The sequence below is a fragment of the Nicotiana tabacum genome, chromosome 22, assembly GCF_000715075.1.
Source record: "Nicotiana tabacum cultivar K326 chromosome 22, ASM71507v2, whole genome shotgun sequence".
In the NCBI taxonomy this organism is placed as follows: Eukaryota; Viridiplantae; Streptophyta; class Magnoliopsida; order Solanales; family Solanaceae; genus Nicotiana; species Nicotiana tabacum.
Genome location: NC_134101.1, coordinates 53970504 through 54042592, shown reverse-complemented (window position 1 = coordinate 54042592; position 72089 = coordinate 53970504). Strand labels below are relative to the sequence as shown.

At 36.5% G+C, this 72089-nt stretch overlaps 3 protein-coding genes across 3 annotated transcripts; 2 read left to right on the top strand and 1 right to left on the bottom strand.

Annotated features, from left to right (window-relative positions):
• The first annotated feature begins 30746 nt into the window (after window positions 1–30746).
• LOC142175858 (uncharacterized) lies at window positions 30747–34870 on the top strand. The gene is made up of 5 exons (XM_075242857.1): window positions 30747–30842; window positions 30936–31071; window positions 33238–33533; window positions 33591–33918; window positions 34020–34870. Exons 1-5 carry the CDS (start codon window positions 30747–30749, stop codon window positions 34868–34870), a joined length of 1707 nt encoding a protein of 568 aa, XP_075098958.1.
• Window positions 34871–35096: 226 nt separating this feature from the next.
• On the top strand, window positions 35097–39006 carry LOC107774241 (putative glutathione peroxidase 2). The gene is made up of 7 exons (XM_016593731.2): window positions 35097–35272; window positions 36012–36088; window positions 36594–36655; window positions 36764–36882; window positions 37392–37559; window positions 37917–37957; window positions 38805–39006. Exons 1-6 carry the CDS (start codon window positions 35129–35131, stop codon window positions 37947–37949), a joined length of 603 nt encoding a protein of 200 aa, XP_016449217.1. The 5' UTR covers window positions 35097–35128; the 3' UTR covers window positions 37950–37957; window positions 38805–39006.
• Window positions 39007–43302: 4296 nt separating this feature from the next.
• On the bottom strand, window positions 43303–44993 carry LOC107770061 (uncharacterized). Its single transcript, XM_016589326.2, has 2 exons — window positions 44353–44993; window positions 43303–43734 (listed from the first exon to the last, which is right to left on the bottom strand). Exons 1-2 carry the CDS (start codon window positions 44870–44872, stop codon window positions 43655–43657), a joined length of 600 nt encoding a protein of 199 aa, XP_016444812.1. The 5' UTR covers window positions 44873–44993; the 3' UTR covers window positions 43303–43654.
• Between the last annotated feature and the right edge of the window lie 27096 nt (window positions 44994–72089).

Below are 72089 nucleotides of genomic sequence, written 5' to 3'. Positions count from 1 at the left end.
ACTAGTCAGGATGGCGCCCAACCCAACCCGCTAGGTAAGCCAACTTTCAACTATCCAATTCCAATAATAATTATTAAAGCAATTTAAGTAAATAAAGATCTTAATCTTATACATTCCCCAAGAACTGATAGTACAAATCATGAGCTTCTAAGAATAGAATTTACAAAACTGGTATGAAATAATACACCATCTATTAGAAATATACATGAAGAGATTGTTATAAATCTAAGGCTACCATGAATAAGAGGCAGCTACAACCGGAATGCAGGTACATCTTCAGATCCAGCTCCCAACTAACACAGCAACATCAACAACCAACATCTGCATGCAAGGTGCAGAAGTGTAGTATGAGTATAACCGACCCCATGTACTCAATATATAACAAACCTAACCTTAGGTTGAAAGTAGTGATAAGCTTGTACCAAGGTCGGGTCCACACCAATAGCCAACAACAATGCATAACAACGTAAAGCAAATAATACAAGAAGTACTTAGAGATAAAAATGCTCAGCAAAATCATAATTTCTGAAACTAGTTCTGCTTTTCAAGTACATCAGTGAAAACCCAAATCGTTTATCGAAGTTGTCAAAAATATGAGTAAGTTTGAAAATAGTAATTTTCCCAAAAATCCTTTCAATAATAATTAAGATGTCTCATTTTCTTTCCAGATAACCAGTGTAAAACAAATGCATCACTATGCCCATCTCTCAACATGTGTGAGAAATCATGAATGATGTGATACCGTACAACATGAGGAAAATACATCTCTATGCTTGTATGTCATGTGTGCATGTCAATGCAATGTATCTCAGAGATGAATCATGTACTCACACTCTCAGAGTAGTCAATCTTATTGTCTCACACTTTTTAGTCATTATGCTCAACCACTCGGTACTGTATATGGCGAATACAACCCAGGGGTGTTCCAACCCGCGTATATATACACATCGACTGACAGTCAGTCACTCAGTACCGTATAAGGCCAATCTAGCCCTGGGATAATTTATCCCCGAATATAAATGATATAGACAAGATCCATGTCCAGGTAAACTTATTACAATATAAATACTTCGGGCAAGATCCATGCTGAAGGAAGATCCACCCCTCAATATAAATGCTTCGGGCAAGATCCATGCCCAGGGAAGATCCATCCCTCAATATAAATGCTTCGGACAAGATCCATGCCCAGTGAAGATCCATCCCTCAATATAAATGCTTCAGGCAAGATCCATGCCCAGGGAAGATCCATCCCTCAATATAAATCAACCGCGCTCACTGGGGGTGTACAGACTCCGGAGGGGCTCCTTCAGTCCAAGCTCTACAACAAGTCAATCATGGCATAAATCAGTCACTCATGCTGTGACGTGCAGCCCGATCCCATAAATAATAATATATATATATAAAACCAATATGGCATGCCGCGACGTGCAGCCCGATCCCATAATCATCCTCACAATCAGGCCCTCAGCCTCACTCAGTCATCAATCTCTCCAGTCTCTCGGGCTCACAATGACATGCAAATCAGCCCAAAATGATGATATGATGAATCAATAAATAGCAACAGAGACTGAGAAATGATATGAAATGAATGAACATGACTGAGTTTTAAAATTTCAATTTAAACAAATTCAACAACAATATGACCTCTGTGGGTCTAAATAATATTGACATATAGTCTCAACATGATTTTAACATGATTCTCAGCTCAATAGCTCTAGTACGTAGGGATTTCCATGATTTCAGATAAGTTCATGTAACTACACAGTACCACAGGAATAACGGAATAACGGAATCACAGTTCACACGGTGCACGCCCATACGTCCGTCACCTAGCATGTGTGTCACCTCAATACCAAACACATAACACGTATAATTCAGGGTTTATACCCTCAGCTCCAAGAATAGAAGAGTTACTTACCTCGAACAAGCCAAATCTAATACCAAGCAAGCTGTACAATACTCCAAAAATTCCATTCCGCGCGTATCAACCTCCATACGCCTTCTTATCTCCTCAATTCATGCCAAATGACTCGTATCCCAATGTTTTCCCGTGAAAATCGCCCAAAAATCACCTTCACCGAGCTCCGCAACTTCTTTTTTTTGGGTCAAAAATGGATGAAACCCCTGTTTATAGGGCCTCAGCTATTTCGAGCGCCACAAGTGGCGTGGGGCGCTGCCTGTGGCACTATGTCCAGTACCTTTAAACATCCCAGCGCCAGGGCTAGCGCCCCACGCTACCCTGGGCGCTGAAAGCGACGGAAAATCGCTCCTAACACGGAAATGGACATAACTCTCTCATACGATGTCCGAATTCGATGATTCTTTTTGCTATGGCTCCAAAATTTCAATACTGATCTAATGCTTCAATCAAAACTGAATTTGGAGCTCATTTAGTTAATGTGATACCACGTATTCTTGAAGAAACGATGTCGAAACATAGCAATTCAATCCGGAATGAACTCAAATTTTGCGTACAAGTCATAAATGACATAACAAAGGTAGTCCAATTTCAAAAATATGATTCCGACCTCGATATCAGAATGTCAATTCCCAGGTCAAACATCCAAACTTTAAATTTTCTATTTTCGCCATTTCAATTCGAATTTAACTACGAACTTCAAAATGAATATCCGGACGCACTCCTAAGTCTAAAATCACCATACGGAGCTATTGGAACCATCAAAACTCCATTCCGGAGTCGTTTGCACAAAAAGTCAAATTGGTCAATTCTTTTCATTTAAGCTTCTAAACAAGGATTGTTCTCTCAATTAAATCCCGAATCATCCGAAAATCAAAGCCGACAATTCACACAAGTCATAGTACACATTACGAAGCTGATCAAGACTTCAAATTGTCGAAAGGAACGTATATGTTTAAAATGACAAGTCGGGTCGTTACAACTTGACTGTTCCATACATCGCAAAAGCGACCAGAAATCTCGCAGGAGCGAGCATGCACCTGCGCACCAAGACTCGCAGGTGCGATTACACCAGTTGCTGCTGAGAAAAATCCAGCAGTACATATTAGGTCCAAAAATCAACCCGTTAGCCATCTGAAATCCACCCGAGACCCTTGGGACTTAAACCAAATATACCAACATATCCCAAAATACAATACAAACTTAGTTGAGGCTTCAAACCACGTCAAACAACGCCAAAATTACGAATCGCACATCGAATCGAATTATGAGTTTTCAAATCTTCCAACTTCTATATTTTGCGCCGAAACGTATCAAATCAATCCGGAATGACTTCAAATTTTGCACACAAGTCATAAATGACGTAATGGAGCTATTCAAATTTCCGGAATCAAAATCCGACCTTGTTATCAAAAAATTCTACCTTCTGTCGAACTTTCAAAAATCTTCTATTTTCCCATTTTTTCCAAAATGCGTTGAATTGCCCGACGGACTTCCAAATCCAAATCCGAACATACGCCTAAGTACGAAATCACCATACGAAGCTATTGACATCATCAAAATTCCATTCTGGGGTCGTTTGCTCAAAAGTCAACTCTTTCCATTTAAGTTTCTAAATAAGAATTGTTCTTCTAATTTAATTCCGAATCTTTCGAAAATCAAACTCGACCACGCCCGCGGGTCATAATACATATTGCGAAGCTGCTCGAGGCCTTAAGTCACTGAACGGGGCGTAAATTCTTAAAATGACAAGTCGGGTCGTTACACTAACCCATGTGACTTCAAGCCAAGAATGGTACAGCCGGCTATAAATCCTCAAGATACAAAAGTATAGAATTGAGTTAGATCATTTTATTATAGCTTAGATAATAAAATCACTCGCTTAAGTCCACAGTGTTTTATTTTTACATATTACATCCTTACAATAATCTCAAACTTTATGAAGAATAATGAACACCGTTAGAGTGCTTTAGGAGCACTTTTAATTGGTTTATCGCGATTATGTATACGTTTGTGTGACATAATTGTGATTTACCAAAAATTAAAATCGAAGTATGTGTTAGCGCAACTTTGGCAAAAATAATCTTAATATAATAAAAATGATATTAACTGTATACACATGTGCGTGACATGATTTTGGCACAATAAACAAAACGAATTCACACAAGTGATTCGTTTCAAAAATAATTTCATATTTTAATAATTAAAAGCGGATAGATAAAACATGAAAACCAATAAATCACAGTTTATCCAAAAATAATATAAGCCAAATGTAGTCAATAAAGCGATCGTGCTAGAACCACAGGACTCGGGGAATGCCTTACACCTTGTCACGACCCAAATTTTCCCTCCGTATGATGTCGTGACGACACCTAGCCTCTACGACTAGGTAAGCCTAACATTTGCGGAATAATGAAATGAAAACATAATTTTAACAACTAACTGTTCAAATACACAGCACTCCCAAAACCCGGAACATCATGAATCACAAACTACAGAAGGAAAAATCTAGTGTCTCTATACATCAGAATCTAACAAGGAAAATACAGAAGATAATGGACATGAGAAAGAGTAGAAGCGGACTCTGTCTGCGAACGCGGTAGATATACCTTGAAGTCTCCAAAGCTGTCCCGGCTCACTGATAGTGCGGCTGATAAGGTGCACCTGGATCTGCACACAAAAAACATGTGCAGAGAGTAGCATGAGTACACCACAATCGGTACCCAGTAAGTGCCAAGCCTAACCTCGGTCGAGTAGTGACGAGGTCAAGTCGGGGCCCTACTGGCAAATATATAATAAAAACAATATAGAGTGTAATACCGCAATAAAATAAAGACTGGAATTTAACAACAATGAAATCATAGAAGGTAACAGCTCAGTACATAGAAAACACAACAGGGGATCTCCCGAGATACCGTCTAGTAGTCCCAAACGTAAATATGCGGGAAAATCTCCCAGAATACCGTTCCGTAGTCCCAAAGTAAATTTGCAAGACATGGGAATCTCCTGGAATACCATTCCGTAGTCCCAAAGTAAATATGCAGTATAGGGGGATCTCCCAGAATATCGTTCCGTAGTCCCAAAGTAAATATGCAGTACGGGGGATCTCCCGCAATACCGTTCCGTAGTCTCAAAGTAAATATGTAGCGCAAACGATAGAAATACAACTACATCACGAAATTCTTACAATTTAGACTAAGTACCAGTCAAGAAAAAAGCAGGAAATTCACTAAGCATGCTGCACAGAATTCACATAAACAATTAAGATACGTAGACATGTTGTATTAGACTAAACATGATAGCTACACATATTGGAATACTCAATTAAGAATAAAAATAGATTAGTACTCATTAAAATGGTATAACTCAAAATAACAGGAAAACATATTGCTACTCAGTAAGAAAATCGGGTTTTACCACAACTAGCCCATGTATGTACTCGTCACCTCACGTACACGGCACTCACATATCACAATAGTTCCAAATCTTATGGGGATTTCCCCCACACAAAGTTAGGCAAGCCACTTACCTCGAACCAAGCTCAATCAATCGATCACAATGCCTTTCCCACGAATATCCGGCTCCGAATGGCCCAAATCTATCCAAAAGCAATTACATATCATAAATACAACCATAATAGACTCATCTAATTAATGAAATCAACACTTTAACAAAAATTCTGAAATTAATTCAAAAATCGCCCGTGAAGCCAACGTCTCGGAATCGGGTAAAAGTCACAAAATACGAACCCCAATCGCTCACGAGTCTAACCATATAAAATTTACTCAAATCCGACCACAAATCCCCTTCAAAACTTGAAATCTTTGTTGAAGAAGTTCTTTCAAATATTTCCCAATTTCAACCCCAAAATCCGAAATTAAATGATGAAATCAACCATAGATTAGTGGAATATAACCATAAAGGAGTTAAGAATCATTACCCGATCTATATATCTGAGAATCCCTCAATACCTCGTCCAAAATCCAAGCTCCCAACTCAAGTTTTTGATAAAATGACAAAAAAACCCCATTTTTTGGAGACTTTAACACTGCCCAGTGATTCTTTAATCGCGATCGCGGAACACCCTCGCGATCGCGAAGAACAAATTCGATGCCCCATTATTTTTACTCTACGCGAATGCATAACCCTCCATGCGAACGCGATGAAATAGCTCCTCAGACTTACGCGATCGCGACTGACCTCATGCGATCGCGAAGAACAACACCGAATTCCACTGCTGCCTTATTTCTTCTTCGCGAACGCGGCCTAGCCCACGCGTTCGCGATGCATAAATTGACGAACCTACGTGATAGCATCCCATTCTTGGCGAACGCGAAGAGAAAACACAAGAACCAGCAACTTTAAAATTCTTCTAAGTCTAAGCTTTCACCCGTTAAGTACCCGAAACTCACCCGAGGCCCCCGGGACCTCGACCAAACATACCAACCAATCATAAAATACCATACGAACTAAGTCGAGCCCTCAAATCACATCAACTAACGCTAAAATCACAAATCATTCTCCGATTCAAACTTAAAGTACTTGAAAACTTCTAAATTCGACAACCGACGCCGAAACCAACCGAACCACGTCCGATTGACCCCAAATTTTGCACACAAGTCATATTCAACATTATGAACCTACTCCAACTTCCGGAATCGGAAAATGACCCCGATATCAAAAATTCCACTACCGGTCCAAAACTTCAAAAATTCGACTTTCGCCATTTCAAGCTTAAATGAGCTACGTATCTCCAAAACACAATTCGGACATGCCCCTAAATACAAAATCACCTAACGGAGCTAACGGAACCGACGGAATTCCATTCCGGAGTCATCTTCATACAGTTCTAACTACGGTCTAAATTTTAAGGCTTAAACCTCCATTTCGGGACTAAGTGTCCCAAAACACTCTGAAACCAAAAACAAAACCTCCCGGCAAGTCACCTAAGCAGAAAAAGGTACGGGGGAAACAATAAATAGGGGATCGGGGCTATTACTCTTAAAACGACCGGTCGGGTCATTTCATCCTCCCCCTCTTAAAACAAACGTTTGTCCTCAAACGGGCATAAAGACATATCTGAAGTGATGAAAAGATGAGGATAATGGCTGCGCATATCCTGCTCGGTCTCCCAAGTCGCCTCCTCGACCGGTTGTTCCCTCCAATGAACCTTCACGGAAGCAATGTTCTTTGATCTTAGCTTTTTGACCTGCCTGTCTAAAATAGCCACTGGCTCCTCAACATAAGATAGATCCTTGTCCAACAGGACTGAGCTAAAATCCAACTAGACTGGGAGGCAAGGCAAGCTTATAAGAAACCTCCCCAACTCAACGCAACACCTCAAATGGACCAATGAACCTTGGGCAACCTCCCCAACTCGACGCAACACCCAATGGACCAATAAACTTTGGGCTCAGCTTGCCCTTCTTTCCAAACCTCATAACGCCCTTCATAGGCGAAACCCGGAGCAAGACTCGCTCTCCAACCATGAATGCCACATCACGAACCTTTCAGTCCACACAACTCTTCTGTCTGGACTGGGCTGTGCAAAGTCTATCCTGAATCACCTTCACTTTTTCCAAGGCATCCTGAACCAAGTCCGTTCCCAATAATCTGGCCTCGCCGGGTTCGAACCAACCTACTGGGGAACGACACCGCCTACCGTACAGAGCCTCATACGGTGCCATCTGAATGCTGGACTGATAACTGTTATTGTAAGCAAACTCCACAAGTGGCAAGAACTGGTCTCAAGCACCCCCAAAATCTATCACACACGCACTAAGCATATCCTCTAATATTTGAATAGTGCGCTCGGACTGTCCGTCCGTCTGAGGGTGAAATGTTGTGCTCAACTCAACCCGAGTACCCAACTCATGTTGTACAGCTCTCTAGAATCGTGATGTAAACTGCGTACCCCGATCAGAGATAATAGATACTGGTACGCCATGAAGCCTGACGATCTCGCTGATGTAGATTCGAGCTAGCTACTCGGAAGAATAAGTAGTCATCACAGGAATGAAATAAGCCAATTTGGTTAGCCTATAAACAATCACCCAAACTGCATCAAACCCCCACTGAGTCCGTGGGAGTCCAACAACGAAATTCATAGTGATACGCTCCCATTTTCACTCCGGAATCTCTAACTTCTGAAGCAATCCACCTGGTCATTGATGCTCATATTTTACCTGCTGACAATTCAGACATCGAGCCACATACTCTACTATGTTCTTCTTCATTCTCCTCCACCATTAATGATGTTTCAAGTCCTGATACATCTTTGCGGCACCCGGATGAATAGAGTACAGTGAACTGTGAGCCTCCTAGAGAATCAACTCACGCAAACCATCTACATTGGGCACACATAGCCTGCCCTGCATCCTCAATGCACCATCATTTCCAATAGTGACCTCCTTAGCATCACCGTGCTGGATAGTGTCCTTAAGTACAAGCAGATGTGGGTCATCATATTGACGCTCCCTGATACGATCATAAAGAGAAGACCGAGAGACCACACAAGCCAATACTCGACTCGGCTTAGAAATATCCAATCTCATAAACTGGCTGGCTAAGGCTTGAACATCCAACGCCAATGGCCTCTCTACTGCTGGTAGATATGCTAAACTACCCAAACTCTCTGCCTGGCGACTCAAAGCATCGGCCACCACATTGGCCTTCCTAGGGTGATACAAAATAGTGATATCATAATCCTTAAGCAGCTCCAATCACCTCCGCTAACGTAAGTTAAGATCTTTCTACTTAAACAGATGTTGTAAACTTCGATGATCGGTGTAAATCTTACAAGGAACACCATACAAATAATGTCTCCGTATCTTCCAGGCATGAACAATAGCTACTAACTCAAGGTCATGGACATGATAGTTCATTTTGTGCACCTTCAACAGTCTGGATGTGTAGGCAATCACCCTACCATCCTGCATCAATACTGCGCCGAGACCAATCTGCGATGCATCATAATATACAGTATAAGACCCCGAACCTGTAGGTAATACCAATATTGGGGCTGTAGTCAAAGCTGTCTTGAGCTTCTGAAAGCTCTCCTCACATTCCTATGTCCATATGAACGGAGCACCCTTCTGGGTCAGCCTGGTCATAAGTGCTGCAATAGATGAGAAACCCTCTATAAATTGACGGTAATACCCCACCAAATCAAGAAAACTCCGGATCTCCGTAGCTGAGGACTGGGCCAACTCTGCATTGCTTCAATCTTCTTCGGATCCACCTGGATCCCTTCACTCGATACTATATGACCCAAGAATTCCACTGAGTCTAGCCAAAACTCACACTTTGAAAATTTTGCATATAACTTCTTTTCTCTCAAGGTCTGAAGTGCAGTCCTCAGGTGCTGCTCATGATCTTCCCGAGTCCGGGAGTATACCAGAATGTCGTCAATAAACACAATGACGAATGAGTCAAGATAAGGCCGGAACACATTGTGCATCAAGTGCATAAAAGTTGTTGGGGCATTGGTCAGCCCGAAAGACATAACAAGAAACTTATAATGACCATATTTGGTCCTGAAAGCAGTCTTCAGGATATCTGGTTCCCGAATCTTCAACTGATGATATCCTGAACGTAAGTCAATCTTGGAAAACACTTTGGTACCCTGTACCTGATCAAATAAGTCATCAATACGAGGTAATGGATACTTGTTCTTCACTGTGACTTTGTTCAACTGGCGGTAATCAATACACATTCACATAGAACCATCATTCTTCTTCACAAATAAGACAGGAGCACCCCAAGGTGACACACTGGGCCAAATAAAGCCCTTATCAAGAAACTCCTGCAACTACTCTTTCAACTCAGGAGGAGTTATATGATATGGAGGAATAGAGATGGGCTGAGTGCCCAGCAACAATTCAATGCCAAAATCAATATCTCTGTCAGGCGGCAAAATCGGAAGATCAGCTGGAAACACATCTGGAAAGTCCCTCACTACTAGAATTGGCTCCACTGTAGGGGTATCAATACTTACGTCTCTCACATAAGCTAGATACACGTCACACCCCTTCTCAACCATTCATTGAGCTTTAAGAAATGAAATAACTATGGTGGAAGTATACTCTAAGGTACCTCTCCACTCTAATCGTAGTAAACCTGGCATAGCCAGTATCACGGTCTTAGCGTGACAATCAAGAATAGCAAAATGGGGTGACAACTAGTCCATGCCCAAGATAACATCCAAATCTACCATGCTAAGCAATAATAAGTCAGCTCTGGTCTCAAAACCACTAAGAGCAATCAAACATAACCGATACACGCGGTCCACAATAAGAGAATCTCCCACAGGAGTAGACACATAAATAGAGGAACTCAAAGAATCCCGTGATACGCCCAAATACAGGGCAAAATAAGAGGACACATATGAATATGTAGAGCCTAGGTCAAATAATACTGACGCATCTCTATGACAGACTGGAACAATACATGTAATGACAGAATCAGAAGCAACTGCCTCTGTACGAGTAAGAAGGGCATAATATCTGGCCTGGCCTCCCCCTCTAGGGCGACCTCTACCTCTCCGACCTCCACCTCGAGCTGGCTGAGCAGGTGGGGTGGCAGCTGGTGCTGTAATCATAGCCTGAGGACCCGGTGGAGCATGATGTGGTTGAGAAGTCTGTAGAGGTGCACCCCTCGTAAATATGGGGAAATCCCTCACCATATGGCAAGTGTTGCCACACTCAAAACAAGCTCTGGGAGGGCGTGGCTATTATGACTGGCTCGGGCCAGGTCTGCTGGACTGGCCGCTAGGAACACCTCGTGCAGGATGCACACTAGAAATCGGCAGTGCATAATAAGGCTCCAGGGGCCTAGGAGGAGCTGGAACACCACTAGCAGCTGGAAGATCTGAATTAATGGGGCAGTTTACATAACCCCTACCATGGCGAGCTACTGGGACACGAGCACCAGAAAAATAACCAGTCTTTCGAGACCTCTTGGCCTCTCTCTCCTCTATGTCCCGAGCAAGCATGCCCTCCAATCTCCTGGTAATACTCACAACCTGCTAATAAGAAATATCCATCTCTAACTCCCTGGCCATACTAATCCAGATGCTGGGGAGGAGTCCCTCAATGAACCGTCGAACCCTCTCTCGAACTGTGGCAACCAAGACCGGTGCATGTCGGGCCAAATCACTGAAGTGAACTGCATACTCTGGCACAGTCATAGATCCCTGGCACAGCTGCTCAAACTCCGCATGCCATGAGTCCCTGGGGCTCTGAGGGACATACTCTATCAAAAACATGTCCGAGAACTGAGTCCATGTAAGTGAAGTTGCCTCATCCAGACTACTCAGCTCATAAGAACGCCACCACTGATAGGTTGCTCCTCTAAGCTGGAATGTAGTAAAAGAAACCCCACTCGTCTCCGCTATGCCCATAGTACGGAGAATACGATGACACTCCTCCAGAAAACCCTGAGCATCATCTGTAGCCAATCCGCTGAAGGTAGGTGGGTGGTACTTCTTGTACTTCTCAAGTTTGAGCTACTCCACCTCAGAAGCTGCTGCCCTAACCTCGGGCTGAGCTGGAGCTACCGGCTGCATTGGTACAACCTCTAGAACCTGGTCGACCTGAACCCGCTGCTCTGGAGTACCGATGACGGGAGTCTGTGCTCCTCCCCCGGCCTGAGATGTAGCAGGAGCAAGTGGAATCAATCCAGCCTGAGCTAAGGTGTTGAACATGCTTAGAAACTGGGCTAGAGTCTCCTGGACGGCTGGTGCAGGAACAAGTGCCTCAGGTGTCTGCCCTCCAGCTGGAGCTACTGGGGGCTCCTCTGTAGTAGCTCGTGCGAGTGCTCTGGCTGCACCACGTGGACGTCCTTGACCTCTACCCCGGCCCCGACCTCTGATAGTGCGGCTGATAAGGTGCACCTGGATCTGCACATGAAAAACATATGCAGAGAGTAGCATGAGTACACCACAATCGGTACCCAGTAAGTGCCAAACCTAACCTCGGTCGAGTAGTGACGAGGTCAGGTCGGGGCCCTACTGGCAAATATAAAATAAAAACAATATATAGTGTAATACCGCAATAAAATAAAGGCTGAAATTTAACAATAATGAAATCATAGAAGGTAATAGCTCACTACACAGAAAACACAACAAGGGATCTCCCGAGGTACCGTCTCGTAGTCCCAAACGTAAATGTGCAGGGGGATCTCGCGGAATACCGTTCCGTAGTCCCAATGTAAATATGCAAGACATGGGGATCTCTCGGAATACTGTTCCGTAGTCCCAACGTAAATATGCAGTACAGGGGGATCTCTCAAAATACCGTTCAGTAGTCCCAAAGTAAATATGCGGTATAGGGGGATCTCCCGGAATACCGTTCCATAGTCCCAAAGTAAATATGCAGCACGAACGATAGTAATACAATTACATCACGAAATTCTTACAATTTAGACTAAGTACCAGTCAGGAAAAAAATAGGAAATTCACTAAGCATGCTGCACAGAATTCATATAAACAATTAAGACACGTAAATATGTTGTATTAGACTAAACATGATAGCTACACATAACGGAATACTCAATTAATAATGAAAATAGATTAGTACTCATTAAAATGGTATAACTCAAAATAACAGGAAAACATATTGCTGCTTGGTAAGAAAATCGGGTTTTACCACAACTAGCCCATGTACGTACTCGTCACCTCACGTACACGACGCTCACATATCACAATAGTTCCAAATCTTAAGGGGATTTCCCCCATACAAAGTTAGGAAAGCCACTTACCTCGAACCAAGCTCAATCAATCGACCACAATGCCTTTCCCACGAATATCCAGCTCCGAATGGCCCAAATCTAACCAAAAGCAATTACATATTATAAATACAATCATAATAGACTCGTCTAATTAATAAAATTAACACGTTAACAAAAAATCCGAAATTAACTCAAAAATTGCCCCACATCTTGGAATTAGGTAAAAGTCACAAAATATGAACACCCAATCGCTCACGAGTCTAACCATATAAAATTTACTCAAATCCGATCACAAATCCCCTTCAAAACTCGAAATCTTTGTTGAAGAAATTCTTCCAATCTTTCCCAATTTCAACCCCAATATCCAAAATTAAATGATGAAATCAACCATAGTTTAGTGGAATATAACCATAAAGGAGTTAAGAATCGTTACCCAATTGATATCTCTTAGAATCCCTCAATACCTCGTCCAAAATCCGAGCTTCCAACTCAAGTTTTTGATAAAATGGCAAAACCCCCCATTTTTTGGAGACTTTAACACTGCCCAGTGATTCCTTAATCGCGATCACGGGAACACCCTCACGATCGCGAATAACAACTTCGCTGCCCCATTATTTTTGCTATACGCAAATGCATAACTCTCCACACGAACGCGATGAAATATCTCCTAAGACTTACGCGACCGTGACTGACCTCACGCGATCACGAAGAACAACACCCAATTCCACGACTGCCTTATTTCTTCTTCGCGAACGCGGCCTAGCCCATGCGTTCGCGATGCAAAACCTGACGAACCTACGTGATCGTGTCCCATTCTTGGAGAACGCGAAGAGATAACCCAGATGATCTCCTAATTACTCTACGCGATTGCGGGCCTTATCACGCAATCGCGATGAAGGAAACTAGCTGTAGAACACCAGCAAAAATTGCCAACTCCTTAAGTCCAAAAATGACCCGTTGAGCATCTGAAACACGCCCGATGCCCCCGGGACCTCGACCAAATATACCAACCAATCCTAAAACACCATACGAATTAAGTCGAGCCCTCAAATCACATCGACTAATGCTAAAATCACAAATCATCCTCCGATTCAAAGTTAAAGAACTTGAAACTTCGAAATTCGACAATCGACGCCGAAACCAACCGCACCACGTCCGATTGACCCCAAATTTTGCACACGGGTCATATACAACATTACAGACCTACTCCAACTTCCAGAATCGGAAAACAACCCCGATATCAAAAATCCCACTACCTCCAAAACTCCAAAAATTCGACTTTCGCCATTTCAAGCCTAAATGAGCTATGGACCTCCAAAACACAATCCGGACATGCCTCTAAACCCAAAATCACCTAACAAAGCTAACGGAACCGACAGAATTCCATTCCAGAGTCGTCTTCATACAGTTCCGATTATGGTCCAAATCCTAAGGCTTAAACCTCCATTTAGGGACTAAGTGTCCCAAAATACTGCGAAACCAAAAACAAAACCTCCCGGCAAGTCACCTAAGCAGAAAAAGGTACGAGGGAAACAATAAATAGGGGATCGGGGCTATTACTCTCAAAATGACCGGTCGGGTCGTTACACACCTTCTCCCCGTTCAACAAAATTTCTTACCCGGACTTTATTTTTGCAGATCAATAATAATAGAGTCAAACCTTCCTTTGACTAGGAATTCAAATAAAAGGTGACTTGGAACACCCGAAAAATCAATTTCAAGTGGCGACTCTGTAAATAAAATAATCCCTACTCAAATTTGTCACTTTAATTAAAAAAAACTCTTTAATCCACAATAATTCATAAAACATAATACAAATTCTTTTGGGGTATAAAAGAGGTGTGACATAGTGTAGACGACTCTTTATGAGGAAACCTCTACAAAAATAATGATTGTCGATTCTTATGTTTAGCTTCTAAAATCCCTCAAAAAGCATCATAAATGAACATGTAAAATTAGTGTTGGTTTGGTTCAATTAGAATTGCATTGTGACAACCGAACATGAGGCTTTGTGGCAACTAATTATAGCCTTTTTTCAGGCTAAAAATACCGTTTTTATTAATATTTTTTTCTCGAAGTTAAGGTGTTTAACTAAGCTTTTAAAAAGGAAAAAGTATTTTTAAGTAAAAGCAGAAATAATTTTTGAATCTTCTCCCTCAAAAGTACTTTTTGAAAAGTATTTTTGAGAAAAACAAACTTAAAACACTTTTTGAAAGTTTGGCCAAATATTAATTGTTGCTCAAAATTATTTCTTAAATTAATTAGCCAAACATAACTACTTCTTACCAAAAAATATTTTTTGAAAAAATACTTTTAAAAAAATATTTTTCAAAATAAGTTCCAAACATGTGTGGTTGTGCGCACTTCTCAATAGTTAATTGTTTTTCTTCGTGATCAACGAAACATGCGCAATCGCACATGTCCACTTTAAGGGAGAGAAGATTCATGTGTGGTCCATAAGTTCTATTTAATACATTCATTATGGAACTTCTATTTCACTTTAAAATAAAATACAAAATCATGTCTATGGAGAGGAAAAAAAGGAAATATATAAAAAATTATAAAAGAAAAAGATCAATTGAATAGATAATAAAAATATATAGAATAAATTTGAACATTTGGACAAAAGAGAAGTCAACTAAATTTTAAGGTTGAGTTTCCATCGGTAGTTTGGTAGGATGCATTACATAAAATAATGCATCCATTAACTTTGTGTATTAATAATATTTTGTTTGGTATATTTTTAAACCTATGCAATAGTTATGCAAGCATTAGTTATACAGCCTATTTAGTATTATCCTATGCATAACTAATGCATAAAAACCATGATATTAACAATGCAATTGGCTTTAATGCATGCATTAGCTTAGTTAAAGACAAAATTGCCCTTCAAAATTTATGCTTGATTAAAATATGCTATTATATTAATGCAAGTTTGATGTAAAGTTTGACACTGAAATTGCTCCCGCTATTTATATCTATACTCCGCCAATTTCTTCATTGTAAATTTATAAATTTGTACTCTACTACTACGTACTGGAATGCACTTGTAATCAACTCATTTTTTTTTAATTTTTTTAATTCAAACTTTTTTGCCTAATAATACAAGAAAGTGGAAAATAAAATTATATCCCTAGCAGATAAATAAATACTTAGCATATTTCCTTTTTTATAAATAAAAATTCAGTTTTATGCTACAATATAGGTAGACATATAAAATATTTATTTTAAAACTTTTTTCATATAAAAATATTCCTCGACATATGTTTCTTTTTAAAAAGATAAAGTGATAGACTAGTTATGAGGGTATTTTTATTGACAAACAACTATTTTAGAAATTGTGCAATACTTTAATACATCAAACCAAACAATGGGTAAGAAATATGCCAGCATTACTAATGCCAGCATTACTAATGCCAGCATAATTAATGTAAGCATAACTCATATCAGCATAACTAATATACCATATTCAGCATTATTCTTATGCACCCTACCAACCGACCCCTTATTTTTATAGCTTCAGTGCACGTAAATGCACACAGTTTAAGGTTTAAGGGCCGTTTGTCTATGTTTTTTTTCCTTTTTTCCTATACTTTTTTTTCCAAAAAGATGTTTGACCATAAAATTTTACAAGTTATTGAAAAAATTTCAAAAATAATTTTTTCAAAAACCAAAAAGCAAATCACTTTTTAAAAAAATTCGAAAATTTCTTCCCCTCACAAAACTATAATAATCAAATATAATTCTAAAAGTTATATTCAAACATAATTTTTTTGTAAGTGACATGTATATCCAAATATAATTTTAAAATACAAATATTATTTTTCAACTTAACTCCAAATATTATTTTTGTTAAAAAATTATAATTTTTATGTTCAAACGCGTACTAAACCAACTAACCAAGTATCTCCAAAAAAAAAAAAAAAAAAAAGGATTCTTTTTATATTCACCTCAGCCTCCCTTGTCATTAAAACAAATTCAGTTAACAGTCACAATTCGCATGGCAGAAGCAACTACCAAAATTAAGAGCTCCTTTTCCATATCTAATCAACTAACTAAAGTCATATATTTTCGCTTTCTTTGCCCCTATATCTTATTGGATTTCCTTATTTGTGTGCCCCATTAAATCTTCTTGGATATATATGCATATAATTTAGGCGAAGTAGAAGATGCATTTGCTAAGGTTAACCAAGTTGGTAGCTCTCTTATTTCTTGTTCTTGCCTTGTTCTTGTTCTATAGAATATAGATACCCTTCTTTTTCTTCCCCTCAAACTATGGCTGAAGGATCCCCCAAATCACTTTATGATTTCACTGTCATGTGTGGTCCATAATTGTTTTTTAATACCTTCATTATGGAACTTCTATTTCACTTTAATTTTTTTTTTTTTTAAAAAAAGCATGTCTATGCAGAGAAAAAAGGAAATGTACACAAAAATTATATAAAAGAAAAAGGGCGATTGAATAGGTAATAAAAATATATAGAATAAATTTGAACATTTGGACGGAAAAAAAGTCAACTAAGGACCCGTTTGTTCATTAAAAAATTTCTTTTTTTTTGAAAATGTTTGTCCATGAAATTTAACAAGTGTTTGAAAATTTTTTGAAAATGAATTTTTCAAAAATATTTTTTCCCCCACTCACAAAACTGCAATATTTTTCAAGTGAAATGCATGTCCAAATATAATTTCAAATTTCAAATATCATTTTTCAACTTAACTCCAAATACTACTTTTTTCAAAAAATTATATTTTTATGAGAAACAGAAGGAAAAAAATGACTGGAGTGGGAGAGTCAGAGTCGAAAAGAGGATTCCTCACTTTTTTCTATTATTCAAAACCGTACATGAAACTTTCATCTCATACGACTCCTAAGAGATAAAAGAAAGAAGAACCCAATTTCTTTCTTTTTTGATTACCTTCCTCGCGTATGTATAAGACCGAATCCATTCGATTTCTAAAAAGGATTACAAATTTTTAACTTTTCGAGGAATCCTTCATCAGTGGTTGTGTGATCCTTTTGATGACCTATGTTGAAAGGATATCTATCTAATCCGTTCGATTGCGTAAAGCCCGCGGTAGCAACAGAACCATAAAAAACTAAAAAGTATCATCAGAGATGAAATTCCGAATGTCTCTAACGCCGAATAAATAATCAACATTACTGCAACTAGAACTGTCACAGTTCCTCCAACTATGAATATTTTTCACTTTTCAATTTGGATCTTCATTGGTATTTTCAATAAGACCAGACTGCTCCTTGATTTATTTAGCCCACACCGGCGTTCGAACTCCTTCTTAAACAACATCGAATTAAACATTTACCAAAAGCAGAAGAAGAATTAGTAGTAGGGTATCAAACCGAATATTTAGATCCAAACGCCTACTAAATATTAAGGTTGTTATAAATATATTATATTATGGATGTTCATTTAGTACTCTGATGTAAATAAACTTTCTGAAGAATCTTATCCATATGGAACTCCACCGTAAATATGTTTATCTATTTAGTACTCTATTGGAAATAAGCCTCCTAAAGAAACTTATCCTTTCGGTACTCCGTTATGGATAAATATTATCCCTGGTGTCACACTCCAAACCTGGGGAGGTGTGGCTGGCACCCGGTGCCATGCTGGCCCGAGCGAACCACTCTGTAACTCATGATCATTCGACCAAAACTAGAACATACTTAGGTCGAATTAACTGAACTCATTCCTTTTGTAACTATTATGGGCCAACATGGCCAACACTCATAATGTACAACTGTAAGTGGGAAAACACTGTATCAATGAATCATCGTTCTTAAAACATGAATATATATGGACTGTCAAGGCCTCTGACATACTGTACAAAATGAACCTCTGTCTACAAAGCCTCTAAGATTATTTTACATCAAATGGAACAGGGTACCGGCCTACCTATAAGTCTGTAGCAAAACTCTGACACGATGACTCATAGACTCAGCTGCACTCCAAATGAGGTAGAGTCTTACCGATCCTTCGCTGAATGCTAACCTCGTGTACTATGAGGGCTCGTCATACTGATTATCTATACCTGCAGGCATGAATGCAGTGTCCCCAACAAAAGTACGTCAGTACGAATAATGTACTGAGTATGTAAGGCGGAACTGAAATATAACAATAAGACAACATTAATTAAATACATATAGGAATCAACCTGAATCTCTGAAGTGCCAACGTATATGCATACTTATTATACTTATACATATAATGTTTCCCTTTGAGACTATTTCTACTATCCATATCGTATGACGCATGACTGTCCAACTGATCAGTGGTAACTGCCCGACCGGCCGTAACGCGGTGGTAAATGCATGACTGCTCGACCGGCCGTAACGCGGTGATAAATGCATGACTGCTCGACCGGCCGTAGCTCGGTGGTAAATATGTAACTGCCCAACCGGCCATAGCTCGGTAGTAAATGCATGAATTCCCTACCGGTCGTAGCTCAGTGGTAAATATGTAACTGCCCAACCGGCCGTAACTCGATGGTAAATGCATGACTGCCCGACCGACCGTAGCTCGGTGGTAAATGATGATGCATATAATATCATTATGAACATTAACATCTTTATCAAATACCTCAATAGGGAACTAGATATATACTTAGACATGCTTGAATATTATTTTACAGGAATAAATAACGTAGACCTTCTTAATTACTATGAGTAGAACCATTTATGAAATAACATTACATTTACGTATCGTTACTTGGATCATGCCATAAGAAAAGAAGGGATAGCCTTAACATACCAGAGCCGATTCTCTTGACAATCCTTCTAACACACACCAATCGCGACGAAACACGTAACAGCGAGATCAAAATAGGGAACAATCCGTATGATATTCTTGAGAAAGATTGCAACGTACTCCCTTAGAATCGCAAATCCCACGTTGCTATAGTATTAAGTAGTTTTTGTATGAAATGTTGAAGAAAATCAAGTTACTAGAATGATACCTCTCTTTGTATGATACATTTCTTTACTATAATGTTGAAATGTTGAAGCAAATCATTAAGTAGTCACGTTTGTATGAATTGCAAATAAGTAGATACCTCTCTTTAGTGAAGTAAAGAGATCTTTAAATATTGTGAGCTCCATCCGTTCAAGCTTAGCATCTTAATGAGATAAGGAAATCTCCAAATTTGTTGGTTTTGTGGGCCCCACATTAGGATGATTAGGCCATAAAACTCTTCTTAAAATGTGCCACCTTTTTACATGACTTAAGAGTCATTTCTTGGCTTGATCAAGACAACCTTGGGCTGCCATGTTAAGGGCACTTAGTTTTATTTATATTATGCTTAATTACTCAATTAGCTTAATTACTTAATTAATCTCTCACTAAAAATTTATAATTTCCCAATTATTCGCATAATTAGGAATTATCTCAAATTACTTAAAATATTATTCACTTTTAACACACTTTGTACACCTTACTATTATGGTCATGTGGTATCATATAAAATCAATGCATACACTATTATTTCATTAAAACATCCATGTAAAAATATATATATTTTTTTAACTTCTAATTTTCCTAATCTTATATAAAGAGTACAAATTTTCGTACGCTTAATTCTTAAAATGGTAAAAGATAACCTTCTTTTCTTGTGAGAAAATAATTTCTATCTTTATAATAAAGAAAATCTCATAAACTTTCTCATATTATGCGTATAATTTAAAGCATATTCGAAAGTAGTAATATTAATAACTATATAAAATCATATTTTTCAAACTTTTTTTTTTACAAAAATATTCCGTTCAAAATACCGTATCAAATGTATATAACGGCATCAAGGTTGTTAAACTTACGGGGTCTTACAATAACATAGTCACAAATCCGCTATAATCTCATGAATAGTCCTAATCCCTTCAAGATCATATGGATTACTACGACTCATCCTAATATCAAAGTACGGGATGTAACATCCTTCCCCCTTTAGAAATATTCGTGCTCGAATGTTAACTCTTAGAGATTTACAAAACTTTTGCTAGGGTCTCCTCTGTAAACTAAATTAAAATCCAACCTCTATCTGAAGTCTCGACTATTCACAATCTTTTGTACTTGAGTATCTCGTATCTTCTTCACATTTACCTTACTCATTTTTCAACCTCGCGTCGTTTCTTCTGTTTCTTTCATAACCTCCCTTCCACATAGGTAGAAATTACGCCTTAAAGCTCTACTGTGATACTTGCACCTCTGGTGCATACAAAATCTGGTGAAAGCTTCATACTGACTTCTTACGACTTAGCTCTATGGAACGATCTAGAAATAAAATAAGGGTAACATTTCCTAAATGCCCTATAGCCTCTTAATTATAAATGTGGCGCGCAACACACCCATAAGTGAGACTCTACTTGGCACGACTTTGTATATACCAACATCAAGGTTGTTAAACTTACGGGGTTTTACAATAACATAGTCACAAATTCTCTATAATCTCATGAATGATCTTAATCCCTTCAAGCTCATATGGATTGACGACTCATCCTAATATCAAAGTACGGGATGTAACACCTGGTAGAAGATTATCTATATCTGGTACAATACGCTTATCCTTTCGATATTCCATTATGGATAAATATTACCCCCGGTAGAAGATTATCTATATCTGGTACCCATAAATATGTTTATCTATTTAGTACTCTATTGAAAATAAGCCTCCTGAAAAAGCTTATCCTTCGGTACTCCGTTATGGATAAATATTACCTCCGGTAGAAGATTATCTATATATGGTACAATAAGCTTATCCTTTCGGTACTCCGCTATAGATAGATATTATCCATTTAAATACATCACCAACCCCTTAAAATTGTCCACACTTTTTACTTAGACACTCCATTTTAAGTTCATTTCAATTGAATACTCCAACCACATCCCAAATGTGTCATTTAGACACAATTTGATGATGTGGCATAGTGCGTGTATTACACCATTTTTCAGAGCGTGAGAATTCAATTTTACCTTTTATAATTTTTTCCTTCGGGTCACCACCTTCCTCTCTCCCTCCACTAGTCCACCACCATCACCTCTCTCCTTCTACTTAATAAACCTCAAATATTTTGTTCTTCTTTGTTTCTTCTCCGCTAAAGATTCGAACCTCAACAATAGCTAATATGAATTTTGATTATCATGAACTAAGTAATAGCCGAATTTGAGTTATAAGTTAATAACCCAGATGATTCTTTTGACAATAACCAAAGCTCCAAAAATTTTGGGATTCAAACTTCAACATTCATATGCTAAGAGTCAGATCCAAAAGTTTTCGAACCAAATAATGAGATTCAAGCAGATCTTTAAACCCAACAAAATTGTCCGAAATTTTCAATCCAAACACCATATGTGAATATCTAACAAACTATAAATAACCAACACCAATAGAGTTTAAGAATCTCATATTCACAGGAATTCAAAATTTCAGAAACGATCTCTAGCGAATGTCAAAGATTTCAAACAACTACTAAAAGAAGGAACTTTCAACAAAAAGAAAAAAAGAAGAAAAGTTTTGACAGAAATTGCTCCATGGCTGAATATTTGGTGTATTTGGTGTGTATTGTTTGATTCCAGAAGATCTCGATAGCTTGTTGTGGCGGGTGTAATTTCTGACAATCTGGGATTAATCCTCCATGACAGAGAAATTATTAGTTAATTTCTATATCTTATGCATGTTCTTAATATTGTAGAGGGCTGGAGGTGGAGATTAGGAGGAAAAAGAGTGGTGGCAGGGGAGTGAATCTGTACCTCTGTTCTTTCTTTTAGAAGAAGAAGACAGAAGGAGGGAAGGGGAGTCGTTGGGGTCCTGGGGAAGATGACAAAGGGGTGGGATGGGTTCTTGTTTCTCGTTTTTTTTTCTTCTCAGTTTTTAAAATTCGTTCAAGTTATGTCCACTTAACTCCGTCTTATTCTTCATATTGGCATGTGAAATACACGTTTCTTTTGTATTTGGTTGCATATCAATTTTGTGTCTAAATGACACATTTGGGATGTGGTTGGAGTGTTCAATTAAAACAGACTTAAGATGGAGTGTCTAAGTGAAAAGTGTGGACAACTTTAAGGGGCTGGCGATGTATTTGGCCTAAATATTACCCCCGGTGGAAGATTATCTATATCTGATACAATAGCAGCTTACAAGTAGCTTGCAGTAGCAGCTTGCACAACAACTTCCTTTCTTCTATAAATAGAGGATATTTCAGTTCATTATGTACATGATTTTGAAGTTGAATAATATATCAATCTCTCTCTATATCTTTCTTCGATTTATTTACTTTACTATTTTTATTTTATAACACGTTATCAGCATGAGACTCTGCCATTTTGAGCGCTTACTTCGAATTTAATTTATATTTCAGTATTCAACTCCGATGTAAGGCGACGCTCTTATGTATGTGGTTAGATCTTGTTCATTCCGAGCATCATAAGACAGATTATATCCTTGAGGTGGTGAGTTTTTCTTCTTGACAGTTGTGATGTAGATATCACTTACATATGGAGTGGCTAAATTTGCGTAATTAATTTGAGCCTTTTGCTTATATTTTAATATCTTTATCATCGCTTGCTTGGTTATATGTTACGTATATAGTACCTATTTTGGTATTTGTTTTCATCCTATTATCTTAATATAGGATTATAAAGTGGATAACATTGTTAGATCCACTTAAAATCCAGCAGAGTTTGCAAGAAATATATAACCACCAGAAGTGGTTATGTTTCGTATATCTCATTGTAACTATATTTTGTTAACCACCAAAAATGGTATATGACTATGACCGCCATAAGTGATAATTTAGGCTTTCTATTGTTACAATTGAAGATAAGCTAGAGATATATTCTCTATATTACATGCATGCCTCGATTTGCTCTTGAAGTAGTAAATATTTTAAAAGAAGTTGAAGCATCACAATTTGATGTGATTAATGCGCGTTCAGATAATTATGTTCGATTTCCTGAAGGTTGAGAATTTTTGATAAATATTAATTCATTCCCCGAAGTGAATGTGATAATATTAATAAAGCTCGTAAATATGAACGCGTTCTTGATGTAAATATATTACAATTCACCTCCAGAAGAAGTAATATGATTGAGAGAATATATACTCAATATTTCATATTTTAAATTTACTCCAGAAGAAGTAACACAATTGAAATTTTCTCATGAAGTAGGAAAATATTATGAAGAGGTTTTTTCTTGTACTTAAACAATTGTTTTATACTATTGTTTATTTGATTATACTTTTCTCTCATGATACCATAAGTGTCTGAGCAATTTTTAATTGTACAAAATGTATCAACAACTCCCGAAGAGCTAACTATTTGTCTAGAAGACACATGACACCAGTAGTGTATGATAAATATTAGATTGTGGATAATAAATGAAGGCTCTCGAGGAGCTTATATACAAATATGTCATTCATATTATATGTGTAACGACTCGACCGGTCTTTTTGAGTATTATAACCCCATTCCCCTATTTACTACTCGATTTATACGTTACAATTATTTTATGACTTACCGAGTTAGTTGGTTCGGGTCCGAAAGAAATTCGGAGTGAAATGAGACACTTAGTCTCATAATTAAAAATTTAAGTTAGAAAAAGTTGACTGGATGTGGACTTATGTGTAAACGACCTCAGATTTGAATTATGATGATTCCAATAGCTCCTTATGGTGATTTTGGACTTTGGAGCACGTCCGAAAAATTATTTAGAGGTCCGTAGAGGAATTAGGCTTGAAATGGCGAAAGTCGAATTTTTGGAAAGTTTGACCGGGATTGACTTTTTGATATCGGAGTCAAAATCTGATTCTGGAAATTTGAATAGGTCCGTTATGTCATTTATGACATGAGTGCAAAATTTGAGGTCAATCAGACGTGATTTAATAGGTTACGACGTCATTTATAGAAAGTGGAAGTTTCAGAGTTCATTAGGCTTGAATCTATGTGTGATTCGTATTTTTAGTGTTGTTTGATGTGATTTGAGGCCTCTAGCAGGTTCGTGTTATGTATTGGGACTGGTTGGTATGATTGGACGGGGTCCTCGGGTATGATTCGGGGTGGTTCCGGACCAAGTTTGGGTGTTTTTGATGCTGTTGGTTGCTGGTTCTGGTATTGTTCTTCACATTCGCGAGGAACCTTTCGCGTTCGCGCAGAAGGTTTTTGCTGTTGGGACTTTGTTCTTCGCGTTCGCGAAGAAGGAATTTTTGTTGTCCGTCGTTTGACTTGGAGGCTCATATCTCGCAATTTATAAGAAATTTTGAGCTAATCCAAAAATCAAAAGTTGTAGCTCTTTGTGTCTAGTTTTCATAAAGGTAAACCATTTATCATTTAGAGTTGTGTAAAAGAAGTTATGGTGGATACACTATAGGCTGTCTGGGAAGAGTTTGAAAATCTTTGTGGCACATGGTTGACTTTGGAAGCGTATATCTCGCAATCTATAAGAAATTGGGAGTTGAGCAACAAATAAAAGTTATAGCCCTTGGTGTCTAGTTTTAAGAAAGTTAAACCATTCACCATTTGGAGGTTTGTACAAAATGTTATGACCATTATACTAGAGGCTGTTTGAGAAAGGTTTGAAAATGGTTGTTGGAGAATTTGTTCATCGCGAACGCTAGGGGAGGGTCGCGAACGCGAAGAACAAACCCCTGGGCAGCAGAATAAAGTCCAAATTCGTCTCATTCATCCCTTTTTGGACCAAGGAAGCTCGGGTGAGGCGAGTTTTCGAGAGTTTTTCAAGGAAAACATTGGGGTAAGAATTCCTAACCTGATTTTGGTTAAATTACATGAATATATTGTTGTTTTTATCACTAAATTAGTGAATTGAGTTGAAAATTTTAGAAAACCCTCTTGGTTTAATTTGAAGATTTGGAGGTCGAGTTGATATTGGATTTTGATAAAATTGGTATGGTTAGACTCGTGGTTGAATAGGCTATTTTATAACTTTTGTCGGGTTCCGAGACGTGGGTCCCAAGGGCAATTTTTGAGCTAAATTTCGAATTTTGATGGAAAATTAATATTTTCTTATGGAATTAATTCCAATAAATTTTATTGACTGAATCGAATTATTTGTGGCTAGATTCAAGGCGTTTGAAGGCCAATTCACGAGGAAAAGACATTGCAGAATAAAGAATTACACGGCTTGAGGTAAGTAACAGTTATAAATCTGGTCCTGAGGGTATGAAACCCCGGACTTTGTATCATGTGATTATTTTGGAGGTGACACACATGCTTGGTGACGGGCGTGCATCGAGGGGATTGTGACTTGGTCTGTCCCGTGAAAACTGTAAAGTTTAATAACTTGTTGTTAGCTATGTGATCTCTATGTGTTGTGGAAATTTGACTGTAAGTCATGTTAGAAATCATGTTTAGGCTATATGTTGGTATTGTTGGGACCCACAGAGGTCGTGTACATGTTGAACTATCTGCTTAATTGTTGTTTTGTACTCAGTCACATTTCACTTGATTATTTTATCCCATTCTCTATTATTCATTATTGATGCATCATATCATTATTTTTTGGGTTGATTTCATGATTGTTGAGAGCCCGGGAGACTGGAGAGATTTATGACTGAGCGATGCCGAGGGCCTGATTGTGAGATATTATACTATAGCATGTGAGTTGTCCGTGCAGCACGTGAGTTGTCCGTGCAACACGTGAGTTGTCTGTTGCATCACGTGAGTTGTCTGTGCGGATTCAGATATTATACTATAGCACGTGATTTATCTACGCGGATTGTCGGCTTGCCTAATATCGAGATAGGCGCCATCGCGACAGGTTAGAATTTTGGGTCGTGATAATATGATTATGGTCAAAACATATGTTGTAGTAAACCTGAAGTTTACTAATACAAATGACTATCATATTGAGACTACAAATGACTGGAAGATTGAAAATCTTTATGTTTTCACAATCATAGGGGGTAAAATAATATGTATGTAAGAAGTTACCCGCATTATTCTTCAATTTATACTATCATGTATCATAGTAAACCAAATGTTTACTAATGCAAAAGCAGTCACAATAAATCAAAAATTTTAGTGAGGCAAAAGTAACTACAGTAAATCATAAATTTGCTGATACAAAAGTAGCCATAGTAAATCAGAAGTTTACTAATGCAAAAGTTTATGCCATAGTAAATCAGAAGTTTACTAAGAAAGCACATGCCATGATAAACTTGAAGTTTTCATTTGTCATTTTTAAATGAGCTATTTGAGAATTCAGATAAGCATATACTGAAGAACTAGAAGATTCTTCAAGAATTCTCTTGTGTTGCTTGTTCTCATAATAAATTGATTATACCAGCTAAAGTTAGGACTAAGACCCCTGAATTCTAGAATATATAAAAGGTGAATATGGGCCCATTCACCTATCATGTGAACCACTCATAGATGCATATATGAGATGGTTACATGTGTGTTTATTGTCAACCTGCAGTTTGGTATTTGAAATTGCTTTTCTCAATTAAGAGCATAATTTTCAGATTATGAAATCAAGATAGTTTATCTTGATGATTCTTGTTTATATCCAAGCTAGTTTAGCATTGAATACCTCATATTAATGGCTAAACTATTGCTTATGAGAACAAAGTTTCATGTGTTGGTCTAAGATTTTCTAAATTGCATACAACAACACTTGTATGCATCAGACCAATAATATATGATAAGTCCTCCCCTCACAATTGGTTTAGGATCAGAAACCAAATATTTTTAACTACCTAATAACTTTTGATGTGTGGTATATGATTAATTTCTCTACCACAATGCACAAAGATAGGTTTCTCAGAGAAGATTGGGGTTATATATTAGTTTTTCTAACATTTGGGGGATGAAATAAATAGGTAAAAAATATGATATATGAATCGAATTATCATTAATATGATTCTCACTTAGAAGATAATTCAAGTCAAATGGTAGAAGCATTTGTTGATCCAAAATTAAATACTATCATATTTCAGCTGCAATTGCTCCTATTAAAATTAAAGTCCTTGAAGGATAAAGTTTATTGCACGCATGAAGTGTAGTAAATGATCGGTTCCAAAGTTAACAATCTTTGAAAAATGATAGGAGAAAATGATCATAATGAGGAGGAAATGAGCTCTAGAAGAACCCACGACATAATATTTCATGAAACTCCAGAAGAAGTTTAGGTACCTGAAAATAAATAAAGTGATGAGATCTCAACAAGTTATATCATTTAGGAACTGATACAAAATGATCGTCGACGATATATTTGATACAATATAGTTCACAATATTGTAAAAGATTGTGAGGATCGGACCTGTAGCCCAGACACTTGAAGATGTCATGCCATCTAAATGCAAGTCATAACCTATATGACTCATTTGATTAAGTCTATATGAAGATCCCTGAAGGATTTAAAATTCCCGAAGCATATAGTTCAAAGCATCGTAAAATGTATTCAATCAGATTCCAAAGATCTTTGTACGGTTTAAAACAATAAGGGCGCATGTGCTATAATCACCTTAGTGAATATTTGCTAAAAGAGGGTTACACAAATGATGTTATTTGTCCATGTATTTTTATAAAGAAAATAATATCAGAAATTATTATACTTGCAGTTTATGTTGATGACATAAATCTTGTTGGAACTCCAGAAAAGGCAATTGAATATCTTAAGAAAGAATTTGAGATGAAAGATCTTGGAAAGACAAAATTTTGTCTTGGTCTGCAAATTGAATATTTAGCAGACGAGATCTTTATCCATCAATATGCCTATACAGAAAGGGTCTTAAAACTCTTTTACATGGACAAAGAGCACCCATTGAGTACACCAATGAGTGTTCGATCACTTGAAGTGAATAAGGATCCGTTCCGACCTCCAGAACAGGATGGGGAACTTCTTGGTCCTAAAATACCCCATCTCAGTGCAATTGGTATACTTATGTATCCTGCGAATGCTAACAAAGGTTGTGCAGATCGTATTGGTTATGCAGATACAGGTTATTTATCCGATCCCCATAAAGATCGATCTCAAATCGGGTATGTGTTTACATGTGGAGGTACTGTCATATCATGGCGCTTCACAAAGCAATCTATTGCTGCTACTTCTTCAAATTATGCTGAGATAATAGTTAATCATGAATCAAGTAGGGAATGCGTATGGTTGAGATCAGTGATTCATTTTATTCGAGAAAAATATATGTTGGAATATGATAAAAACAACCACAATATTATACGGAGACAATACGACATGCATAGCCAAATTAAAGGGAGGATTCATAAAAGAAGATAGAACGAAATACATTTTACCAAAGTTATTCTTCACACATGATCTCGAGAATAATGGTAATATCGTTGTGCAGCAAATCCATTCAAGTGACAATCCAGTAGATTTATTCACTAAATCTTTACCAATTTCAACTTTTGATAAGATAGTATACAAGATTGGAATGCAGAGACTCAATATTTGAAATAAAGTTTTTATCAGGGGGAGTAAAATATGCGATGTACTCTTTTTTCCTTACTAAGATTTTTTCCATAGGGTTTTCCTTATAAGATTTTTAATGAGGCAGCTAGCAATGTGTATTACTAGATATGTGTACTCTTTTTCCTTCACTATGATTTTTTCCCATAGGGTTTTTTCTATTAAGGTTTTAATGAGGCACATTGTCTTTTATTGAACATCCAAGGGAGAGTGCTATAAATATATTATATTATGAATGTTCATTTAGTACTCCGTTGTAAATAAGCTTCCTGAAGAAACTTATCCATATGGGACTCTGCCGTAAATATGTTTATCTATTTAGTATTCTATTGGAAATAAGCCTCCTAAAGAAGCTTATCCTTTTGGTACTCCGTTATGGATAAATATTACCCCCGGTAGAAGATTATCTATATCTGGTACAATAAGCTTATCCTTTCGGTACTCCGCTATGGATAAATATTACCCCGTAGAAGATTATCTATATCTGGTACAATAGCAGCTTACAAGCAGCTTATACACCAGCTTGCAGTAGCAACTTACACAGCAACTTATAGTAGCAGCTTGCAGTAGCAACTTACACAGCAGCTTGAAGTAGAAGCTTACACAACAACTTCCTTTCTTCTATAAATAGAGGAGATTTCAGTTCATTATATACATGAGTTTAAAGTTGAATAATATATCAATCTCTCTCTATACTTGTCTTCAATTTATTTACTTTATTGTTTTTATTTTATAACAAATGTTGAATTTTTACTCTTATTTTTACAGCTTCATTGCACGTAAATGTACACAGATTTAAGGTCCGTTTGTCCATAATTGTTTTTCCTTCTTTCCAAAAATATGTTTGACTATGAAATTTAATAAGTTTTTTGAGATTCTTCGAAAATGATTTTTTTCAAAAATCAAAAAGTGGTTTTGACCACTTTTTCAATTTATTTGAAATTTTATTTTTCCCTCACAAAATTATAATATTTTTTCAAGTGAAATATATATTTAAAATTTTAAATACTATTTTTTAACTTAACTTCAAATACTATTTTTTTTAAAAAAATTAGTAGTAATTTTTATGTTTAAACGCCTATTATCCCACTTGTAGAATTTTATTGGGTCGTTGTTGTAGGTCGAAACGCCTACTAAATTTCACCAAGTACCTCCAAAAAGTAAAAAAAAGGATTCTTTTTACGGAAAAAGGGTCTAATATATCCTTCTACTATTAAAAATTATTTAGAATTATCCCTCGTTATACTATTGGATCAAAAGAACCCCTACCATCTTACTATCCAAACACATATACCCCTAACTTAACGGACTGTACACGTGGCACCAATCCAAGACTTTTGGTCCATCCAATCTTAAATTAGACCCGACCCGCCCCACTACCCACATCTCTCATCCACAAATTGGCACATCTGACGAGCAATGAAGGCACAGAGGAACATAGTGGCAACGATGTAGAACACCATATGTGCATAAAACACCTTCAAAAATACAAAGAATTAAAGAGAGCCAAAGGGTTGGTTGAAGGTACTGGATGTTCAATGATAATGGATTGCATCAAAAGAATTAATCAACAAGAGACGGGCACTACAACTTAAGTATTTCTCAGATTTGTGGCAAACGACATGGTCAAATGAGTTGAATTTTAAGGGATGAGGGTATTTTGCATAGACGAAGGCTTTGGATGGTTTAGATTTGGCATTGGATCTGCAATGTTTGATGGCGATTTTCAGCGTGACTGGGTAGCTGTATGTTAGAGATTCGTGACAAATAGCACAGTGAAATGAGTTGGGCTTTTATAGGTGAAGGTGTTATAAGGTGATGCACCTTATTTCTGACAGTTCAAAATTGCTGCAAAAGCGTCAGATCTGCCATTTTTTCCGGTAGCATCTCCCACCAAAGTGTTCTGCTATATTTTAAGGCCTTCCCGTGGTCCAAATGAGTTGAATATTCAAGGAGAAGAACGTGATTTGAAGAGTTTGAAATGAAAATAGTGAGATTTGTTATTTGCTGGGATGATGCTTGTAGTGGGAAAATTGAAGGTGGTGGGACGACGGTGATTGTCGATGATGATTAATTGGAGTGCACCAATCCTTTTCTTTTTCTTATTTATTTTTCTATTTCCCTTTTATTTTCATACTTTTTTCTTATTTTAATAATTATTTTCTTATTTTGTGTTTTATTTCATGGGGCGGGTAACGGGTAGTGGGGTGGGTCGGGTCTAATCTAAGATCAGATAGACCAAAAGTATTGGATGGACGCCACATGTTCAGTCCGTCAAGTCAGGGTATATGTGTTTGGATAGCAAGACGATAGGGGTTCTTTTGATCCAATAACATAACGAGGGATAATTTCAAATAATTTTTAATGGTAGAGGGATATATCAGACGCTTTTCCGTTCTTTCTATATTCACCTCACTTGTCAATAAAGCAAAACCAGTTAACAATCGCAATTCACATGGCAGAAGCAACTACCAAAATTAAGAGCTCATTTTCAATATCTAATAATCACAGGGGCGGACTCACGTAGGATCAAGAGGGTTCAAATAAATCCGCTTCATCGAAAAATAACACTGTATATATACGTATATTTTATATTTCTAAGAACGTTTTATGTATAAAAATTATTTTGACCCCGCTTGAAACATTGATGACGAATAGCCTGTTGGCAAAGTGGGTTCAAATTTTTCCCAAGGTCTTGAGTTCGAAATCAGTCAAATACAGTGACCCCATTCCCAAACTAATAGCCTCAATTCCGAAACCCTTCTTTGTTCTCTGCATATTTCTGAATCTTTTAGTTCAGTTTCAAGGTCATATTGTTTCCTTCCATAGCTGTCTCCTGCCATTAGCCAATATATTTTCGTGTTAGTTGTCGCCTCTCACTCTCTCACCGTCAACTATCACCATCAGGTTTCTCTCTGATTTTTAATCTTTTTCTTGTACATATAAATTAGGTCTATCTTGTCATTAAGTGATTTAGGGATGACTAATTGACTATAACACATTGGATTCAGATTAATCTTGTTTTTTAAGTGTTTGTGTGTATATGTGTTTGGCTAACTGTATTATATAGGTGTTTCTTTCAATTAACTCAATTATTTCATGATATAAATAATATGGTGTAAAATGCTTTCCCATCATTAGAAAATACATTGCTGATTTTTTTATTTGTTCTCTTTGTTGCTTTAAGAAAAGTTATAATGAAAACAATAACTCCTGTAAAGACATTTTGAACTTCCAAAGTTGTGGTCCAAAGCTTTTTAATGATGATTAAAATCTCATCTAATTATTTTATAATATAATGATATGTAAAATAAAAGAAAATTTGGTGAAGAATGAATAAATGTTAGTTTAAATTTAAGTTTAATTAAATTATTCTTCTAATTCGAATTCTAATTTGGTAATCCAGTTTATGTTACAATGAAGAGATTTTATCCTCCGGTATCTTCCAAGTTACCACAATCAAGTTCATCCTCTCTAATTGCTACTCTCGCGGAAGAAAATTTGAACCAATTAGTAGAACAACCTCAATCCTCTAAAAAATAAAGACAAGGAATAGATTTCGATTCTTTAAAGACTGATCCAAAGGAGAGATTACCCATTAGAGACTTTCATCTAAATGAACGTGTTGAGATTAGAAGAGTACCTCCGAAGAGGTCTTTGCCAACCCCAATATCATAAGTTTCCTCAAAGAGATTTTTCGGGCTTAAAGCGTCATTTCAATCCTAAATGGTTTAAAGGATATCTTAATTGGTTGGAGTATAGTGTGATAGAAGATGCAGCTTACTGTTTGTATTGTTACTTATTTCAAGATGAAGGCATTCATCAAGGTGGAGGTGATGTATTTTCAAGTTTAGGATTTAAGAGTTGGCACAAAAAGAACAGATTAGATATGCATGGGTCGAGCAGTATTCATAATCAGGCAAAAAGGAAATGTGAAGATCTATTAAAACAAAAACAGTTAATTCAAACTTCATTTGATAGGCAATCCAGTCAAACCAAGCTCGAATACAAAATTCGCTTGAAGACTTCAATTGAGGTGGTGAGACTCCTATTGAATCAAGGAGTTATTCCGTAGACATCGTGAAGATGAATTATCATTAAACAAGGGTAATTTTCTTGAGATTCTTTCATGGTATGCAGAGAGGTGCAATAAAATTTGTGATCTTGTGTTGAAAAAGGCTCCAAAGAATGATCAGTTGACTTCTCATAAAATTCAGAAAGACATTATCATTGCATGTAAAATTGAAACAGTTAAAGCTATTATGAACGATCTAAATGGAGACTTTTTTGTATTGCTAGTTGATGAATCATGTGATGTATCATGCAAAGAGCAATTAGTTATTGTCATGCGATATGTTAATAGATGGGGATCTGTGGTGGAGCATTTTATTTGGATCGTTCATGTTCGTAATATTACTGCTTTATGTTTAAAGAAAGTAATTGTTGATTATCTTGCTCAACATTCTTTGAGTTTATCTTATGTGCGTGGATAGTGCTATGATAGAGCAAGCAACATGCAAGGGGATTTACGTGGCCTCAAAACTTTGATTCAACAAGAAAGTAAATCTCCTTATTCCATTCATTGTTTTGCACACCAACTTCAATTGACTCTTGTTGCGGTATCCAAAAAGTGTCTTGAAGTGGGAGAACTTGTATTGTTGGTTTCTAATGTATTGAATATAGTGGGAGGTTCTTTTAAACGTATGGATGATCTTCGAGAATCTCAAGCAGAAAAAGTTCAAGAGGCATTAGATATGGGTGAACTTAAAACTGGTAGGAGTTTGAATCAAGAACTTGGTCTTGCTAGAGCTGCCGATACTCGTTGGGGGTTTCGCACTATAAATCTTTTAAGAACTTTATTTTTATGTTTGGCTCAATTATTGATGTTCTTGATACTATCATTGTTGATGCCCGGACTTTAGAAGAAAGAGCTAAGGCAAAGGGATATCTTAGCATTTGTCAAACATTTGAGGTTGCTTTCATGTTGCACCTAATGAGAGATGTTTTGGGGATCACAAATGAGCTTAATACATCCTTTAAAAAAAAGGAGCAAGATATTGCAAATGCTATTCTACTTGTTGAAGTGGCAAAGAGACGGTTGCAAAAGCTAAGAGAAGAAGCATGGGATTCACTTATTGATAAGGTGTTTGCATTTTGTGTCAAGTATAATATTTTGATACCAAACTTTGATGACCTCTATGTTAACTCTGGAAGATCTCGACGTAAAGTTGTTGATTATACTATTTTACATCACTATCGTGTTGATATATTTTTTAAGATTATTGATTGGCAAGTTCAAGAACTCAATTCTCGTTTTAATGAGGTGACAACGAACTTGCTTGTTGGAGTAGCTTGCTTAAATCCAGTTGACTCATTTTCTAGTTTTGACATAAACAAGATATTGAGGATGGCTGAATTGTATCCTGATGATTTTGATGAGAATATAACGGTTACACTCAAGAATCAGCTTGAAACTTATATTGTTGATGTTCGTGATGTTGATGAAAGGTTTTCAAATCTACAAGGACTTGTTGATCTTTCTGAAATACTAGTTAAGACAAAGAAGCATTTGAATTATCCATTTGTGTTTCGCCTTATGAAATTTGCTTTGCTTCTACCTGTTGCCGCTGCTACTGTTGAAAGAACTTTTTCGGCGATGAAGTTGATCAAGAGTGAATTGCGAAACCGAATGAATGACGAATTCATGAGCGGTTGTTTGGTACCTTATGTAGAAAGAAAAATATTTAACACCATTCTGATGAGACTATTATGAATACGTTGAAATAAAAACTCATAGAGGACAATTATAATAATATATTTTATTAGTATATTTTTTTGTTGACCTCTTTATATATTTGATTCTTCGCATTTTGAACTCGCTTGATAAAAATCATGTGTCGCTGCAATAATCAATTAGCTAAAGTCATAAATTTCGCTTTCTTTACCCCAATATCTTATTGGATTACCTTATTTGTGTGCCCCATTAAATCTTCTTGTCTATATATGCATATAATTTACGCAGAACTAGAAGATGCATTTGCTAAGGTTAACCAATTTGGCAGCTCTCTTTTTTCTTGTTCTTGCCTTGTTCTTGTTCTATAGATACCCTTCTTTTTCTTCCCCTCAAACTATGGCTGAAGGATCCCCCAAATCACTTTTTGATTTCACTGTCAAGGTACATACTTTTTGGGGTTTCTTAGTTCCTTAGTTTTCAAGTTCTAATTTTCATTTCTTTCCTGAAAATTGAATAAAGATCCAATTTTTATGCATAATTGCTTTTGAACTTGAACTTTATGACTTGAATTGATCTTAAATGAAGCAGTGTAATTTATGTAGCCGACCCAGACTTGTTTGGGACCGAGGTGCAGTTGTTGACTTGTTGTAGTAATTGCTTTTGAACTTTGGATTTGCTGTTATTTGGTCTTATATCTGTACTTCCTGCTTTTATATTTTTATCTTTTCATGAAAATTTGCAGGTACTGACTCTTTGTTTTTGTGTGTGTGAGACCCTAAGACAGTTTATCTTTTTATTTTTCAATTTTATAATACACTTATGGTGAGTCTAATTTGGATTTTGTAAAGTCTTAGTTTTCATATAGGAAGAATTTGGACTGGTAATTCAAGTTCCTGGTGTTTGGTGCTATATGATTACTTGGATCTTCAGTTACTTATTAGGAATTTGAAATGGTAATTTGAACTAGTTCAGAGCATGTTTCTTAACTTTGGGCATAATAATTGGATTACTCAAAATTTGTACTTTCAGAATTTACTACTATTGGAATTCTAAAGGTTTGAGAATTCAAATGTTAAAGATTAACAAATTATAGGAGAAGTAAGCAACTTCTGGCTGAAAGTTTTCTTCTTTTCTTTATTGGAACACGGTTTTAAAGTTGCTAAAGAGATTGAAAATGCAGGATATACTGGGAAATGAGGTACCTTTGAGCAATTATAGGGGAAAGGTTCTTCTTATTGTCAATGTTGCATCAAAATGGTAAGTGAAGTAATCTAGTTACTATTCTTGGTGTTTCTTTACGTCTTGCTTGATCGCTGTGATCAGGTGTAAATTTATTTGCTAACTAGACTTATTATAACATGGGAATAAGTTAGTTGCTGCAGCAGAGTAAATTTATGAAACATTGTGCTATTGGGGGCATTTAAGTTGTATTATGTAATGTTAATGCTGATGCAAACTAGACGTTCTTCTTTTTGGCGCTTATTTCTGTTATTCGATTAAAATTGGTTTTGTTAGTTAGTTCCTTAAGTTCGTCTTTCTATTTTAATTTTTAAAATTTATTTATTTGGTCCTTTTGGATCCTTTTCTTGGCTTTATTTATTGCTTTGTGCTGGTTTTTGTTGCTTTATTGAAGTTTAAAACTCTCTGTTAATTTATTCCTTCAATTACTGCAAGTCTGTAATTTAGAGAATTAAAACGGTGTCTGTGTTAGAGGCAAGTTTTCGAGTCTTTACTTATTTTTGGTTATCTCTCTTCCTTGCAGTGGTTTAACTGATTCAAACTACAAGGAGCTAAATATTTTGTATGAGAAGTACAAAGATCAAGGTTGGCCAGTCATTTTTACAAGTTTATTTCTTCAATTTCAATCTTGAATTTTCTGGTACTAAACCATATTTTGTGGTCATAAATATAATTATTGAAGTGCTATTTCAGGATTTGAAATTTTAGCATTTCCTTGTAACCAGTTCTTGTGGCAAGAACCTGGAACAAATGAGGAGATTCAGGAAACTGTATGCACCAGGTTCAAAGCTGAATTCCCTGTATTTGAAAAGGTAAAAATTACTGTATAACCCAAACGTGTATAACTAAATTCATGCACTGGTACTATTTTCATTACTGAAGGCTTTCTTCTTTCTTCTTTCTTAACTTGATCATGGATATGTTGCTTGCTTAATTTGCATTACTGCACATACGAACTTTTTCTTTTTCTCCAACAATATTTACCTCTGAAGATTCAACAACTGATATTTTACCTTCTGATCGATTTCCGTTGATGCATGGTTGAACCATACTATGAAAACCACGTAAGCTGCAACGGTTGTGCCTTCTCTCTCTGTCTTATATCTCTCTTTCTTCTATAAGCCTTGCTCAGGGAATAACCCATGGGGCAGAACATAACTCAAAAATTCTCCTAAGATGAGAACTCAAAACTATCCCCCTTTCTCTTCGTAGTTATGTTAAACGTATGTGTCTATATATACTACACAGACATACATTAGATGAATGAGGTATATAACGCCATACAATCCACATTGTTTAAGGAAGTTTTTTCATTCAACAGGTTGATGTGAACGGGGATAATGCAGCACCACTTTTCAAGTTCTTAAAATCAGAAAAAGGCGGTTTCCTTGGAAATGCTATTAAGTGGAACTTCACCAAATTTCTTGTGAACAAAGAAGGAAAGATTGTGGAACGATATGCACCCAGGACACCTCCTCTTCAGTTTGAGGTCACCTAAACTGTTTTTCTTTTATTCATTTATGTTCTACCTTTGCCTGACACCTTAAACTGTTTTTCTTTTGTTCATTTATGTTCTCCTTTGCCTGTCACTACTGGTCATTAAGGGTTCAGGAAATAAAAGGAAAATCTTATCTTGTCTTAAGTGGTTGATTGCTGATGTCGAACATGCCCAAATTTCCATCATGTGGTATACTGCCGGAGAAACATAATAAAATTTAGCAGTCCATGAGTATTATGGTTCTTTAGATAGAAAAAATAAATATATGGAAGAAACAGATTGAAATATATATTGCTGAAGCTCTTTTTATTCGTCTGTTACTAATTTCTCTTCTTTCTCACTTTACAGAAAGACATACAAAATCTGTTGGGTTCTTCTTGAGCATCCAGGTCTGCATCTCTCTCTCTCTCTCTCTCTCTCTAATTTCGAAAAAATGGTAAGTTTATACCCTTATTATGCATTGATAGATACACTGTGAATAGGCATCATAAACCTCTAACTTAGTGGCGGAACCAAAATTTTCGTTAAGGAGTGTCAAAATATATAAAAGTAAACATACCAGAAAATTAAGGGGAGTCAAATACATAATATATTTACATATAATTTATTTTTTTACCTAGCTACACAGTGTATTTTCCCGCGAAAAGGTGTCATTTGACACCCCTTCCTATAAGGTGGCTCCGCCACTGCTCTAACTTCATATATGAGTAATTGTAGCGATGGAAGTAAATTCAATGTACTATTCTCATCGTTATTCACTGAATCTTTACAACTTTATTAGAAGAAAATGTTCCCAACGATTTTTCGACTTTCAGTTTGGCATTTAATAGTTGTTTTGAGATGTCCCTGGACTTCCCTGGTCCCTCTTAAAAATTTCCTCATAAACTCCTTGCGCATGAGCCAATTTTCGTACTCAACACCTTTTTTATTGCACACTGGATTATCAAAAATTGGATTCCTCGTATTTGATATTTCACCTAAATTAAATATGCATCTGAAACAGACTTGAATTTCGAGAAAAGCTTGTCTACTATTAAACTAAAGCTGACAGAGAAATTAGACTGTTCTATTCAAACAACAAAAACACTCTTAGATTCTACTTATTATGTCATAATAGTCTTATTTGCATTACTGTCTGACCAGGAAACATGATTTTTAGTAGTGCTGATCTTCATTTGCATAAAGCGCTATTGATTTTACTTAAGCTAACAATTATATTCTGTTTTTATATTTCAGGATTATTGAAAAGCATCTGTTATTCTATCAGCCAAGTGTGAAACTCCAGCCTTTAATTGGAATGTTTAATTAGTATATCTTTTTCATCTTCCCTGCCTATGAGCTTGTACCCCCCCCCCCCTTCTTCTGCCTCGTTGATGTACTTTGGTTGTGTAAGCTTCGTTCTTCACATTGAATTTGTGAAAATAAAAGTTTCAGTAAATAGGTGCCTAGTTAACCGGAGTATTATACGCGGAGGCGGAGCGAACTGTGTTCGAAATTTTAACCTTTTTATGTTAGTGAGTTTTAAAGTAAGAATTTGTATATATTCAATGAATTTCTTAAGACAAATATATGGTTTGGATTAAAGCTACTGGGTTCAGCCGAACTTGGTGTCGAATCTCTAGCTCCGCTGATTATACGTTGTTCTACAAGTCAAGGTGCCAAATATGACGATGACCTCATGCTCTAGAAATGTGAACGATATCATGTGGCCACCATCAAATACAACCAGCAGGATTTGTTAGAATCGGAATAAGCTTTTTGCCTTTGAAGTAAGACTTTTTTGCTTGTTTCTTTGGACGTCTCACCTCAACGTATGAAATATGCTTTATACTCAATCCAATGATATATACTTTAGGTCTGAATGTCAACCATTTTCATTCAAGTTGCAAAAAGTTATTCCACTCAAAACTTCATCCTAGTTTTCTTTTTGTCCCGGCTTATAAAAGCTTTCCAAGGTGTGTCCATTCACTTTGCCATTGGCACCTAATGAATTTATAGAAAATCAATCTGAAAGGAATATTATTAAGTAGTAGGTCGCCTGTTGTTTATGCGAGCTACCTTAATTTTTTTATTTTTTATTTTAAAAAAAGAACTCTAATCGAACCTATCTAATAAAGCAAGCCGCATTGTTAAATACATTTATTTACTCATAATAGAAGTGGATCTAAAAATATAAGGAGATTGATTGATTGTTTAATTTTATCTACATAAAACATCTCTAGAGGATTTTTTTTGTTAAAAGTTACTATCTCGAAAAGATCAAACGTAACACAATTCATTCTAACTTGATCTGAATTTCCAGCCTCCTTGTCATCGTACTCAACACTACCTTCAAAAATTAAGAGAAATACATTGATGATTGAACTATGAAGATTCAAGAACTCAAAGACTAACAACCACAACTAGCAGCTCAGTTGCATAACATGAGAAAGCTACAACAACATCAACATACCCACAGTGTAGTTTCACAAGTGGGGTTTGGGGAGGTTAGAGTGTACGCAAACTTTACCTCTGCCTTTAAGAAGGCAGAGATGCTGTTTTCGGTAGATCCTCGGCTCAGAAAGGAAAGAGGGGAGGAGCAATAACAAGCAAACTAATCTGACAACCGAAACGAAAATACAAAACTAACACTAAGTAATGCAATCAGAAAACCGAAACAAAGGCAGCAACAAGATGTTGTATGGGAGCTGTGGAGGTCAAGGTGTTGTAGCAAATATGAAATGGAGAGGCCATCAGTTGCAAGATCCAAATGCCTTATCACTTTTAACATTGCCCAATTAGCTAACTCTCATTTTGGGAAGCCAACTGCTAACAATAATTGGGAAGATATATGTAAACTATTTGACTACTCTCTAGTTGAAAGGTGCATAATTGAGGTTAAGTGGCTTAAACAACCTTTGCTCTTTATTAAGTTAAACAGTGATGGTAGTTGTATTAATGAAAATTGTGGAGGTGGCGGGGTGGTTAGAGACAGTGGTGGTAAAATGCTTATGGCTTATGCTATACCAATGGGTCAAGGAACAAGTAACTTAGCAGGAGAAAAATCCCTTCTTTTTAGCCTAAAATTTTGCGTTCAACAAGGATATGGACTGATTATTGGTGAAACTGATTCCTTGCTACTTCACAATTGCATTCAAGGCATATGGTCCACACCATGGAGAATCAACAGTGTTGTTATGGAGGTAAAAATGCTGGTTGAACAAAAGGGTCTAATCATTAGACATTGTTTTAGAAAAGCAAATCAAATTGCGGATAATATGACTTCTCTAAGTCACCAATTAGAGGAAGTGTATATTTTCACTTATTTTGATACATTGCCTCGCAGGTCAAAGGGCTTCTAAATGTAGATAGAAGAAAAATTTCAGCATTTCGAGTCAAAAAGAGAAGACCAAGTACCATAATGTACGAACCACCATGAGTTCTCAACTTTATTACCAATTGGCACGTTGGTGTGGAGATAATCCCACCAATTCTGTACTTATTGTATGAATTTGTTGTGTCAAATTCTCAATACATATAGAAGGCCAAGCTATACCCTCCTTCTTCAAATTGTATCTTTTGCATTGCAATGGTAATAAAATTGTGACTTGGAGTTTAAAAAAAAGTAATATATGAAAGACACTAAGAGATGTATCAAAGCTATTGTTAGAAACGAGGACAACACTCGGCTACCTAACTCTTTACCATTATTTTTAATCTTCACACCTTCTTATCCATGGTCATGTCCTCAGTCAGCTGGAGTAACGTCATATCTTGGCTAATCACCTCTTCCCAATACTTCTTCAGCCTGCCTCTACTTCTTCGTTGGCCCTCCAACTCCAGCCTCTCATACCTCCTCACCGAAGCATTAGTGCCTGTGCTCTTCACATGCCCGAACCATCTAAGTATCGCCTCCCGCATCTTGTCCTCCTCATGTGTCATGTCCACCCTGTCCCGGATAAATTCATTTCTAATTCTATCGAACCTGGTATGACCGCACATTCATCTCATCATACTCATTTAAGCCACCTTCATCTTCTGGACATGAGAGTTCTTGACTGGCCAACACTCCGCCACATATAACATAATCGGTCTGACCACCGCTCTATAGAACTTAACTTTAAGTTTTTGAGGCACATTCTTATCACACAGAACACCGGAAGCGAGCCTCTATTTCATCCCCCCTCCCTCCCCCCCCCCCCCCACACCCTCCCCATCCACCCCACCCCTCAATACGGTGTGTAACATTCTCGCTGATCTTCCCATTCCCTTGTATAACAGACCCAAGGTACTTGAAACTTTCTATCCTAGGGATGACTTGTGAATCTAGCCTCACATCTTCATTCACTTCCTGAGTCGCGCCACTGAACTTGCATTCCAAGTATTCTGTTTTGGTCTTACTCAACTTGAAACGTTTAGACTCCAGAGTCTACCTCCAAACCTTTAACCTCTCGTTAACATCACCTCGCGTATCGTCAATTAGTACGACGTCATCTGCAAATAACGTATACCACGACAACTCCCCTTGAATGTGTCACGTAAGTGCGTCGATCGTCAGGGCAAACAAAAATGGGCTGAGGGTTGACCCCTAATGCAACCCTATCACAACCAGAAAGTGTTCTGAGTCCCCTCCCACTGTCCTCACCCGACTCTTAGCTCCATCGTACATGTCCTTAATAACCCTAATGTATGCAACATGAACGCCTCTAGCTTCCAAACATCTCCACAACACCTCACTTTACACTTTATCGTAAGACGTCTCTAAGTCGAACACCATATAACATGAGAAAGCAAGAAACAAAGAAATTCAATTCGGGTCACAGTTGGTTTACTAATAGAAAACCTGGTATAATCCAAGGTCTCTAAAGCCATTAACATAGGCGGATTAGGAATTTAAACACAGTGGAATCAGTTCGGGATTCTACCAAAAACCGATTTGATTTATTGGGTTAGAAAATCTATATATTGTTTCATACTTATTTAATGGATAGATTCGGAAAAACCCATAAATAGTATTCTCTTGTTCTGTTCCAAAAAGAATAATCTCTTTCAAAATTTAGAAACAATTTAGCTTAAATTTTCAATTCTACCCTTAATAAGAAACTCTTATAACCACACAAATATACACAAATTCTCTGAAATCTTTTTTGACTTGTTTGAGATCTCAAATTGAATTTTTTCTTATTTTTTCTTAAATTTCGTGCTCAATCACGTAAATTAGAATGGAGGGAGTATTTATCACTCTCCATCTGTTCATTTTTACTTGTTAAAAATATACTAAAAATATATTTTTAGTTTTACCAGTCATCTTCAGCAAATCAAGAGAAACACCCTTTTTTTCTATGTTTTATCCTTATATCATTTAACTGATCAATCCACAAATTATTTCCCAATCCACCAATTATTTCCCACACGGAGAGAGTAATGAGTAATTACATCCTCCCCTGTTCATGAAGGTTTTGTAGGAACTCTTGGAACTCAGAGTGGCAACTCCAAGTTATGGGTTCTAAATTGAAAGTGTCTGGTTCTAAACGTACATCTAACTTTATCTCTCTTTGTTCTTCGTGCGTATATATAAGGTTCGACTCAATGCACTGTTTCTGCCAAACTCGCAAACTATATTTGGATCTGCAACTGGTACTCAATAGGCATAACAGGAGAAGAAATTGATTTGTAGTCTAACCAAGAATAATTCTGTGTTTAATCAACCATACATAGTAAACAAAATTGAAACATGAAGAAGAATTGAGATTGATTTTGATGTAATGGTTTTCACTTAAAATTTTCAATGTACTGATGATACAACAATGATGATACACAGGTTATAGGGGGTCAGATTTATTCCATGTATTGTTGGTTAATCATAGACCTGAAACATCTCTTTCCTTCCTCTTCATGTAATATTCTTCTACATTGCTTTACCCATCATTGGACAAGATTCTTTTTTTGCATATCTGTCTCCAGGTAAAGCTTCTTGGCCCTGTGGCCATAGCCCTTTCAAGATCAAGCAAAGCACATGTCTCTGTCATGATGTGAAGAAATCAACCTCTCATTTCCCTCTGATCTCAGCTTTTTCTTGCATAAACTTGTTGACTTCATCTTCTCTTCTAATTGCACAACTTGACAGTGCAGGCAACAGCTTGAGCCCAGTATTTTAGCCTTGCTTTCACATCTTCAGGATCATCACCTGAGGTAAGAAAAGATTGTTCAGGATTAGTGCCTTGAGAAAGTACAAGGTGGAGCACAATGTTCAAGAAACAATGATAATTGAGCAACAAATTGAGAGACTTCATAGTTATATCCAGGCAAACAAAATCTTATCCGGTACTACAAGAAAGATGCACACAACAAAAAGAGGATCTTTTTCTTCAGTTTCCCTTTTGGTATAAGTCTTTTGTTCCAAAAAAAATGATGATCAGGCCACAGATAAGGTTAAAAGGAACACAAGAGTTCCTGAATCTAATTCCAAAGACTGCACCTTTTTCTTTAAAAAAATTGAAACTTTTTCACCTTGTAATTCCAATATATGCATCTCAATCTAACTAGACAAAAACACACCCTTTGCCAATTCCTATTATATACACATCATTTAATTCCAAAGACTGTACCTTTATCTTTACAAAAATTGAAACTTTTTCATCTTATAATTCCAACATATGCATCTCAATCTAACTAGATAACAACAGACCCTTTGCCAATTCCTATTATATACACATAATTCTGAACAAATAAAAAATTCCAAATACTAGGAAAAAAGGGAACTGAAATTTAAAGGGGTTTTTCCAAAAAGAAGATAGAAACTCACCAGGACTAGAGATCTTCCAATTAGCAACATGACCAGATCCAGAAGAAGCAGTATCAGACATAGAATCAGGACACTTCTGATGTTCATCAATGTACTTTTGGCTCATTGAATAACAAAGTTCAAGAGCTGGTAAAGTATTACAAAGCTCAGGAATTTCCTCATAACTGAACCCAAAACCAAGATCCAAACACCCCTTTAACTCCTCCAAATCATCATCTGTTAAACTCTTTGTCCTCCCTAATTCATCTTCATCTGAATTTTCTACATACCCTTCAAGAAAAACTTGGTTTTTCTTCTTATTATTACTTCTACTATTAAGCCATATTGGCTCCTCAATATTCTTGAACCAACCATTTTGTGGGGTATTATTGGTAGTTTCATCATCTTCTTGAATCACCCAAGAAACTTCTTCCTCCATTTGATCTTCTTCAAATTCAGATGATGGCTCAACACCATTATCATGGAAAAAGCTTTCATATGACCTAGATCTTGAAGATGTTAGATGAGAGATAGTTTCCATTTTTCTTTTTTCTTACACCTTTTTTCAGTCTTTTTTCTCTCTGTAAAGAGTAATGATTTGTGAAGGAAGACTCAGCTTATAAAGAAGACTGAATAATGGCCAGTTGTTTATGGGGTGGATGCACATAGGTCAATATGTACATACTACATGAAATTATAGACCAATATGCACATGCACATCACTTCAACATTATTTTGTCTAGAATATCTAGTTTAGCCTATATTTTCTTAATTAGCTACATTATTATTTGTTGGGCTCTTTCTTTTCTTTTTTTATTTAAAAAAAATGAAGACTATAATTTCCTGGTAACTGGTAAGTTTGCGTAAAAATGACATCACGTAGCCACTTTAAAAGGCTGTTATTTAAGAACGTCCTGAATTTCAGTTTTTCTATTTAATTTTTCATATCAAAAATATCCTAAATTTTCTGAAGTTAAGATTTTTATATTAAAATATTAGAAAAAAATAATATATTGGTTATTTTCTAAATAGCATCCCTCTGACAATTACTATATGTGCACTTGCCTCTAAGTTTGTTGTACTTAAGAAGAAGATTTTGGAATTTATTATGTGATTAATTTTTGCAATCCAAATTATACTTGTTAAATCGGTTCTATTAATTATAAGCCATGTATTTATTTCTTAATTATTGCACAGAATCATTCATTAAAATTTTCTTAAAAAGATTTGCATAAATAATTGTGTGAATTATAAATTATGTAATCTGATGATTTTTCTAAACCAAGTAGGTACTAACTAGTAACTACTCCCTCCATTTTAGTTTATGTGAAGGAATTTATAATATGAGGATCAAAACTCTAAATTTTCAATATGAATTCTTGCATAATTTCTTAAATAAAATTTACATACGGTAATTTTTCTTAAAAAGTACAGGAAGTAGCAATAATATAAAAATAAAAAAAATTTGAAAGTCGTAATTAATTAAACAAATTATGGACTTCCAAAGAATAGTAGTGTCACATCAAATAAAATAAGTGGAGTAAAACATTTAACTTGGAGAAGTAAAATTGAAAAAGCTAACGAATAAATTAGCTTTTCTACTTATTAGGTTTTGAGTAAGCTGAAAATTAAAAGAATGTTCTTTTTTTGGTGTTGGTTGAATTTTTCAAAACAACCTTTTGAATCAAACGCCACACAAGTAATACCTTTCCTTTCCTTGTTTCAACTCCTAACAAATCATTAAATAATGAAAAATCTTTTAAGTAGGACATTAATTTAATTTCACATTAAATCTATGATTTATTATTAAAATAAGAGGTGTTTAGGTGGTCCATAAGAAAATGGCCAGCTGTGCAATAAGTGACAGAAATAAAATTTGAGGACACGTTGGTGTTAACTGATGGACCACAAGACCTAAATGCTGGTGCCTTACTTTTGTATAGAATATAGTTGAGGTTGTGGGGCCCCAGAAGAAAAAGGAGTATAAGTGGGACCCACCCACGTTTTGATGTTGTTGTTGTAAGATTTGTCACCATCTGTTGTTGTGATTTACAGACACCAATCAATTTGTGGTACTACTGCCTGTTTTGATTCTTTGGTTTTGTGTGGTAACAGTATTTGCTTACATTTGTATTATTATCTCTTTTATTATTATTATAGGTTTGGTGGTAATAGTAGATGCTCTCCTATATGAATTGACAGACTCCCAATTAGTCTGGAAAAAGTATTACAGTAAGTAATCCCTTTTGTTTAGATATGAACTAGTTTGGAAACTAGGAATAGAAAGGAATAGAGGAAAGGAAAAAGCGAAATTTTGCATGTTCATGGTTTGGTTTGACAAAAGAAAAGAGCAAGAATTTTGTGGAGTATAAAGATATTGACGGTGTAGCGGAGTCAGGATTTTCATTAAAAATTATTAAAAATTAAAGAAGTAAATACACGAATAAATCAAGGGAATTCAATACATAGTATATATACATAAGAAAATATTTTTTACTTATCTAAGCAATATAATTTTTCCGGCAAAGGAATGTCAATTAATACCCTTTAGAGTTATCTGGCTCCGCCACTGCTATTGTGTGGCAGGAGTCTCCCACGCACAAGTAGGTGTTGGCAAAAGACGAATACAAAATTTAAATTTGTTAATTCGATTAATAAAACTTTTATATTAAAATTTTAGTGATCTTTTACATGTTCTTAGTCGAAATATTAGATTTGGATAGATTTGTTATTGAAGTTGTATCTGCCCGTATTATGAGTGCCCCTTTGGTTGGGCTCTAATTTGACTGAATGAAGGCAATTGCATGTCAAAAACAGGGGGTGTAAAAAGTCATTATCCAATAGTCACTCTTTCCCCATTATCCAATGTAATGTCTATTTTGTCTTTGTTATATTCAATCCTCCTTCTATGCACTACCTTTTTATATTGTATATGATATTTTATTTTTTAACCTAGGTATTTTATATATAGAATAAATAATTTTTTTAAATCTTATTATAGATATTATTTAAATTCATTAACATTATAAGTAGAATAATCATTCTATGATTTGTTTTAATCTACCGTTATTTTTTACTATTGTTATTTTATTATAAACGACTTTGATGGTCATTAATGAAATATTTTCTAAATTAAAATTTAATATATATATATATATATATATATATATATATATATATATATATATATATATATAGAGAGAGAGAGAGAGAGAGAGAGAGAGAGAGAGAGAGAGAGAGAGAGAGAGAGAGAGAGAGAGAGAGAGATAATCTAATTTGATCTGAAGGGATTTAATTTGACTGCAAAGGTAGTAACATATGGATAGTTAGATTTTAGAGAACTTAGGGTGGTGTATATTTAAAAAATATTTAATTTTTATGAGATGATTTACCGCTACACAAAAATCTTTGACTCATTTTAAACTATAAGTTTTAAGAGTCTTCACTTCTTTCTTAAGTTCAGTGTCCAATCAAATAAGTTTATAAAAATTAAAACAGAGGATTCTAAAATCTACCTCTAATCTTATTAACCGTCTTGTTTTACCTGCATTGAAAAATGTCTGTAAAATTCTCACTCTCTTTTATTTTTCATTTGTGTAAATAAATTTGTGTTAGTATTTATAAAATTTAAGTTTTGTTTTATTCTGCTCGTTTATTTTATAATAGCATGTTATTTACTAGTATAGCTAATTACTTTTTTTCACTATTTTTTTCTTGAAATTAATTTTCAAGTCTGTTACATAGATTGAAAAAATAAATGAAAAATTATAATTATAAATAAAGAGAAAAGAAAGACAAAGTTTTAGATTTAGAGGGTAAAATGGGTATTTAAAAAATTAATTAACATAAAGGGGGAAGAATGATTATTGTTCAAAATTAAGGTGGGAGTTTGATTTTAAAGGTAAAGTTGGGGGTATAAATAATTTTCACCCAAAAACAGGATCGAAGGGTTCGATTCGTCTTTGAAAAAAGCTTAACTATTCCACTGTATTTTCTTTCTATCGTGCAGTTTTTTCTAAATCTTTGTATGAATTCTTTACTAAATTAATGACACACATTGAATAATTTTTCGGATAGTGCTTTTCGCATTTATGCCATCATAATAGATTGCTTAGTATTTAAATTTTATATTTCCGGAAGCATTTAAATTGTTAGGCTTCTCAACGACTTGAATCATTTATTTTTTTTGTAACGTTATAAACTTTAAATAAAACCCACAGTCTTAATGGTATTATTCTATTACCAATAAATTGTGAAGTAAATACACCAAAAAACTAACCGTTTGAATTTTGATAAATCGTTGTTGACTCACTCCTTTTCTGTGCATCTTGCATGTTGTTATTTAAGGTGTAAATCGTTTCAAATTAACCTACAAAGTTCAACTGAAATAAGCTCCAACATTTCAATTTATAGTCAATGACATTCATTAGAATTAGAATGAACTATGCATTCGGTTCGACAAAACTTTTAGCCTGATACTTTAATATTATGAAGTGTCAGAAAATCTTATTCATAATATATAAATTTCAAAATTCAATTTTCAAAAGACGATTATTTATGTTTGATACAATTAAATTGTTAGGACCGAAAAATTCAGGTGTCATGCTAAATCTTACAAAGCAAACCTTCAGCGACGATAAATCAGACAGCAAACGAGAAATATATCAAAAGAAACACAAACATTTAACGTGGTTCGGTCAATTGACCTACGTCCACGGCGGAGATGAGCAATCCACTATATTAAAGAGAGTACAAAATATCGAGAGAACAAATCTCGCAAAGGGGCAAATACAAGTGACACACTAACACTTGTCCCGTAAAATTGACTTGTTATGACCGCAAAAAATCAGGTGTCATGCGGAAGCTAGTAAGCAAACCTTGAACGACGATAAATCAGACAACAAACGAGAAATATACCAAAAGTGACACAAACATTTAACGTGGTTCGGTCAATTGACATACGTCCACGACGGAGATGAGCAATCCACTATATTAAAGAGAATACAAAATATCGAAAGAACAACCTCACGAAGAAGCAAATACAAATGACACACTAACACTTATCCCGTAAAATTTTTCCTCTAAACACGACTCTCAAAACTCATATGGCTACATTGTGGATGCTACTGAATGAGAAGGACGAATCTTCAATTTATAGAACTCCAAACATTTTCCTACAGGAAAAGGGACTAGTCAAATATGGAAGAATTATATTTTCCTTCTAGAAAAAGAAAAACTCAATTATGATAAATATGTTGTTCTTTCCTTTATGAGATAGAAAAATCAATTATGATAAGAAAATCTGGACAAACACTTAACATAAATAGGAATAGTAAGAGGAAGAATTTTACAACCCATTCAAGCATTCATTCACATTTTGTGAATGAACTTGTCCCACATTGATCGTTACTACGTAACTTTTATAATATTGGGCTGGGTTTGTCTAAATTAAAGAAACGACATGAACAGCGAAATTTTTTATAATCGATCACAACTTATTCGGAATTAAAACTAGTTTTGCTTGTTTTTATCGTAGTAGTATAGTCAAATTATAGATTGTATAGCTGTGAAATATCAAATTATACAGGAGAGAGAGTAGTACTTAATTGGGAATAAGATAATACTTGCTGTTTTTCATCTCCATCAAAAGAAAAGGTTGGAGTTAAAGATAATGAGTTGTGAACTAACTGGGAGTATGTGTGGTTTCTAAGAGGATAAAAAAGCATATAAACTTTTCTATCCAAAGGAGCTGTAAATCGCTTTCAAAAAGTTTAGAGGATAAACTTTTCTATGGTTTTTTCATGTGAAACATATCCAAATATAAGGCTTTTGTCTTTTGTACCTCGTCAGAGAAGCATGTGGGTCTTCTTCACTTTGGCAAGATAAAATTATCTGAAAGTTAAAAAAAAAAAAAAAAAACAGAAAAGTAAATGGAATTATTTGGTAAGCAATGATAATGTTTTCAGACACGAGTTTAAAACTTATGAATTCAAAGTGAGGTATTTAAAGTTTATGAGTTTTGTATATGGTCGAAATAGATTTAGGCTTTCGTACTATGATCTGGGTTGAAACATAATGGATCAGAGAAAGACTTTGTAATAATGAGATGGGTTCCGAAAGTGGTACAAACAAAGCTTCAGATTTCAGGTATAGATCGAACACCGAGTTCGAACTCATTATCGAGCTCGGGTCCGAATCGAACTATGATGAGATGATTTCGAGCTTAAGGGGAAGAGGCCAACCGAGATCGAGTCCGAATCACCACCTGATCCCGAGTCCATATCGAGTTCTAGAAGCAATACCGACCAGCACCAAGGTCGATCGAGCTCGAGCTAACAGACAAGAGCCGCTGTGAACACACTAAGGGAGAAAATCTCGGCGGAAATTAGGGAAAAGCTGATTTATCATGGGTTCTCCACTATGTATTTTTAATTATAAAAAGTAGGATCCTCCACTATAAAGAGGATGGCTATATTTCTGTAGAAGGCAGTTTTTGGCTTACATTGTAATTCAAGCACCATATTCTCCTATATTTAAGAGTTATTCTTTTAAACTTCATAAATTGATTCAACTTGCTTAATCCTAAAAATCATCTTCTTTACAACCTTGTTTACTTTGCATTCTTTGCAATCCATATTTTGATATTTCTATTTATCCTTACGATTCGTATTAATTTATATCGCATATCCTTAGAACTACATACAAATTCAACCCCATCCGTTTTTTCGGGTAAGCAAGTTCAAAGTCACAGTGGGTCTAAAGATAACAGTGGTTACTTGATACGAATCTGCAAAAATACACCATTTTGCGCTTGTTTCCGAAAGTATCTCGTATTTCGGATTAGCAACGACTAACTACCAATCAAATGGCCTTACCTATCGACAACGAAGCTGGTCTTCAAGATAAGAACAACAACTTGACACCCAGTACCAAAAGACCACTTGTCAATGCCGTTGGAGCTCGGATCGGAGTGCCGATAGATATCAATTCGCATGTGGCCATTGAGACGAACATGCATTCTGAACCCGAAAATAGCATTCATGGTAGTACTCGGTCTGCAGCTCGAAACACCTATAATATTGAGGAAAACAACGTCATTTTGCGTATGATTTTTGAAATGTTACAAGCCCAACAGGTAGCGATAGCTCAGTTGCAGAGCCAAACCCAGCTACCAAGTAGGCCGGAGCCCAGCCCACCCCAAGAAATTGCCCACAGAACAAAGCCAGCCATAGTGAGGTCAAATGAGCAAAAATTGGGGACTACACCTGAAATCGCTAAAATACTCGAGGAGCTCACAAAGCGAGTCAAAGCCAACGATAAAAAAGTAAAAACATATAATTCCAGGGTCGACCAGATACCGAGGGCTCCACCAATGATAAAAGAGTTGGATTCCAAAAAAATCGTGCAAAAATCTTTTCCCTCGAGCGCGGCCCCAAAACCAATCCCCAAAAAATTCCGTATGCCCAAAATTCCCAAATATAACGGAACGATCGATCCCAACGAACATGTCACCTCTTACACGTGCGCCATCAAAGGTAATGATTTGGATGACGATGAAATCGAATCTGTGTTGTTGAAAAAGTTTGGAGAGACCCTCTCGAAGGGAGCAATGATTTGGTATCACAACCTACCACCGAATTCGATCGATTCATTTGTCATGTTAGCAGATTCTTTCGTAAAGGCACACGTCGGGGCCATAAAGGTCGCAACAGGGAAATCAGACATTTTCAATGTAAGACAAAAGGATAACGAGATGCTAAGGGAGTTAGTATTTCGTATTCAAATGGAATGAATGGATCTGCCACCAGTAACAGACGATTGGGCTATTCAATCTTTCACTCAAGGTTTGAACGAACGAAGTTCGACAGCATCACATGATCATTGGCGGTGTCGATACCCCTCAAGGGCCGGTGCCTAAACGCACTAAGACATCAATTGTGAGATAAAAGTGATCTCGAACTCAGGATTACGTACCCATAGGAACTTTGTCTGTCAATGATGAAGATGCAAAAGGAGACATATAACCTCATAATGATGCACTGGTAATATCCGTACTTATGAATAAAACTAAAGTTAAGCATGTGTTAATTGATCCAGGGAGCTCGGCCAACATCATTAGATTGAAGGTCGTATAACAACTCGGTCTACAGGACCAGATCGTACCCACGACCCTGGTCCTAAACGGATTCAATATGGCATGTGAAACCACCAAAGATGAGATAATTCTGCCGATAAACGTGGCCGGGACCATCCAGGAAATGAAGTTTCACATAATCGAAGGCGACATGAGGTATAATGCCCTTTTTGGAAGGCCATGGATCCACAACATGAGAGTTGTACCCTCGACCCTACACCAGGTTCTTAAATTCCTAACATCGAGAGGGTCATAACAGTGTACGGAGAGCAACCGGCCGCAAGAGAAATGTTTGCCGTCGAGGAAGCGAATCTGATATCCTCGCCTTCGCCAATAAAGGAATCGAGCTCAAAAGGGGAACAAGATGCCAAATAGCAATCACAGACACCAGCTTTAACCCAACCAGAAAATCAGAAGATCGATGAAGATGATGATCATAGGATTCATCGATCCTTCGTGCTTCCCGATGATTCCGACGCCACCCAATCAACGATCCTTCCTGGGAACGGGATTAACCCCCGAACACAGGAACAAACTTATTCAATTTCTTATCGATAACATGGATTGTTTTGCTTGGTCCCATTTAGATATAACAGGAATCCCACCGGATATAACGACACATCGCTGAGCTTGGACCCTAGATTCAGACCGGTAAAGCAAAAGAAAAGACCCCAGTCCGAGGTAAAGCATGCATTCATAAAGGACGGGGTAACCAAACTTCTCAAAATAGGGTCCATTCGGGAAGTGAAATATCCTAAATGGTTAGCCAATGTAGTTGTAGTACCTAAAAAAGGGAACAAACTTAGAATGTGTGTAGATTATAAGGATTTAAACAAATCATGCCCCAAAGATTCTTTTCCGCTGCCCAACATCGATCGCATGATCGATGCCACGGCCGGCCACGAGATTCTTACTTTTCTCGATGCATATTCCGGGTATAATCAAATCCAACCCGAAAGACCAGGAAAAGACTTCATTTGTCACCAAGTATGGAACATATTGTTATAATGTGATGTCATTCGAGCTAAAAAATGCAGGAGTTACTTACCAATGCCTAATAAATAAAATGTTCGAGGAACAAATAGGTAAATCAATGAAAGTTTATATTGATGACATGCTAGTTAAGTCCCTGCGCGCAGAGGACTATTTGACCCATTTGCAGGAAACATTTGAGATTTTAAGGAAATACAACATGAAGCTCAACCCCGAGAAATGTGCTTTCGGGGTCGATTCGGGCAAGTTCCTCGGCTTTATGGTGTCAAATCGGGGGATCGAGATTAACCCCGATAAAATCAAGGCCATCGAAGACATCACCATCGTGGACAGTGTAAAAGTCGTACAGAGGCTAACATGACGGATTGCAGCCTTAGGCCGATTCATTTCGAGGTCGTCAGATCGAAGTAACAAATTTTTATCTCTACTCAAAAAGAAGAACGATTTTCGCTTGGATCCCGGAATGCCAACATGCATTAGAGGAATTAAAATGATATCTATCAAGCCCACCACTGCTTCATACTCCAAAAACAGACGAAAAATTTTACTTGTACTTGGTAGTATCGGAAATCATGGTAAGCGGTGTCCTAGTTCGAGAAGAGCAAGGTACGCAATTTCCCGTTTATTATATAAGTCGAACCTTAGGAGAAGCAGAAACTAGATATATGCACCTAGAAAAACTAGCACTTGCACTAATAAGCGCCTCTAGAAAGTTAAGACTATACTTTCAATGTCACCCCATATGCGTATTAACCACTTACCCGCTTCGTAATATTTTGCACAAGCCCAAACTATCAGGCCGACTGGCCAAATGGGTCATCGAACTCAGTGGGTACGATATCGAATATCAACCCCGTACGGCCATCAAGTCTCAAATATTAGCAGACTTCGTGGCCGATTTCACGCCGCCCCTCATACCCGAAGTCGAAAAAGAACTCTTATTGAAATTGGGTATGTCATCGGAGGTATGGACCCTTTTTACGGATGGGGCTTTGAACGTGAAGGGGTCCGGGCTAGGCATCGTTGTAAAGCCACCCACGGGTAACATTATTAGGCAATCTATCAAAACTACTAGGATGACTAACAACGAGGCCGGGTATGAGGCCATGATTGCAGGTCTCGAGCTAGCTAAAAGCTTGGGAGCAGAAGTCATTGAAGCCAAGTGTGACTCTTTGCTGGTGGTAAATCAAGTAAACAAAACCTTCGAAGTTCGAGAAGATAGAATGAAAAGGTATTTGGACAAACTGCAGGTCACTTTGCACCATTTCAAAGAATGAACTTTACAGCATGTTCCACGAGAGCAAAACAGTGAGGCTGATGCACTTGCAAATTTGGGATCATCGGGCGAGGAAGGTGAGTTAAGCTCGGGGACTGTCGTTCAACTCTCGAGATTCGTGATCAAAGAAGGTCATGCCGAGATAAATTCTACGAGCTTAACTAGGGATTGGAGAAATAAGTATATTGAATACTTAAAGAATGGAAAGCTCCCATCGAACACTAAAGATTCGAGGGCCCTACGAACCAAATCCACTCGATTCACATTAACTGCAGATGGAATGCTATACCGAAGGACATTCGATGAACCATTGGCAGTATGCTTAGGTCCAGGAGACACCGATAACATCCTACGTGAGGTGCATGAGGGCACTTGTGGAAATCATTCCGGTGCCAATTCATTAGCCCGAAAAATAATCAGGGCAGGGTATTATTGGATCGATATGGGCAAAGATGCAAAGGAGTTTGTTCGAAAATGTGACAAATGTCAAAGGTTTGCACCAATGATCCATTAGCCCGGAGAGAAACTTCACTCAATCCTATCCCCATAGCCGTTCATGAAATGGGGAATGGATATCGTTGGCCCTCTGTCATCGGGCTAAGTTTATTTTATTTATGATTGACTATTTCTCTAAATGGGTTGAAGCACAGGCGTTCGTAAAAGTAAGAGAGAAAGAGGTTATAGACTTTATCTGGGATCACATCGTATGTCGATTCAGGATACCCAAGGAAATAGTGTGTGACAATGGGAAACAGTTTGTCGGCAGCAAAGTGACGAAATTCTTCGAAGACCACAAAATAAAAAGAATATTATCAACACTGTATCACCCTAGTGGGAACGGACATGCCGAATCAACGAACAAAACTATCATTCAAAACCTAAAGAAGAGGTTGAACGACGCTAAAGGAAAATGGAGGGAAATCCTACCCGAAGTCCTTTGGGCATATCGAACAACATCAAAATCTAGTACGGGGGCAATCCCGTTCTCCTTAGTATATGGATCCGAAGACTTGATTCCAGTCGAAGTCGGGAAACTCAGCGCCAGGTTTCGATATACAACAGAAGAGTCAAATAACGAGGCTATGAACACTAGCCTCGAGTTATCAGATGAAAAACGAGAAGCTGCTCTCGTCCAATTGGCTGCCCAAAAGCAGCGAATTGAAAGATACTATAATCAAAGAACCAAGTTTTGCCATTTTAAACTCGGGGACTTATTGCTAAGGAAAGTCACCCTCAGTACCCGAAATCCAAACGAAGGAAAACTAGGACCGAATTGGGAAGGACCGTATCAGGTTCTCGAGAACGTCGGAAAGGGATCATACAAGCTTGGTATTATAAACGGCAAATAACTATCAAGCAATTGGAATGTATCGCACCTAAAATGATACTACTGCTAAGGTACGACCCTCCCATATTCGTTTACATTTCGAAACTAACCCCTACAGGAGTTCGATTAGGAGCTAGGATGGATCCTTCAATACGAAGCCCTAGGTCTAAAAGCAAGCGTTGCACTTTTTTTCCCCTTAGACCGGTTTTATCCCAAATGGATTTTTCGGCAAGGTTTTTAATGAGGCAACCAATGATCGTGCTATACTTAGAAACAATTCGACAGTATCTGAGGCCTCTTTACAATCGACCTCGAATACTAGGGGGCATTAGACCTCAAATATATCAGGATTCTGATGCAAGAAAGTTATTTCATAACAACAGGGTTCCAATAGGAAAAGTTGTAAGAGCCAAATGGTCAAAACGAACCATGCTCATGTAGTTGGCCCAAGCCCTGACGCAAAACATGAAAACATGTATAATGACTTGCAACGAAAGTTCTCTTCTTTACCGATATCTTATATCCAAGAAAAATTCCTTTATTTCGAGATTTATTATACAAACAGGATTGGGTTCGAGTAAGCACTCACTCGACCATTACGCCTACGGGCTACATTAATTCGAGTTCGAATCATTCACTCGACTACTAAGCCTACGGGCTACTTTTATTTCGAGTTTGAGCAAAGACTCACTCGACCACTAAGCCTACGAGCTACTTTTATTTTGAGTTCGAGCAAAGACTCGCTCGACCATTACGCCTACAGGCTACATCACTTTGAGTTCAAATCATTCACTCTACTACTAAGCCTACGGGCTACTTTTATTTCGAGTTCGAGCAAAGACTCACTCGACCATTACGCCTACTGGCTACATTGCTTCGAGTTTGAATCATTCACTCGACTACTAAGCCTATGGGCTACTTTTATTTCGAGTTCGAGCAAGCACTCACTCGACCATTACGCCTACGGGCTACATTACTTCGAGTTCGAATCATTCACTCGACTACTAAGCCTACGGGCTACTTTTATTTCGAGTTTGAGCAAGCACTCATTCGACCATTATGCCTACGGGCTACATTACTTCGAGTTTGAATTATTCGCTCGACTACTAAGCCTACGGGATACTTTTATTTCGAGTTCAAGCAAGCACTCACTCGACCATTACGCCTACGGGATACATTACTTCGAGTTCAAATCATTCACTTGACTACTAAGCCTACGGGCTATTTTTATTTCCAGTTCAAGAAAGCAGTCACTCGATCATTACGCCTATAGGCTATATTACTTCAAGTTCGAATTACTCACTCAACTAATAAGCCTAAGGGCTACATCACTTCAAATTCAAACAATCACTCAACTCGACTACTAAGACTATGAGCTACTTTATTTTAAGTTTGAGTAAGTGCTCACTCGGTTATAAAGGCTACGAAGTCCAAATTTGATCAAATTACCTAAATCCTTGTGAAAATATTCATAAGGCATGAATAAAATCTTCACAAGACAGGAAACAAAACAGAAGCAACTCGGCAAAAGAAAAGGATATTTTTATATACAAGATTGTTTACATGATTGATTACAACGTAGAAACTAAGGGCTAAGCTTCTTGGTTATCCCCGGGAGTGGTCTCTTCTCTATCGGGCTCCCCCCGTTCTCGAAACCGCTCTTACTCCCATTATCGTCATCATTATCATCATCGAAAACCAAGGCTTTAGCATCGGCTTCCAGTTCTTTAGCTCTTTTTATCTCTTCAGCGAGATCGAAATCTCGAGCATGGATCTCCTCGAGGGTCTCCCTCCGAAATCGACACTTAGCAAGTTCAACGACCCAATGTGCCCGGGTATTGGCGGTCTCGGCTTCCTCTCTTGCTTGGACCTGGGCAGCTTCAGCATTGTCCTGATAGACGGCAACGAGTGCATCCATATCAGCCTTTGCCTTTTCGACGTTAGATTCGGCATTGGAAAGTTCAGAGGCCAACCGAGCCTCGAGCTCATCTATTCTTCTTGCTTGAACCGAGCTTTTCTCCTTCAAACTGTGAAGTTGGTTTTCGGACGATGATAATTGGGCTCGAGCTGCTTCTTTCTCTGCAGCAAAGCGATCTATACCTTCTTTCCACTTCAAAGACTCCGCTTTTATCTCATCGACCTCCTCATGAAGTTTTCCGATCATCTCAATTTTTTGCTGCAACTGTGAGACCGAAAAATTATCCATCGTTCTGGTATCGAGCCCATAGGCTTTTAAAAGTATCATTACCTACTCGGACAGATTGGTCTAATCTTGGTAAGCCTTGGCCAACTCAGCTCAGAGGTCTTTTATTTCCTCTCCCCTTTGCCCTAATAGGATATTAAGGGAGTTCCTCTCCTCCGTAACCCGTGGAAGGTCGGCCTCATATCGACGCAGCTCGGTTCGGGACCGAGAACATGATTCTCGATAAATTGGCGTAGTCTGCAAATAAAGAAGAAACGAAGTTAGAAAAGAAAAGGCAAACATAAAGGTAACGCCATATAATTTAAGGTTTACCTAATTCAAAGCCTTCTGCACTCCATGAAAAAGATCTGATGTGTCACTTATACCGGTAGCGTCCTCGACATCGATAAACAGGTCACGAAAAGGATCCTCTCCATCACGAGGCCTGTCTAATTCGAGGGCCCCCAAAGCTTGGGCTTCCCGAATCGCCCCTGAGGAAAAAGCAGGGAAGGTAGGCGAGTCTTCGAGTGCTACTGCCCCAAGTGAATCACCTGGGGTATTCTCTTCGGTTCGAAGATATTCAGGAAGAGCCCCTTCAGATATATCCCCCATCTGTTGGCTTCGATGGGAAGCATCTTCGATCTCTAACAACTCGGGGACTCTGCCTGAATCTTTCTCCGATATATCCTCAGTTCGAGGCGGAGCCTTATGAACCACCATCGATCCAGTTGACTGTGGAACGTCGGTGGTCTTCTTCGTTCGGGCCGTCATTTTTTATTTTTTTTTCTTCTTCTTCTTCTTCTTCATCCCTCAGACGCAGAACTAATTCTACGGTCAAAGGAATGATATTCTTGTTCGTCTTACGAGTCGTCCTCTTCTTCGGTTTTTGATCTTCGAGGACGGGGGCTATTTTCCTCTTATTATCTTTCACCGGCTTTGGGACAGAGTCCGAAGCCTCTTCCTCGACGGACGAAGGCCTCAAAATCGCATCTTTGCCCATACCTACATACGGAAAATTTTATTAAAATGTGTGAAAAGCATCTTGTTCGAACTACCAAAAGATACGAGAAAGGTTCTTACCGTGATTTTTGGCCTCCCATCGGCCATTTGACAAGTCACGCCATGAGCGATCGGTGTATGAGAAGGTCGAAACTAGATCACGTACCCAGTTCTTGAGATCGGGCACTACGCTGGGCATCCATGGAATCGCTGCATCACAAAAGGGGAATATTGGTGAGAAAGGAAATGAAAGGACAAAATAGTAGCAGATAACAACATAATTACACTTACGCTTCATGTTTCACTCCTCGGGAAAAAGCATCTTTTCGGTCGGAATCAGGTCCGAAGTCCTTATTCGAACAAACCTACCCATCCAACCTCGATCCTTATCCTCGTCTATACTCGAGAACAGAGCCTTGGTAGCTCGACGTTGGAGTTTTATTAACCCTCCTCGAAAAAAGGGCGAGGATAGTATAATCAAACAAGATGATCGAGGGTGAAAGGCATCCCCTCGATTTTATTCAACAAATATCAGATCAAAATAACGATCTGCCAAAAGGAATGATGTATTTGGCCTAGGGTTATTAGGTATTTACGACAAAAATCTATAATAACAGGGTCGAGGGGACCTAACGTGAATGGGTAAGTATACACGCTTAAAAACCCTCTCACGTGAGTAGTAATATCCTCTTCGGGAGACGGCACTACCACTTCTTTGTTCTCCCAGTTACAATCTTTTTTTATCTGCTCGATATACCCCGGGGTTATCGAACAAATATATCTCGATACGGGCTCACATCAGGTAGGAACCGACGTACCTTTATCGAGTTTGAAATCGGAGGTAAGAACACACGCCACCGGAATGCATTCCTCGGGCCGTGGATCCACCGGTGTTTTGTCGGCGGCAGATTGGGAAGGAGAAGCTTTTTCTTTTAGGGGGACGGTTTTTGATGTCTTCACTATTTTGGATTTAAAGAAGGTGACAAAGATTTGGTGGTTTAGAAGAAGAATTTTGCAGAAAAGAGTCAAAGATCAGCGAATAAACTCAGAAGAGACGAAAAAGAACTTGAAAACGTTTCTAAAGATTGAAGAAGTAAAAGTGATGAACGGTGGACGGAAAGGCTATTTATAGATTGGAACAATGACGGTTCAATATCAGCGGTGGTCGACTACCGCCTGACATACATTAAATGCCTTGAAAAGCTAAATCGACGGGTCAACTATCACGTGTGTCATGATCGAACCCAATGTGAACGTCAGCTTACAATCCAATCGAGCCATTAAGAAATCATATCGTTTCTCACCACATCCTTCCCGAGAAACGAGGGGACTATCTGTATACGTTCGAAATAGATTTCGGCCTTCGTACGATTGATCGGGAACATAATAGATCAGAGAAAGACTTCGTAATATCGAGATGGGTTCCGAAGGTGGTACAAACAAAGCTTCAGATTTTGGGTATAGATCGAACATCGAGTTCGAACTCATTATCGAGTTCGGGTCCGAATCGAACTATGATGAGATGATTTCTAGCTTAAGGGGCAGAGGCCAACCGAGATCGAGTCCGAATCACCACCTGATCCCGAGTCCATATCGAGTTCTAGAAGCAATACCAACCAACACCAAGGCCGATCGAGCTCGAGCTAACAGACAAGAGCCGCTGCGAACACATTAAGGGAGAGAATCTCGGCGAAAATTAGGGAAAAGTTGATTTATCATGGGTTCTCCACTATGTATTTTTAATTATAAAAAGTAGGATCCTCCACTATAAAGAGGATGGCTATATTTCTGTAGAAGGCAGTTTTTGGCTTACATTGTAATTCAAGCACCATATTCTCCTATATTTAAGAGTTATTCTTTTAAACTTCATAAATTGATTCAACTTGCTTAGTCCTAAAAATCATCTTCTTTACAACCTTGTTTACTTTGCATTCTTTTCAATCCATATTTGATATTTCTATTTATCCTTACGATTCGTATTAATTTATATCGCATATCCTTAGAACTACATACAAATTCAACTCCATCCGTTTTTTCGGGTAAGCAAGTTCAAAGTCAGGTATTCTTAAGTCAATGAAGTCTGAATTAATAATTTATACATATTCAATTGATTTCTTAAGATAAATATAAATTTGGACCGAAGTTCCGTCGAACCCTCTTCATTTTTTATATAATTAATCATCAGATATACGAAATTTACTAACCCGACTAGAAAGGAAAAAGGCTTCATATAACCAAAGGTTTTTTCTTTTCTAGAGCTCAAATGTGGAGAGATCCATCACACTACACCCCTTGATAGTCATTTCGGTGATCAATAAACTAATGTGAGAAAACGTTTTCAATTAAAAAGTAAAAGTTGCTAAAAATAAATTTGTAAGGTTTTGATTTTAATGTGTTTTCATGAATAAAGATTAATTACTTTAATTTAATTAATACAATTTATTTTTATCATTCTTTTTATGATGACAGGTGACTAGTGATACATCATTCTATATGAGGAAAAGCAAGAAAATTAAAAAGAACATTTTAACATAATATAGCAAAACGATTTCTTAGATGTAGTCAATGCAGAAGAGTAATGCATATACTTTAAGAAAAGTACTCAACCAGTGGAGAACGTTAACTGTCCATGCACGGGTTTCATGCTATTGATTGCAGTTGCATAGACTACAAGCTGAATTATGAATTAAAATGCTACACGCCTGCACCATATATGCCCACTACTATGATCCTGGTCAAACGTGACAGTATTTTGGGACCTAAAGTCAAACTTTAACGAAGGGCCTTAATATTTTTATTTTTTTTTTATTATTTAAAGTTAATTTTTCTAACTTTTGTAGATGCAAAGTTACTAATAATTTTCTTATAATCAATTATTTTTCACCATTCGCCAATTTTTGAATATAATGTGTAGTAAAAAAATATCTTGAAAAATTATAATTCGAAAAATTTATGTCAATTATTCTAATCGGTCCCTTTTCTACTAATAGATCTCTCAACTTTGTATCTACATTAGTCCATTGACTAAGATCATATATATTTATAGGAGTTGAATTATCTATTTCATTCATAAGCTCTTGATTTTTTTGAGAATATATTTCCGACTTGTCACTTACTTGTTCTTTTTCTACTTGAATATTATTAAGTTTAGAATTATCTAACTCAATGGAATTACTAACTTGCTCATCTAGAGAACACTCTACCAAATTTTCTGATTCAAGATTTTTATTATTCAATAAAAATTTATCAAGAGCACCTTTTTGAGATTGTATTAGATTTTGAATTCTTCTTCTTTTCTTGAGTTTTTTATAACCAGATTCATACTTTCTATTTGACATACTTATCTTCTAATAAATAATCTAAAAATGCACTAAATAGCAAAATATTAAATTTTAGATGAGAAAATAATAAAAAGATAGAATGATAGAGCCTGGTTCAAGACCGGATAACTTGATAATTGATATCAACTTAAATTTTCTGCTCAAGTATGCTTGTCGTAAGACATGAATTATGAAAATAGAATGAACAAAAAATACTCCACTATTTCTTGAATCAATACACTAAACTCTGAAGCTTCACAATAATGCTTGATCTTTGGCTATTGCAGAATGGAGGCATGAATTGAAGAAAAAAGTATAAAAATATAATATAATGCACACGTCTGTTTTCACTTTGCTCGAGAAAGTTGTGCTCGAGAAAGTTGTGGTCCACTATCTCAAATTTGTGTTCTCTTTTTATACAAACTTCCCACGTATTATTTTACTTTATAGTTTTTTTTTTTAATTTTTTAATTTTTTAATATACATATATATAGAAAACTTAGGTATAACCAAAAAAATGGGCTCCATACATGTGGGGCCTAAAGCAATTGCTTTATCCGCTTTATGGACGGGCTGCCCCTGAACGTGACTAATATATAGAGGGGCAGACCTAGGAATTTGAAGGTCGGGGTACACTTTTAAATTCAATCAAAATTTGTTTTGTATATAGGGTGCCCACTACTAATATATAACTATTTTCTAAAGACATATACATGTATATATGAAGTTTTTGTCGAACTTTACGGGTGCTGGCAACCTCTCTCGGTATAGCATTGGTCCGCCTCTGAATATATAGATAGATCCATATGGAATCAAAATGTGTACTATACACAATTTTTCCCTTCTCTGGTTCCCTACTATATATTCAGTACCTACACAAAATTGTGATACACAAAGGGGCCGATTGGTTTGAGTTTTAGGAGATATACTCTCCACATAAAAATCAGCATATTTTTATAGTACAATATTTTGTTCAGATTTAAGTAGTTATAATTTTTACATAGAAATGGACAACAATTAATGCAATGTTTAATTGCGCTATTCTTCATAAATAAGAATACTTTGGGATAATATATAATAATACATGAATTAAAATTATAAAATGTCCAAACTAACCTTCGTATATTAGTAAGAACATTATTATTGTTTAAAAAGTAAGCAATACTTTTAATTTATAGAATGTATACTAATATGTAATATATCAAACTAAACAATCAGCATGAAATAGTTTCTACATTATACGATTATTGTGCTACTAACCATATGTTACAATTTTTACATTACAAATTCTTGCATTATAATATCCTACATAACTTATTTAAACCAAATTCATGACCCCGTAAAGCCTCAGACCCTCCACGTAAGCAACTTAATCGTGACCATCAGAAGTATATGAGTTATTTGTTTCCAAAATGTAAAGATTCTGCATATTTTAGTTCACACATGTCATAGCATAGTCATTTGAGAATATACCCTTTTTCTCTTGGACAATATTAGTTTCCTCTTGGCTAGGTTTTGTTTAACAGAAAAAAAACCCTACATTTTTTTAGAAAACAAAATACTCCTTAAAAATTCAGTATTTTGGTTAGGATGAAGATGTAAACACCCATAAAAATGTAAACACACGACATATATATTCAAAGACTTTAATTAACAATTGTGATATATATGTCCATCATGTATGCTATATAATATAGAAAACCTCATAGTTTAATCAACTATTTTAATTTCCCCGAGTATCATCCAGAATCAATGGGAAATATTCTTCGGGACTTGAACGTAAAACTTCAACTTGAAAATTTCTTTTGGGGGGATCTACGCATTTAATTCTATTCACACTTAATGCAACAAATAAATTTTTCTTCTATAACAACCATAAACTCACTACTTATATATATAATAAAAATACACTGGCACCACCGCCACGCAAATATAAAACAATGGTCTGTGCGGCAAATTGGTCAAAAATATAATAAATTAAAGAAAAATTGTGACATGGAACCAAGCTGGAGGTTTTTCTTATTTTTGTGAATAAAAGAAAAAATTGTGACATGGAACCAAGCTGGAGTTTTTGCTTATTTTACTCCCTACTTTCGTTTTTTCAAAAAAGTATATATAGTCTCTTCTTTTATTTTAATTTTTTCCTTGTATCTCTTATTTCAATTATTATATAGGCTGTGATCCGGATATTCTGGGAAAATATTGGCACCTCCTCATGATATGTTGGCTGTTATTTTGTGCAGAATACGCAATCAACTTGCCAATGATTGAGTAAATAATAAAGATCTCATAATTATTAAGTAAAATAACACCTACTAGCATATATATAATTCGGACATAATCAGATTCTTTCTCGATCGAATATGTAAACCAATTCAATCATTCTATTTACCTAAAAATTCTCTTTCCACTCTGTCAAAAATAATTTGTAAGCAATTGACCCTCCCAGCTCAGTTTTGTTGTTACTTATTTCTACAGCCATTTACAACTAATTTTCTCTAGGAAAAAAGAAAAGAAAAGAAAAGGGGGTCCTTTCCAGAGAAACTTTTGTTTTCTTAATTTCCCATTTGGTTTCAGTTGGATAATGGGATTAAGGTTCAGTTGTTATTATAAGTCTATAGTTGCTTTCTGATTGAATTTCTAATGAAGTTGGAAGAAAGTTATACTACTATATTTTGGAAGAAAGGCGGCAGGTTTCATTTTTATGGCTACTGACTCCCCTTTCGTTAAAAATGTATTATATAGAGTTTTTTTTGGTAAAATGACTTTTACGAAGAGAAAAAATATAGGTGGAAGCAATAGACAGTACTTAAACTTAGTCGAATCTTTCAGCTAAACACCTAGGCATGACCTATTAAACACTTGAAATTAATTAAAAGTATAAATAATAAAGAACTTTTTACTTTTCAAGCTCTGAACAGCAATGTGACACATGTACATTGCCACATCACCATTTTGTATTTAATAGATATAATAAATACTTCTAATTAACTTTATGTGCTCAATTGATTATACTTTTAGATAATGTGTCTAGATGAAAATTACGTTAAGTTTTAAAGGGTGGTCTGTGTATTCAGCCAAAGATATAGTATTGTGATTTCAGCCTTTAATAATTATATAATTTAAAATAAAATTTTGTTTAATATTATTTAGATCCAACACCTATGGAACAAAAGAACAAAAATACAAAAAGGGCAACCAAAGTAGCAACCAAGTTTGATTGGACCACAAAAGTACAGTAGTTTAGTTTATTTAGAGGAAGTGAAAGAAGATAATGTGGGTCAATCTCAAGTCTTCTCAATCCATATTTTCACATCATTTTGTAACTATGGTCCATGGATGATGATGATGATGCATGTATGCATGTTAATAGCTATCCACATGGAGTTGAGGTGACATGGCAGCATAAATGTGGGTCCCATATTTCTCTATTGCCACGTTGACAACAATAATTGGGCATATGGGGATCACTAGAAGACAACTACTACCAACAACCCACGTGGCTAGTCAGTACCAGCTCAATAATTCAACAATTGCTTAAAATTCTCAACTCTAGTGGGCCCCTCTAAAGGACCTCCGCGGTATATCCCAGTTTGGGAAATTAGTCTAAGACGCAAAATAGCACTAATAATACGAAAATTTGTAACACTATAGAATTTGTTAACAAATCTAGAAGATAACTTATTTTTAAATAAAGGCACAATAGCCTCACAAACACTTGTGTTTGTTTCTGTCTGTCATATCGCTCCATGTATTCAACGAAGTTTCATCGACACATGAGCTCAGTCAAAATATATATTTTAAACCCCTATGACTATTGACTGAACTTATGTGTCATTCATTTTGCTGAGTCGGAAAAATGAGTGGCTACACGCTCTAAAAAGGAGAATGGATATATTAATTTTAATTTAAAAATAATAAAAAATAAGCATAAAAAGAAAAAGAGTAAAATTATTTCCCAACCCAAGCATCCCTACCCCTTCAGCCTTATTTGTCCCCTCGTTTTTTCCCCATCTTCTTATCCCCTTCTTTCCTCTCGTAACCCTCCCCCAACCCCTCTACCCTTTGTGGATAGTCGGCATCAAAATTAAAAGTACAATATAAAAAGGAGAAGAATTTTCTTTTAGGGAAGCTAAATAAACATATCTGTTAATGGGGTTAAAATTTTTAAAGATATCAAGAAGTTATGAAAATGCGAAGTAATTTTTCCGATGATTTTTTCTGCGACTGTGTTCATTAGTCCATGGTGGTCATGGGTTTTTCAAAGGAGTCTGGTAAGTGGAGAAGTAGGTGGTGGAGTCCGCTTGTAATTATTTTTCAGCGATCTGAATTTGCTTTGTGGTGGTCGGTAGTGAAATACTTCCAGGGATGTAGTTCTTTGTTTTATACTCGTTGGTTGTTGCCCCCTTTTTGTGTCTCTGTAAATTCTAAGTTTACTATGGTGATATGAATTTTACCTAAAATAGTGAGAGTAAGGAGATGAAGCAAGATAGAAAATTTTTATTAAAATTGAAGAGTTTTATGTATATGAATTGGGGTTCAAGATTGTGTCTAGAAAGGTGGAAAGAGAGCAAAACGGTGAGTCGACTCCGATTTTCCGATTGTTTCCCGGTGATAAGGATCACCGACGGCATAGGAAGATGGAGATGGATTTGAAATATTTTTATAAAGTAATATTTAAATAAATAAAGATGTGACATCAATTTATATAATGTGGACATGATATTTTCTCCACGTCAGGCGAGTGACCAATACGTAATGCCGAAGAGGTTTAAAATACATGTTTTGACTGAGTTCATGTGTCTGGATGAAACTTTGTTGAATACAGGGAGCGAGATGACAAACACATATAAGTACAAGTGTCCGTAAGACTATTCTACTTTAAAGAAAAAACAAACTTTACGTAGATTAGATGCTCAAAATGAAAATAAAAAAACAGATTTTTAACAGGAATGTTATGCTAACTTTAATATTATAATAGGCGCTTTATCTCATTTTGCAATTATCACAAATTTGTACAGTAAATGATTAAATAATAATTTAGTTAATGTATATGAATGAAAAGAAGAGCGAAGTGACGAAAAATGTATTTTAAATTTGTAGGAATGTAGGTGTAAAATAAATAAAGATTTAGCATCCAAAAGTGGTCACATATTGTATAAATAGTATAGAAAATCAGGATTTAAATTTCAATAAATATGAAGAAAAGAAATGAAAATGTGCCGTATGAAACATGACAAGTTGTAAGAGATAGGTCTGAATATGTGGGGAAAAGACATGTGATTGGTATTGGGAACAAACTGTTTGTGAACACAATTATCAATTTCTCCTGTGGTTCTGCTGCTTGCAATTGCAACTACATTTCTTTTTGATGTGATTGGGATTATTTAATGATTTTGGTCCACATGCCACATTTGTAGTAATGTGAATCCAATTTCTTTCTCTCAATTTTTTTTGATTGGTTTGTATGGGCTCAATTAAATTTGAATTCGTACAGTAAAACTCTTAGCAATTTCATATCAAACCCTAAGACTTCTTATTAAAGAGGAATGAATACGTGTCAATTCACCGCCACACTTGTTGGTTCTCTTACAATTGTTCCTACATGATACTACTTTGTCTAATCTATTTATTACTATGAAGTATTTTTATTTTTTTCTTCTTTTTCATTTGTGTGTGAATATGAGTTTACAAGTGACATAAAGATTTTAAACTATGGTATTTATTAGGTGACTAATTCTGGAGTTTGGTCAATTCAATCAATGAAAATTGTGATGATCTATTTCTCTGTGTTAGGCTATCGAGTTCGACTTAATTCAGCCATTTTTGGGTTGACACACTATTTAGTGCAATGGCAAGGTGTGTATTATTTGACATCAGTCAGCTTCAAAAACATCTATAACCACAAGCTGTGTTCTATTTCGATGTCATTTTCACATTAAAATTAGATTATTATAATTGTGGTGGTGAAAATTTATTAGTAGCTTAATGATAATGGCAAAAATGGAATTATTTTAGTTTTAGTGAATTGGAATAATTTCGATCTATTTCTAACTTTACACACACATATATATTATGTATATATTTCCCCCCACTCACACAGATACACATATATACATGATTCAAACAAAAAAATTGGGTCTGATCGAATTCTCTCAATGACTAGATCATTTTAGTTCCCTTAAGGGAACAAAAAATCAACTAAAGGATTTTTTTTTTTTTTCTCATAATCAGTGGAGTATGGAATGCTCAACCAGGAAGTCAGCTATATTCCCTTTGTCACGAGGGACGTAAAGGGTAACTCGGTGCACGAATCATATTCTCATATTCGTGATAAATGATAAAAAATGTATGTCTTTGAGTATGTTTGCATATTATATCTTATGTGAATTGCGGGAGATTACATGTTTATAAACATATAATATGCTCATTTCATGTTTATTGTGTGTAGGAATGAATTTGGATGGAAGCTAGCAAGTATTGGATGATTTGATGCAAAAAGAGTAGAGATGCAAGACCTGGGAGCGTGCCACAATTGGTACATTGCATGAAGGTAGACGGGAAATGGCCTAGGAGATGAACAAAAAACAGCGAAGTATGGAGGTTGGCGCTGCACCTGGCACGTGAAAGAACAAAGAAGAAGAAAAAAATAGCTGGGAGCGTGCTAGAAGTCGCGCTTTGCACCAACTCTAGCACGCGACTCAGCGTGTCCTTTTCAAATTAGGAGAGATTAAAGACGCCCCATATCAACCCTAATTGATATAAATACATCATAAAACGTCCTTTTGAAGGAGGAGACACTACTTTAGGGTTATACAACACCTAAGGAAGCGAAAACACACTAGGAGCAAGGAGGAAGATTCAACCACGAGTTTTTTCCCTTCTTCTTCTTCTTCTTCTTCTTCTTCTTCTTCTTCTTCTTCTTCTTCTTCCTATTTTTCATTGTTGGTTATGAATTTTAGTATTGTAGCTTTACATAGTATTATGAGTAGCTAGTTTATTATCTAGAGTTTTGATGGAACCTCTTGGAGGATGAATTCTTGTTACGTTTTAATATAATTCAACCTTTAGATTTATCTACTTGTTTCAACTACGTGCTTATTTTAGTTGGTTGAATGGCCATCGATTGACTGTGCCATCGATTGACTGTGCCTATTTATTATGTATTGCTTGAGAAAGGATACATATTTAGGTGGTTGTTGAACAACGTCACTCCTAAGGTATACGAGAGATCAATACGGCAGGTTTAAAAGCGGGATTAGAGATAACGAAGCTTTGACGTGATCATAGTGAGCGATGAAAAAGTGCGAGCTAGCGTAGTTCGAGAGAATACGACTACTACATTATTATAGTTGCTCGAGAGAGAATTATGATAAGTCGAGTTCTTATGATCAGTAGAGAATACTTAGGCGAAATTGTAGGAGACGTAGCGGGAAGGATTCCGACAATTAGGGAAATCATAACTCTAGAACTCCTTAATTTAGTCTCCAACCCTTAGTATCTTTATTTGTTTATTTACTACTTTAGTTTGTTAGTTAATTAGTTACACATAATAATCTTAATATTTATAACTTAGAAATTATTTGAGATTGTCTTCTTAGTGATAATAAACAGTTGTAGTTAAGTTTTAGTTCTCTGTGGGATTCGACTCTAGACTCTTAGACCAGATTATATTTGCAGCGATCGCTTATCCTTTTTAGGACTAGAGTTGGGCGTGTTCAATTCACGTAGGGTCCAAGGGTGTTACGAACTGCCTCCTTAAGGCGATCAAAGCTAGCATTCACTGTGACAGAGACCCCATCAATTCTATCGTGCATCTCTTTGAAGGCCCTTACTCCTTTTTCTGCAGTCTTGAGAATCTGCACTCGAATCTTGGACACGCCAGACCCTATCTCCTTTGCCATTCCATGGATATCTTCAATCTGGATTTGTATAGAGGTTAAGAAGCTCTCGATGACAGATAATGTTTCATTGATGGAGACAAGCTTTTATGAGAGGTCAGAATCACTTGTACTGGGGTGAGACACATGAGCTTTTGCCTTGGAATCGGAGGGGACATTCTTGGTTTCACCTTCTTATTTCTTGACCCGGGCACCCTTTACAGATATATAACCTATGCTAGCAAATCCCCTTGAATTGTAAGACTTGGTGACAATTATATAGGGATGGTCAATAAGGGATATGTTGTTAGCTTCTAGCAGATGGATGATAACCATACCATAAGGAAGACTTGTGGGATTGTCGGCACTTTATATCATGAAATTAATGACCCAAGAGGACAACTTGATCTTGTGCTTGGTTAAAAGGCAATAAACAAAGAAGGTATCACACTGGGAGAAGGTAGAGAAGGATCCTGTTCTTGGAAGAAGAGTGGTTACTACGATATGTGCTAAAACACGAGTTTCAAAACAAACATCACTGGTCCTAGTTGACTAGGGAGAGAGTCAAAGGGTGATTCAGCTATACACCGTTTAGCTTGATCAAAAGAGATTTCAAAATCCTCTAGCTAGGTATTCTTAAAGAGCATAGAAAACTAGAACAACTACATTGAAAAATAGTATCAAATAGAGCACAGTCTAGAATAATGATTTTGCTAATAACCAAGGTTTCTAATTTATCAGATTTGCTAGAGCGAAGATTTGAATAGAACATTCTAACAAGGGGTTTATATACCTTTGGAGGAGGCAAGGAGAGAAAACTTTTCCAATCCTGAAATTCGAAGAGTTCCTTCACTTTGTAGTTAAGCTTGTCCATGACATTTAAGTCGACAACTCTACCATGAGCGACTGGCTTGTCTTTGAAAGCAATAAAGGCATCCCTGTTTGGAGTATCCCAAAAATTTGGGTCAGATTCAAGAGAACTTGAGAGATCAGTTTTGGGCTTTTTGGGAGCGAAGGTTTCAGGAAGGTCTGCCATGCGTCATTTTCCTAGGGCCTTCTCGTTGAGACTGCGAGCATCATCTGAGAGATCTTTAGAGGAGGCAAAGTCCTCGGAGTGGTCTGATCCTATATTGACTGGTTCAGAAGGTTGAGAAGAGGGTTTTGCCCTAGAGCGAGTGCTTTTTCGGGTGGAAGCAGAGGGATTTTTGGAGTGCTTTGCCATGGTAAGGTTTGGAACATGGTATTGGAGATACTAACAATGTGATTGAGATAGAAGAAACTTTGAACTTAAAATATGTGATAAACGACGGTTGAGTACAAACAAAAAGGCATCAGATATTTGACGCAATGATTGACCGGTCTCTGAAAGGGCGTGAAAAGGTGTGAAAACGGAAAAGCAACAGACACACAATTAATGCATCTTACACACTTAAGGAAATAATTAAACTAAGATACATTAATATTTAAAAAATACCACAAAGGCACTAAAGTTATGAGTTTATGGAAATAATGCCAAGAGAGTCTCGAAATGCATAAAATTTGTCTTCTAGGTTTTGTAAAAATGTCTGCTAATTGATAAGTGAAACTTACAAATAGTAATTCTATGTTTCCTTTAGGAATATGATCTCTAATAAAATAGTACTTAAT

Excerpts from the sequence above, each read along its gene's own strand:
- LOC142175858 (XM_075242857.1), top strand. The coding sequence starts at position 30,747 with ATGAGGGTATTTTGCATAGACGAAGGCTTTGGATGGTTTAGATTTGGC. Across the intron at positions 30,843-30,935 it reads TTCAGCGTGACTGGGTAGCT|TTCAAAATTGCTGCAAAAGC; the intron begins GTATGTTAGAGA and ends TATTTCTGACAG. Across the intron at positions 33,534-33,590 it reads CTGCTTTATGTTTAAAGAAA|TGCTATGATAGAGCAAGCAA; the intron begins GTAATTGTTGAT and ends GTGCGTGGATAG.
- LOC107774241 (XM_016593731.2), top strand. The coding sequence starts at position 35,129 with ATGCATTTGCTAAGGTTAACCAATTTGGCAGCTCTCTTTTTTCTTGTT. Across the intron at positions 36,656-36,763 it reads TGAGAAGTACAAAGATCAAG|GATTTGAAATTTTAGCATTT; the intron begins GTTGGCCAGTCA and ends GTGCTATTTCAG. Across the intron at positions 36,883-37,391 it reads AATTCCCTGTATTTGAAAAG|GTTGATGTGAACGGGGATAA; the intron begins GTAAAAATTACT and ends TTCATTCAACAG.
- LOC107770061 (XM_016589326.2), bottom strand. The coding sequence starts at position 44,872 with ATGGAAACTATCTCTCATCTAACATCTTCAAGATCTAGGTCATATGAA. Across the intron at positions 43,735-44,352 it reads TTGGAAGATCTCTAGTCCTG|GTGATGATCCTGAAGATGTG; the intron begins GTGAGTTTCTAT and ends TTCTTACCTCAG.